The following is a 60,948-nucleotide window of genomic DNA, read 5'->3' as shown; positions in this document are numbered from 1 at the left end:
CACCATTGCACTAAGAAAAGCTAGTCAAGGCTCATCCAGGAATTCATGAAAACCAGTGATCTGATTTAAGGATTGCACCTGAAAGAGATGAACACCCAACCTGAGACCAGACTTGTTTTGACTCAGAAGGAGGGACACCACCCCTCGAAAGACAAATACAAAATTTCTCATAATACCTAAGGGTGTTGCTTAGGTTTGATGTTGTTTCACTTTTTTAATTAGCCAGAACCAGGAAATTCTTATTTCCTGTAACAAAGACTTATCAAGCCATTCTTTACCTCCAACCATGCTATTGGCTAACACTTACACATCCCAACTTGTTAAACGAGTTTCTTTCAAATCCTTAAGTAGTTTTGACTCCAGTTGATTCACCAGTCTGAAAGAATACTCAAAATCCTGCTTATCTGCAGAGGAAATCACAAAGCAGCACCAAAGTGGAGGAGTTTGCATTCTCAACATGTGCATGTATCAGTAAGTTCAGTCTTATTTCGTATTTGACGGATTTATTTTCCATTAGTTTGGTCTTTAGTTCAAATTGGAAATGATTCTGAGCTGACAATGTAATCACTTTTTTTCTCTTCTATTATTGGAGAAAATAATGACATAATAATGTTAATACTCTTTTTTTCAGGAAACCATTTTAATGATTTAAAAAGAAAAAGACAAAAAAGTTTAGGATAAAACTAAGTTGAATTAAGTTAAAATTTAATTTAGTGTTGGAATTTAATGGAAAAACCTAGCCTGACAATAAGATAATCACAGGAAGATAAGAGGAAAAGCAGAGACCTGGAAGTAAATTTGTAATTCTCTGCGCCAAGGGACAAGGAAGATAGAATCTCACCTCATCCAAGACTTCAGAATATATCATGGTCCTGGTGAGCCTCCAAAATTATGTATTAAATCGATATCAAAAAATAGCAAATACCTAAATTATACAGGAAGTATTGTTTAATCCTTATTCTGAAATTGATAAATATAGCTGAAGTTCAAAAAAAGTTAAGAATTTTAATATTCTGTAAGAAATCCCCTTTATTTTTTAAACAATAAAGAAAACCTAAAAGCAATTTTTACACAGCATATAGAAAACGAGAAACAAATAAATAATATTTTTGTATCAGATTCAGAAGTCCATAAAAGATAAATCTTAAACATTTTTAATTCTCATTTTCCTGTCTGATTACATTTATATTTTAAAAATATTGTTCAGCATTCTTCATCTACTCATAGGAAGTAAATTAAGAGGAGACGCAAATGCCTTTTCTTATAATGCAGAGCCAGAATAACATTTTTGCAATGGTAATAAGTGGATATGTGTACATAAAATTTAATTAAACACAGAACTCAGTTCCTCCAACAAATTTCTTTCCAATCATTTAAAATGCTCCATTTTTCACTTGCCCACCTTATAGCCCGAAATTAAGTTTTATTTGTTAAAAGACAATATAAGCAAACAAAAAACTTTTCATAATAATTTGTCATATAAGTTTATAGAACTGCTACATATATTAGGATTTGCTTTTTAAATGGGTAATAATAGAGATGATTATTATTATTTTTCTTTTTACTCGAGTATCACCAATCCATAGAAAAATTGATGCTATACCAATAGAAATAATCCAATTAATCCCTTTTTTCTTAATAGTTACACATTTTTCAACTACTATTATTATATGCCTGGAACCATGCATACACTTGGAATTAAGTTTCTGTTTAAGTTTATATTATTGCCAATTCTGTACTATAGCTGATGAAAGACAAAAGAAAGATAAACAAATGATAAAAGGAAGGAATCCAAGAAAATAGAGTAAAATCACAATCTTGAAAGAGCAGAAGACCTGCATCTGTGCCCCAGTCCATGAAATTGAGTGGGTATCTATACTCTTGGTAACTTCCATTTTCAGGATTTTTTTTTTCAATTTCTCCTTCCACGTTATGTAGGACTAGATGGAACGAAATTGAGAAGAGAAAGACACACAAACAGAACAAGAGTAGTTATTTTTCTGAAGTAGCAAAATTCCACTTTTAAAAACACAAAGTCCGATCAAAACATATACATATGCATGTGTACAAACATTCACACAAGTATGCATATATACTTTCACATTTTCTTTTTTAATCATATGCATTTTAAAATAAGACTTAAACACAAATATATTTGTGTTAATTTATGCTCACTTGTTTTATAGGTAAATAGTATGATAATCTTTCGTTTAAATGTATTCTATTTTTAAATTTTTAACACACATTGGAATTCCTATTCTACTTATTAGTGTACTTGAAACATTAGTCTCTCTAATAACACTCTTCCTGGCTAATTTTTGCACAAAATCGAAATTGTTTCCTTAAAATAATTTTCTGCACTTGCTTTCAGAATTCCTGAAATGGCATCGCACAATTAATAAAAATTGTACACTCTAAATTTCTTTTTACATTGACCATTCCCTATAATCCCTTGAATATGAAACACAGTTTTTTTTTTTGCTCAAGACATGTGATGTAAAGAATCACATGTCTTGAGGTCTTCTCAAAAAAGGGTTTCTTATTCTCTCACAATGCAACACACTGCATGATTAAGGAGGTAGTGTCTATCCTTAACGTCTTAGACCATTACTTTGCAAGGCCTTGGGAAATTATCTTGTTCTTTTGAGGCTTACAGAACTCTACTATTCACCCCATTTTTTCTCCTCAGTGCTGTCCTTCTACGTGTCCTATTATGGTGCTTACTGTACATTTCTATTTCATTTTCTATGCCAAGCTGACATTTACCCCTAAGTAGCGTCTGTGCCTGGTAGTGGAAATTATTCATTTTCTTGATCTTCTCATCCATACAATTGTCTCTTGAAATACTACACTCAGATCCACACCCTGGGTTTGTCATGACTTGGAATTATTCTCTCTGAATTATAATTTTAGATTCTATGACTATCCTAAACTTCCTTCTTATAGTATTCTCGTATATCAGAATATTAAAAAAAACTTATTCTTCTAATTTTTTAAATCCTTCAAATGTATCAGTGACTACCTCCAACACACACACACACACACACACACACACACACACACACACATGCACACATGCACACTTACTGCTTATCTTTGTTTTTCTTGGGATCAAAATGTTCCTCATTTGAACAAATTCTCTAATGATATTTAAAGTTACACTACATTCTCTTCCCTTTTGTCTCTTCCATCATCCATACTAGATTCTGTCTAGACAAAATATAACTATCTGAAAGTTTGTTCATCTGTGCCCAGAGCCCTTCATAAATGTTCAAGGGTTATGCATTCATTCAAGCCTGAAACTCTGCCCTGAATTTATACATCCTCTTTATATATTTTCTGAAATTACTATTCAAACTTCTCCAGCTTTCTCAAATGTTCAATTCTTATCTTTTGCCCTCTCATAATACTTCAGAGAAGGTGACTGATCATTTAAATGAGAATTTTAATTTCATACCAGGCCAACAGCTCTAACTGCATCAATTCATGATGTCAAAAGGATGTTTTTCAGCAGTCTAAGTTTCCAATCTACTATGTCAAAACATGTGAGAATGTTAATATCTTACCTCCTTTGACCCACATGAAAGGAAATGTCAAATGAGTGGACCAATGAGTTTATAATTTATAGATTATAATCTATAAATATGTAAATATGCTCTGAACCCAAGCTCCCTCCTAACTTCACAATATCTACTAACACATTTTTTGTCATTGTAAGTATACTCAAAAATATTCCATCCACAAGAAAAAAGATATCCTCTATTAACTCCGCGTACTGAAATGACTTTTCTCTCTTTCCATTCACAAACTCATAAAATATTATTGACATATTCTGTCTCCTTTGCTTACTTTTAATTTTTCTTCTAACTATTCTCTTACTATCCTTTTTATTTTGACTGGTCTGCCATTTCAGACATGTGCATTACACTCGCTTTATCGGATTGTGTTTGTAGGTGAATTAGCCTTTCTCAACAAAAAGTTTAGGTTTTTTCGAAGGGAATAATTGTCTGCTGACCTCTGTCTTTTAGGGTCTGAAAGGGCACAGCCCAGGCAGTCAATGTCAAGGGTGCCTTCGGCACCAGAGGGACACTTGTGACCTAAGCATGCCTCTGTCACAGAATGAGCCAGTCGCTCAATTAAAGGCCTTGGTTGTCATGGCAACCCTGGCTAGTAACGTACACTACTTTTATGAATTTTTGCAGTTCTTCCAGACCTACTGGAATTATTACAGTTCTGCTCCTCAAAATTTATTCCTTGGTCTCAAGTTTCTATTTTTCTAATGTGCCACATTTGCCACTACTATGGTAATTCTTCATTACAGCCTATATGCTATATAGAGGGACGTGTTAATAAATAAAAGACATGGAGCTTAGGTGAACCAATTACTACTTTTGTGTTCTTGGGGAAATTTCTTTAGCCTCAGTAGCCTCCATTGAAAATGAGAATAATATTTGCCTTATGAATCTCACATAGTTGTTGGATGGATCAAATGTTACAGAGCATAGAAACTGTACACAGTAAAGTGCTATATAAGTTAAAAGCTATTAATTATCTCCATTATTACTATTTACGGGATCTGTGGTTCACCCTAATGCCTTACCATTTTTTTTCTTCCAAACCCATTTGGAGTCAGGTGGAGCAACCTGGGGAAAGCACCACTCCCTGCCTCTTCCGGGGCCCTTAGACTCTCTGAGGACACTTTCTGGAGGCTCTGATTACATGATATAAATGCGCCAGGCAAAGCAGAAAGAGCTTCCAGCATTTAAGATGGCTTATCAGATGCGTACAAACGCCACTGACACTTAGCTGATGTAATAGAGGGCTGCTCCTGGCATGTGTTATGGCACTAACACATTAGGGTGAGTAACAGAAGTAGGGATATGAAAGTTAGCTAGATAGAGGCCTCTTGAGTGCAGTGTTGACAGAAACTCCAAAGAAAGCAAGGCAAATGTGCCTTGAGCACAACACTTACTGTTTACATTTTTTAAAGCATCTAATTGTGTTCTACAGAGTCAGCCACAACCACTGTTTTACTTAAGCCCGATAGCTGCTAATTGAGTGAGCATCCTAATTCTCTTAACATCTCTGTGGAAATTATCTCCAACTTATAATTAATAAACTCAGGCTTTGGTGCCTGAGGCCAGGTCACATGCCTTCTAAGTCCTGAAAACAATCACACTTTTTTCTGTTAAACCTAACCTCCTTCTTAAAGAGCTGATGAGTCTGCTGTGACCAAAATCTTAGGAAAAAGTAATTTTTGAGAAATGTTGTTTTTTATTCTGTTCAATATTATGAGTGAGATACTCTGGGGAATTGTCTGAAACAGACACAGTATTGTGTAAAATTGTACTTCTTTTGTCTGAAACCTATTGGTGCATAGAATCACGTATTACCACGCTGTCTATGAACATGTCTCAAAATGTCTGAAACATGATAATGCAGATAGAAACATTAAGATTCAACCCAGCACATCTAATGTCTAGTAGGGTTACTTATACTATGCTGTGTACTTGAGATTTGCTGATAGAGTCAATGCTAAGTGTTGCCCACACACACTTGAAAAAGTGCCAACTTACCAATTTTGTAATATGCCAGTTGGCTTAGTTGTGGTAATAATTTCACATTGGATACATTTATGAAACAGTACAAACCTTAAATATACATATATATATGCCATTATCTTAATAAAGCTTATGGGATAAACACAAAGGAATAAATAAAGTTATCTAAATAAGAGATAATACCCTTATTCTTCCTCACAAGATAACAAAAACCTACAAAAACACTCTTGTTTTTAATTTTGCTTTATTAGGACATGTTCATAATATGTGAAGTTTACATTCATCGTACCGAGCAGGTATATGGATATGACATACTTAGTAAAAAGTAGATCATAGACAAGTTTATGCAAGTCATGAGAACTTTTCTAAATTATCTTACTTTCTCTTGATTTGATTTTTTGAGGCAGTCTTACTACATAGTTTTAAGCTATTCTAACCCAAGCTGGCCTTAAGCCGCTTCAGCCTCCCAAGTGATTACAGGCATGTAATCCCCATGTTGTCTATTGTCTTAATTTTTGGCTTCTGCTTCTTTCCAAAGCAATCTGGACTAATATTAAGAGGATGAGATGGAACTCAGGCCTCTCACTTACCTGCTCCATATCCCTTCCCTTGTATTCCGCTGGTGTGGCAGCAAGCAGAGCAAAGCCAGCTCAGTGACATAGCCAGGATTTACCATCCACTTGGGCCAAGCACTGCATGAACACGACTGCAGCCACAGAAAGGCAGAGAACACAGCCCCAAAATAAGACAGGGCAGAAGCACACCATGGAGGGCACATGTGTTAGTGGGAGTCACAGCTGGCCTCGGTGTTACGAGCAAAACCCAAAGCGAAGTGAGTTTGAGGAACAGGTAGCACTTGTGAAGGGAAGCACTCTAGAGTAAGAGTAAATTCTTCTAGCTAAGAGAAGTAAATCCAACTCAAAAATGGAAGAACTGTCTTTTAAAAATGATAATCATGTCCCTCCCATACTTAAAGCTGTCTTTGGAATGTGTCACACCTTGCTGTGGTCTCAAGATCCCCCGTGATCTGATCCTTGTCTGTTTCTGTGGCTGGCTTTCCCAACCCTTCCTGGCACAGCCCAGCCACCCTGGATTCATTTCCTCCAGGAATTCAGCAAGACCACTCCTGTCCAGCGCTCAGAACTTGCTGACATGGCTGCTGCCTCAGGTCACTGTGACCTGCCTCCTCCCGAGTACCTCCCAGCTCTGGTAGCCTTTCTCCTGCTGACTCCCTGCTGCCCAGCCCTGCGCTCTGCACCCGCTGCCTCAGCCTCCGAGGTCCAGGCACTCAGTGAATTTTAATTCTATCATTGATCATAATAATCTTTTGATTGATTTTGAATCTGGTGATCAAAATAAGTAACCTCCATGGCAGTGAGAGCTCTGGTCTTTATCTTCACCACAGCTTTCCAGGCGAAAACAGCAGTTTTTAGTACATCCTGAGTCTCAGTAAATGCGAGGTAAATAGGGTGAATTTGTTACAGAAGAAAATTTTAGTGTATTTCTGTAAAAGACACATTGCTGTGAATCGCCCTCAGGATGCTTGCTGAGCTTTGGGCACAGGTACGCCCTCATTCTCTCCACTTCCTGAAGCAGCTCTGCAAATCTTTCATCTTAGCTGCACTGCTGTGCCTCCCCGACTGTCCTGAATCAAATCAAAACATTCAAATTTCATCATCATTTTGATTGTGGAGAACAGCCAGAGGTTATATGGTGACAGATCGTGTGAATGAGGTCACTGGGGACACACTGTAATATTTTTATAAGCTGCCTTTCCTCTGGGTGTCACCTGACAGCAACATCCACCAAATTTTGTGTCTTGGCTTGTGAAGACACTCGGCAATGAGGATTTCCAGAAAGTAGGAACAACAATGGAATACGTGTGTTCTAAGTGAGCGGAAGCATTTGGAGGGGGCCTGCTGGCAATGTGTCTTTTACTGTACATTTTTGTTCAGCATTGTATTTGTCAAACAAATGAATAAATACTTAACTAAAAGAATTTAAACTCTATGTACTAAGAAATAGCTTAGGTTTTTGAACCATAACATCACATTATTGGAATTTACATTTGTAAAATAATTTTGACAACATGGTATGATGTATTGGAGAGGGCATTTTCTGGAAACAGACTTGTTAATGGCCATTGTGGTTGTCCAGATGGGACACATTGAATGCCTGAGACAGGACAGTGTTAGGAAAATGAAGAGACACATGGAGAAACAATTCAGGGACAGACTGGTTAGGTGAAGGGCTTGCCAGTAAGGGAGTTGTCACATGATTTCAAGCTTTAGAGCTCGGGTAATCTGGGAACTTGTGAATCATTCCATACTTTAAATCATCATTAAAAATTAAAAATAAAAAGGAGGGAAAGAAGAAATGAACAGATTAGAGAGAGTAAAGTAACAAGACAGCAGAATGGGTAGAAGGAAGAAAAGCAAGAGAAAAGTGTTTATAGAAGAGCAAGAAAAAATAAAAGATGGCAAGAATGTGGAAAAATTATAATATGCATTAATGATGGGCAGGTAAAATGGTGCAAGGTTAAACATAAGATTATTCTGTGGTCCATTCCCTTCTTAATAAATATGATAAGGAAATGGAGAAAATGCATATCTAGACAAAATTTAACATGAATTTTCGTAGAAACATTATTTTTAACTTTCAAAAAATAGAAACAATGCAAAGGTATTTCAGTTGGTGAAAAGATACATAAAATGTGAAAATATTCATAAAATGAAATATTATTTGGCAATAACAATGCAACTTGAGAACACAGTGTTAAGTAAAATAAGTCACATACACAGCTTAAATATCACACTTGCCCTTATATGAGAAACTATATATATATGATAAATAGGAAGTACAGAGAAGGTTAAATAATTCCCAAATTATCTACTCCATTGTTTCAAAAATATTTTAATGCATGCTAATTAATTTCATTTATACTACTAGTTTCTCTTACTTATTGAAAATGATGAGCCATTATTTATTTCTCTTTGTAAGACAGTCTTTTCCTCTCTTTTATATTCTGAGTAATAAGATTTTGATCATGGCACATTGACTATTACTATCTTGTTTTGTTATTAAATTTTGGATTATTTTTATAAAGTCTTGCCATATTCTACAGCATGAATGAAGACAAGAAAAATCATACATTGTACCATTCTATTTATGTGAAATGCCCTGAATAAACAAGTCTATAGAGGAAAAAAAGTAAACTACTAGTCCCTAGGGCTGGGGGAGATGGGTAGTGACTGTAAGTGAGCATGGATTTCTATCTCGGAATGCAAACTGTTAAAAAAAATACACTGTGAAGTTAGGAGTGGTGGCGCTTGTTTATAACCCCAACAATTTGGAAGACTGAGGCAGGGGGATTGTGAGCTCAGGACAGCCTGGACCACAGAGTAAGAGCCCATCTCTTCAAAACTAATGAATAATATAAAATACAGATCACAATGGTGAGACTAAACAACTTTGTGAATGTACTGAAAATCATTAACTTATATACTTTAAATTAATGAACTTTAGGATGATACAACAAAGACACACACATAGCTCATCAGCACCCAAAATATGTATGAGACTTATATCTTAATAAAGTTTTTAAAGAAAGCAAAAAAGGAAAGGAATAAAGAGAAAGAATAAAGACAGAACAGTGAGACAAGAGCCTCGAGAGGCTCCAGGGGACTTTCATTAAGTGCAAGTTACTTTGCCCTGAAGTTGTCCAAGTCACCACCTGTCTTCATCCTTCTTTTCTGGCATTTATGAAAATTCTCCAGCTGGGTATGGTGACACATGTCTACATCCTAGCACTCAGGAGGCTGAAGTAGGAAGATTGCCATGAACTTGAGGCCATGAACCTATTGATTTCAAGGCCTGCCTGAACCCCATAGAGAGACCCTGTCTCAAAAAACAAAAACAAAAACAAAAAAAAAATAATAGGAAAAGCAATTTCTCCAGCCATTCCAAATAGTTCTTGCCAACTCAAGGAAGACTCTGAAACTTTCAAAGTTTATCTTTCAAATAAGAACTGCTTCCCAGGAGTCAGGTAAAATGACAGAAGGACTCACTCACTGGGAAACATCTGTACCTCTACTGCCTGTGAGCATGTTAAGTGACCAGAAGAAGAGAGATGGTTGATGACAAAGGATGCGTAAGTGAAAATGGTTTTAAAAAAATGAAAGGAAAGAAAGAGAGAGAGAGAAAAGGAAGGAAGGAAGGAAGAAAGCAAGCAAGCAAGCAAGCAAGCAAGAAAGAAAGAAAGAAAGAAAGAAAGAAAGAAAGAAAGAAAGAAAGAAAAAGAAAAAGAAGCACAGGCAGAAGTAAAGGTGAGGAGCCCCTGGGCCCCACCTGCCTCCAGCGCTCTCTTTCAATGCTCTGTACAATCCTTTGGGTCCTTATCAGGTTTTAACTTAAATTTAAATTTCAATAACCTAAATTTCTCTCAACAAACACTTTTCCTCATGGAAAATTCTAGTAAATTTAAAGCTCTAAAGGGAAACACTCTCAGACTTTGATTATTCCTTTTTAAACCTCTGGCTAGTAAAATGCCAGTTAATCATATTTTAATGAGTCAGCTTTCTAGTTATGAAACTCTACGTCTTTCTTATTTACATTATGTAAGATTATACAACAGACACACAGTTTGTCAGAGCATGAAATGTAAAACCCAAGTCTCATTTAATCTTTCGTATACCTTCAGTGTTTGTGCCCACATCACCAACTTTATGAAAGTCTCATAGTGTCTGGTGGTGCAGTCAGAACACCGATCATCCTGATTACTCAGCCACTGTTATCATGAATAATAATTCCACTTCCTACTGGTGTTTTTTTCAAATTATTTCCTCTTCTTAAGTCAATGAACTAAAAAGTCCAACTTGATGACCCGTTCACCTCATGTCACATTCTACCATATTTATTATCTTTGTCTGATAGCTCTTTCCTCATGGATGCTCCAATATGTGTCCCTCCTTCTGAGCCTGTGAGTTCTCTTACAGGCTAGAATTCTCCTCCTCCCTCAAGCTTGGTGTCTCTTTTGTCTGTGGGAAAACACCCGGGGCACAAACATGGCTTTGTTAGGTCCCCCCGTGTAACCCTCAATCTGGTCAGAGTTCGTACACCATTTGCTACTTGAATTCCACAGCTCTGGGCACCAGTTCTAACCCCAGTGCATTCATGAGTTGCAAGATCACCATCCAGTACAACCTTCCCACCAGATAATGCCACTGAAGCTGTATGAAAGCTACCTTGAAATTGCTTCTCAGCAATTTTTGAATATAATACTACTGAAAACAATACTACTAAAGTAAACAAAACCCCAAAGTCTTTACCATTTCAGCTGCTGCTCTGAGTGTTCTCACACTTAAATTCAGTTAGGCTTTTTGATGATCCAGCAGGGGATATTATTGCTCCCATTTCACTGATGAAGAAGCTAAGGCACACAGAAGGATCAATGCTGGCCTAAGGCTCAACAGTTGGGGAACCAGGATAAGAATGCAGGCAGGATAACTGCAGATCTTCACATGCTACATCAGTGCTCAGGCAGCCTCTTTTAGAGCCTTTCAAATCTTTGTCAGTGCTGTGGCAGAAATAAACCCCTTTATTCTTCATTTCTGAATTACTGAGCAACACCATTTTAGCTGATGTATGTGAAAATCTCCAGGAAAAACCACATATGATATGAGATCTAAGGGGCCAGGATCTGAGCATGCACTTGGTAAAAGATTATGATACTGAAAGAAACGATTAATGTTAAAAAGTAGAAAGAGCTCTTTCCACTTTGACAAGGGTTGCTTCTCAGGAAGTATCAGCCCATAAGATAAGGAAAGCAATTTAGATTTAAGTGATGGTAGGTAATGGGTTAAAAGAAGAATGCTTTTCAAAGATACTTGGCTCTTTTTGGACAGCCTTCTATTGCGGACTTGATGAATGGCTAGCTCTTGTCACCGTTCACCTTCCTAGTGATGTGAATACCATAAGGAGCCGTCAGGTAGCATTTTCCTTCTGTTTGGACAACAGACTTCTATGACTTGATTTTCCTGCACTACAGTGCACCTGTTTAGTCCACCTACTGGGATAGTCTGTTCTAAGTTAAATTCTCAAAATTGTAAGGACTAGGGGAGGGGAAATTCAAGAAGGAAAGAAAGAATTGTCCGTTAGCAAATTTAAGAGTTAAAAACTATAATTTTATCTTGACATCAGGTAAATAATCTTATTTCTCTTCTTCTCATGGACAAAGAAATTAATTTCCAGCAAAACTGATTGCATGTTGCAAATATCTTACAGCAATTTCCTGCTTTATGATGCATTCTTCTATTTTGCAGACAAACATTTGCCAAGTATTCATGAAGCACAAGCTTTCACTTATCTACCTCTGGCATGGAAATTAGTCACTGTTTAAGTTAAAATTGAGTACTAAAACAAACAGGGAGGAAAATACTTTTGTTAAAGAAAAAATGATCGAGGGATAAGTATTTTAGAGTGTATCTTCATGGTTAGGGAAATGAACTAAAAGCATTTCTTACTCGTGATACTACATAAAAGTGTAAGTGAGTCTCAGTGAGGTTTCTGTTGTGCGAAGAGCAATAGTTCAATAGCTAAACAATCATTTACAGATGAGAATTTTTTTAAAAAGCAAGTCGTTTTTATGAATTGTTTTCTATATCTGACTCAGAAAGATAGTGAGAAAAACAGAGCAAGCCTTAACTAAAATATGGGCATAGTTTAAATCTGGAGTATGACTTCATCACGACACATAACTGTATTATAGTAGTAACCTCATGTGTCTCTAGACATACATCCCTAAAAGCAGGAGGCTACAACTTAATCAGTTTGGGTCTCTAGCAGATAATTGATTGACATGCAGAAGGTACTCAAATGTCACTGAAAGAGTTCATAATTGCCATAGATCTCTACTAGTAAAGGAGATGAGTATGTGACCAGTTCTTGCTGTGGTGAGGTCTTCTGAAGATGCTTTGGGTATTTGCAGGTTACAACGCTCTTCTCCTGTCAGAAATTCAGTAGTAGCAAGTGAGAGTGACTGTATCTTGTCAGAAACCCAACAGAATTTAGAACTGGTGCCACCTGAAAAGCTGATGGTTTGAGGGCTGGAAACTGCCTCTAGAGTCTCCTGTGCCCAGACCCAAGGATGCCAGTGCATCATCAACCCTACCAGATCACTGTTGCCTACAAGGGCGATTCAAATGATCTCTTCAACTGTGTATCAAGTGTGGGCCCATTTCCCCTTCACAGTGAGGTACCACTCCCAGGAAAGACAATTCCTGCTTCTTCAAGCCTAATTTTGACAGAATAAGAACCAGCACCTTGAAATCTGTGAACAATATTCCTGTCCAAATTCTCTGTGAACAAAGTTTCTCAGGACAATCATGTCAGTCCTCTCCCAGCCTGCCTCAACTCCACAATTGCTCATTCACATTGTGTAGACAGAATGTGGGCCCTGACACTGAGAATGGGCTGAACATTATTTTATTACCCTATTTCTGCAAGAGTTTCCCATTTGTCAGTCATTTGCATATCACTCTCACGGTTTTTACCACGCACACATTCCACTGTTACTAGATACCCAAAACAAACCAAGACCATCTTTCCCACACAAACACAAATGTGCCATCTACTCTAAAACTTGGGACAAATTAAGTTCTGAATCAAGGCATCACTGTATTACCAAATGAAGTATGAGTTAAGAATACTAATCTGTTAGTTCTTCAAAAAGAACATTTTGTGCTTTCATTACTCAATTGTTTGATCACTTTGTATGCTTATATCTTGTAATCTGAACAACTACTTTGAAGATAACAATACACAATATATTAACCAATATTGATCCATTGTTTCATTTTAAAATTCTATGTCATCACTTTTTTTTGTTTTTAAGCTAAAATTAATTTAAATTAAAAATTAAAAAAAGAATTCCAAGAAAAATTCAACATCAAAGAGATTAGTTAATTTTCAAGCCCTATCATTTTTAATATGCATATCTCTCTCTCTGTCTCTGTCAATAGGCCAGGAAGACTGGACAGAAGAACACATTCACTGAAGCCATGGATGATTGCCTTTATTACTACAATCATTGTGTTGGCTCTGGCATTAATTATTGGTCTCCTTGTTTATTTTTTAGAGTATGGTAAACATGCACTTCACTGTATTAATTTGTAAATTTAAAGACAAAAAAATTTATTTCAAAGTCTTAGTATTTTCTAATATTTTGGAATAAAATTTTCCTCTGAATAAATTTGCATATACTTGAGAAAACTTTATGCATAAGTATTACTTCTAGCATTGAAAATTTGGAATGGTTCGTGTAGTATTATTTCTTAACCAATAAATTCACATGCTATTTTATTTATGGTATAATAATATTTAATAAACTAATGGCAAAATTGTTTTAGTAGAAATTCTAACTTTGAAATAAACATAAAAATATGTTAATGCTTAAATGTGTTAATTATCTCTAGCAAGTAATATTTGTCTCAGGATATGACTATCATGGTGACTAGGAAAATATGTAATCTTAAAGAACTGGGGGATATATTGAATACAGCTATTCTATGTTTAGTTTTTACAAGTTCACTAGTTATGTAACTGACAGAATGGTTACGGTTGCTATAACCAGATAACTGAAGCAGGATGTTTATAAAGAAAACAAGTTTAGTTTTCTGGAGGGCAGCCAGTGAGGGGCTGGCTGCATCATAGAAGAAAAGGCAGCTTGATGACAGAGTAAGAGGTGAACCTCACGGCCCATGAAGAAGCCAGAGACTGCAAAGGGCTTGCTCCTCATACATCCACTTTCACGGAACTAATCCACTCCTACAGCCCAGATTACTCCCTTCACAGAACCCCAGCCATCCCTGACTAGGCCCCCAACTTTTAATACCGTTATGCTGAGCTCCAAGCTTCTAGCACATGACACTTCAGGGGACAAATCATGTCTATTTGTAACAATAACATTCTTTGTTTATCCCGTTTGTTTCTTGTGTTTATACAACTCAGGTGAACAAAATGGAAATCATCCTTTGCTGTTCTTCCTTCCAGATCAGACAGCTCACTATTACCAGGTCTCTTTCCAGATCCCCAGTATTGACTATAGTCCTGACTTTTCTGTGGAACACTCAAAGGCTAGAACTGACCTGAAACAAAAAGTCAATAATGAGGTAAGCATGAGCTTTGCCAACATTGTTACTACTGGAAACTTTATTGAGGGAACAGAACATGGCAGAGTACAGAAAGCTTTGTTAAGAGAAGCAGTATACTGAAGTAGAGATAGGTCAGCCTTCAGTGTCAGAAACATCTGTTTTGTGAGTAATAAGAGGCAAATTGAGAGCAACTTAATTATGTCCTTATTAGCACTGCCAGATGGAATATATAATGCCCAACTGCACTGTAATTTCAATTTGTGAAAATATCCCTATGAAACATTTGAAACATGCTTGTAGTAAAAATAATTCATTATTTATCTGAAATTCAAACTGATTTTGTTTTTATTCGCTTTACCTAGCAACTTTGATCAGTGTTAACTCAAGAAGTCTAGAAAATACATTATATGGGAGATCATATAGTAGAATGAAAAACTGCAAGCCCCATAGAAAACCCCATAACTAGTCACAAAATGAATTATTAGAGTTATGCAGAAACAACTCAATCATTTATGCACAAAAAATATTACCATACACCATTAAATTAGAACATATCTGTAGATAATCCTGGCACATTTCCCAGCAGGCAACTTAATGCCAAGCATCCAAATATAACACATAAAAAACAGACCAGCTTTTCTGCTGGAAACTTAGGTTGTGCACACAGCAGCTGTTGAGCCCAGCGTTGACCAAAGATGGAAGAGCATTCTCACCAGGTTCAGAACTATTTCTTGAGTCATCTCATAATCAGGAGCGGAAGCTGGTGCCATGAGCTGAAGAATGCAACCAACTGGGGTGGGCATGTCTTCCTAGAAACTTACCTACAGGAAATTTTGAGGAAAGAAGGACAGAGTATGTTTTGTTACAGGAAGCAATTTATTGAGTTGGAGATCAAACTAACCTTTGGAGTTGGAAATGTCTAGATTTATATTGCAGTTTATCTTTGTCACTCTAACAACAAGAAAAAATGATTTGAATCCAAATTTTCAACTACAAAGTAAGGATAATTTCACTTATCTCTCTGGGATAGTTTGAGGATTAATAGGTGTAACGAATTAAAAGTCTGAAAAGCAATGCTTCCATCTGTTTCCAATGCTCTCCCAAAACTTTCATACTCCTTTGCTAAAGCACCAAACACTTGAAAACAGCATCATTATGGTATATGTCTAAGTCTGCTCCAGCTTACAGGTTTACTTATGCTGAACAAAGACGGCAGATGTTTGACAGCTAAGTTTAGTTCTTGTTTCTGATACCTCTCATGGGGTCATCACATGGTAGGACCATGAAAATATTTGTCAAGCATATGACTAGAAAATAAGTGAGCAATTCATTAGTATAGGTCTTGGCCTCTAAAATGTAAGTAGAGATAATATTAAAAGGGAAAAGCTGTAATTTATATCGTAAGTCAGAGAAGTGTAAAATACAAGATACTAAATATTTTCAACTTTGTAAGTAATATGGTCCCTGCACAACTACTGAAAGCCTTTTGTGACTCTAGACAGTGATTTAGAATTGCCTTTAATGCTTTTCATTATACTTTCCTTGAGTGATTGCTTTTTTAAATTTTATTTTATTGTTGTAATTTTATTTAAAGAAAGACTAAACAAAACAGAAGATGGATAGAAATAACACATACTTTCAAAGAAAAAATAAACAATAAGAAATCACTAGTTGGAACTGGGGATTTAGCTCAGCGGCATAAGCACCTGCCTTGCAAGCAGGTGGTCATGCATTCGATCCCCGGTACCGATAAAAAGAAAGGAAATCACTAGTTGATGATTACATATTGTCCTCTTACAAACAATTGTTCAAGATACAAAAGTGAAACATACAAAGTAGGGATTTAAACAGCGAGACTGCAAACAGTTCTGTTCAACTATCCAACAAATCTTAGTAATATGGTTATCAATCTTATACACTTGAACATACATGCACTTATCCATATCTTCATTTGTGTTGAGATTATACAAACAAAAGTAGGCTAAAATCACTCTGAACAAAGAATAATACTATTACTGGATTTCGCATCATGACACTACAGGATCAGCATTAGGTACTATAGTATCTCTTTTTCTTCAAAGTATTTGTTCATTTTTTCATGCATTATAAGATCAGTTCTCGTAAACTGTTTATAGATTCTATGCATGCATGAGTATTAACATATATTTCTATCCTTTCTATATTAGAGGGAGAAACAAAACAGCAAGATAAAACAAAACATATTCCTATAAACACATGAAATGAAAAAGACATATAAAACCACTGTACAAGGAGTTCTACCATGGTTACTGTATTGTCTCTTGTTGTCTTCAATAGAATTGTCTATATTATCAGACATAGTATAATTGAATATAGCAGTACATAACAATATTATTAGAAACAACTTTTAGTGTAAAACTTCAAAAACAGGTAGTAATCAAACCAGAATTGGTATCATAGTGAATCTTGTCATCTTCAGTGTAGTTGCCTATACTCTCAGACTTGATACTGTCAATCATAACAGTTTTGAATAAAATCTGTCGATACCAAACAGCAATCAAACAAACCAGATTTAACTAAGATCAGTCATGATAAAACATTATAAGTTATACAAGGATCCAGATTAAGTTAATAGGAAATTAAAGATGATTACTGTACTATAGCCTGCTATTTTGGGGATAGCTGTCTGTGCCCTCAGATCTAGTGCAAGTAGACAATCTGGGACTGAATAAAATCTATCTAAGCAGAGTAGTGTGAGCAATATGGGTTTTAAATCCTGATACATTATTAACAATATCTTATGCCATCTTTTTAAAGACTATTCCTCCCCTTTCACTCCCCCAGGGTGCATTGTGCATTTTTGGGTCTCACCAGCACCCTCAGTTTTTAGATTGGAGGGGCAACCTGCTATTTACCTAAGTGGTTCCGAACCTTCTCCCTCCTAAACTTGATCTCTAATTGTATTCCTTTACCTATTAAACCCTGTCTTTCCAATCTACCCACAAATACTGGTCTAGTTGCCCCTATTGCTCTCTGGTTCCCTGTCACATAGAGTACTGTTTCTCATATTTGATATTCAGTCCATAAACCCTTTTTTGGGTTAATTATCTTTCCTACAAAGAGCATCTTGGTGGATCCTATCTGCTGATTTACTCTGCTTGTGTTTCTCTTTTTTTTAGTGTATCAAGGCCATCTATATTAAAAATTATAACCAACCTTCTCTGCCTCATTTCTGTTGTGCTGTTTTCTGCCATTAGTTGTCTACTTTTCTTCTTCATTCCACTTTCTGCTCCATTCATTGAGGCCTCTCTGCTGCTGTTCCTGGAATCCTGGTACTTCTCTCTCTCTCTAGAACGTTGTTCAGTATTCTTTGTAGAGTTGGATTGGTGGTCATGAATTTCCCCAGTTCCTCTTTGTCTTGGAAGCATCTTGTTTTTCCATTAATTTCTAGAGACAGTTTTGCAGGATACATCAATCTGGGCTGGAGGTTATTTTCTTTCAGGGCTTGGAATACTTCACTCCAAGCTCTTCTTGATTTGATGATTTGTGTCCAGAAGTCTGACATAATTCTGATGGGCCTTCCTTTATAGGTTATCTGTTTCTTGTCTCTGTCAGCTTAATATTCCGTTCGTATATTGAATTTCTGGAATCTTGATTATTACATGCCTGGGTGTAGCTCTGTTTTAGTTGTAGGTGGCTGGAGTTCTGTATGCCTCATACATCTCAATATCATTTCCTTTTCCTATGCCTGTGAAGTTTTCCTTAATTATTTCTGTGAATATCCTTTGTTGTCCCTTTGTTTGTACCTCTGCTTCTTCATTCACATTCTATATTCTTAACTTATAGATCCTCTTGTCGTCTTCTAGCCTGTACATTTTTACTGTGTTTCCTTGTTAAAGAAATTTTTCCTTTCATGATTCAACATTGCAAACCTGTCCTCTAGTTTGGATTATCTATCCTTAGTTTCTTTCAAGTAGTTTTGCCAGCTTTCAATGGAGTTTTTAATTTCCTTATAATCTATGTTAACCTGTTTCATGTATTCTATGTTTTCTTTATATTCTTCATCAAATGTTTTTCTCCTTTTTTGTGCTCCTCCACTCTTCCATCTGTGTCTTCTTGAGAGGTGCTTAGCATTTCTTTTATTAATCTACTTATATCTTGCTTTACTTGGTTAAATATTTCACTTTTGAACTCATCTATGAGATCCCAAACATATCTCTTTATGTCCACTGATGCTGTGTCTGATATTGCATGTTTGCTGTCCTTAATCTCTTTTGTATTTGCTTCTCCTGGATCAATGTTTTCAGGGTTCGGGGCTGGGGACTTTTTCTTGTTGCTTCCTCTTCTTGTATTTTTTGTTTCTTCCATACAGGGATATAGAGGAGGCCCCAGTCCTTTTCCTTGTTAGTTACAGTTCTGAAGCATGCTGGCTAGGTGATCTTGCCCACTCCAGTGTGCTATTGAGGTGCAAACCGGGGCGGCATATGCTGGCCCCTCCTCTCTGTGTCAGTCAACTTGCTGAGGCCTTCACTGTGTTAGTGTGTGCCGTGTATAGGGAATTAGTTTGGGACAACTTATTGGGTCTCAGCTACAGGCATGACCCAGGCCAAGCACATCCCACCAATCTCATTTGAGAAGGGAACAACTGACTGAAGTCACTGCGGTTCCTTGTTCTTGCCAGGCATGCTCAGTTCCAAAATGTCATCCCATTGGTGCCCCTCATCTCAAGTCGATGCAGGTCCCTTGCCAGCTCCGTTCTCCACTGGGCTTGCCAACCTCCGACTTGGTTACTGCACTTCAGTGTGACTGTGGTTCCAGTGAGATAAAGCAGTGGGAATTTGGGCACACAAGAGCACAGAATCTTAGCTGCCTCAATATTAGTTGGCATGTTTCACTGGTTCTTTTTTGCTTTAGTTTCTTCCTGGGTTGAGAGGATCCATCTCCCTCTGTCCGGGACTCCCCACACTGTGTTATTTTGGCATCTGAGTTGTTTCAGGGAGCCTCTGTATTCTGCTCTTATCTAACCAACATCCTTACCTGCAATCTGAGTGATTGCTTTAAAAAAATTTTTTTTTACCGTGCATATATATTCGTTTTGTTATATAAATTATATAGGTACAGAAAAACTGTTTCTTAAAAAATTACTTTCTAATCAATTACAAGTAAAACATATGGCTATTTGGGGTTTTTTAAAAAAACAACTATTTCTTTTTCTATAAACTTCTCATCAACACATTCATGGTATCATATCTCACTGATGAAAAGTGAGTAAATTAATCTAGATGAGTGAAAAGCAGTTAACATGCATTATGTTTTACAATGTGGTAGTTCTTCTCAAGTAATGTGTATGGAATTAGCTATTCAGACTGAGGCTTAATGAAGGTTTGGCATATGGTGAGTCATTGGCAATAAACAGGTTTATTATTACCACACATCCTAATATTACCACTTATTATTACCATGCACCACAGATTCTGTAACATGCTGCAGCTCCATTAAGAAATAATTTGATCTAGGCATTTTCACCACAGAGGTGTTATCCTTTGTAGGAAATCTAAAAGCACACTGCTGACTACTTCTTCTAAGTAATCATTCCATGCATTTTACTTGATAAGTTATTGGCTTAAGGAAAGTGTCCAATACATATATGTTTTCCTCCTATCCCCTATTTTTCACAGAGTCAAAGCTTGACCTAAAATTTTCAAAAAAAAGTTTTATACACCAGTTCTTCAATCACATCCATAAGTCTGACAGTTGAGTTTGAAAGATCTTTGGTAACACATCCATTCATAATCTTCCAAAGATATTCAAATAGCCATACTTCCAACTCCTAAATTTTATACTAGTTGGAAAAACATTTAAGTGTTTATTCTTTGCATCAGTCATCTGTGAACATACAGCAAATTGCTCAAATATCAATACCAACTATAGAGATAAGTATGTTTAAATGAGCTTTTGGAAAATAACTATAAACTCTGAAATAAATGGTGTTTGTATCTCAATAGACTTTAAACATTGTGATATATTAAAATATGTGAATTCATTTTTAACAAATTTGTGTTTTTTCTTTTTACAGATAGACAAGATATTTCAAAGTTCCAATTTAAACCAACATTACATAACGTCTCATGTTGTCAACTTTAGGTAATCATAATTAACTAATCTATGATTTTTAAAAATCTTGAATTATTTAGTCACTTTTCATTTATTTTCTTTGTGAACAGAATTTAAGATTTTAGACATAGCAAGAAAAAAAGCAGACATAATGTTATCACATTGTTTTTTCTCCGGTACAGAGTATTTATAGTAGCAGAGCTGCTTCAGTAATTGAAATATGTCCTACTGGTTGTCTCTTTAAAGACTTTTGCATTTTAATTGAAGATTTTTAAATCATTACTTATGTCTCAATTTTATTTCACAAATTATTAACAGCTATAATGAATTTTTAAATGCAAGAATCTATGTTAATATAGACAGGATATACATAGTTAGTGAATTTAATACTTGATTAATTTCCAGAAAAAAGAAATTCTAGAACTGTCAGGCACTCATTTGCACCTCTCTGAATAGGACCAGGTTTTATAAGCGAGGCCGCATCCAGGTATTCATATCTGTGTAGTTGAAATGATTGAAGTGTAACATGTATGCACACCAGTTCCCCGAGATGAATGTAATTATGTGTTGCAAACATATATTGATTTAAAAAAAACACACAAAAAAATGAAGATTCTCAAGCCTTGTTCTTGCATTGCTGAGCCTCTAAACAGGAGGGCTGGAAAGCTGTGACTTTAATATTTGTTAAGGTCATCTAAACAAATACATAAAGACATAGAGCTGTGTAATATATGAGGGGAAAATCATAACAAAATGACAAAGCATTTACTATGTTTTTTTGGAGAGGTAATTATATTTAAGTATTAATGTAGGACATACTGATTTCTACGGCTGTAACCTCACTCATTCTGTTCCCTTCATTTTACAGGCCAAATAATCCTGGTTTAAAGGCAGATGTACTGCTCAACTTTAAATTTACTTCTAAGAATGCAGACACTCTAAAGAGACAAGCTGACACGATTGTGCATAAGAATTTGAAATCCAATGAGAGCTTCTTGAAGATAGATACTTCGTTACCTTATCTTAGAGGCAAGAAGCACTACTTTTTTGTTCCATTTTTATGGCTAATGATTTCAACAATATTCTTATCCACAGAAAAAGATTCTTTATTGACCATAAAATAAAACTTATCAATTACAATATGTTAACTATTGGTAATAAACAAATCCTCACATAATACCAAAGATTATATGTCTTCACCCATTAGGGAAGCTATGATATAAAACAAGACCTGTATGCTTACTCAAAGACGGTAGGATCTATGCTCTTTAAAAAAAATTCTTACTGAAATGGCTTGAAGGAAATCTGCCTGAGATAAAAACCTGCATTATGCTCCTGACACAGTAACTGCAAAGGCTGGCTTTTTCTCTGTAGCAGTCTCAGTCTGAAACCAGAAGGTGAAGGTGCTGTGGACTCATGAACCACAGTGTATGGTGCGTGGCGTGACCTGGGCTCTTCAGGGCACTGCATCCTCTTGCAGTGCCAGGCTGGTAGTGTTGGCCCACTCATGGAGTGGACAGAAGGACAAGGAGGGTGCCAGACCCTGACAAAAACTGTCCCGGGCATAGAGACAGCCTCATTTTCAACACAGATGTAATGAACTGGTGGAGAAATATGTGAGGTATAAGATTAAACAAAGATTCTTACAACTGTTGTGCAAAGAAATTCAGGAAGTAAAAAACCATCAGCCAGGTTTATTTCTATTTTTATGCATTCTGTGTTTCTTTTCTTTCTGATGTTCTAGTCCCCTTAGTTATCATCTATTTTTTTGTTTTGCCGTGCTTCTTCTGGCTGCCAAGAATAGGATCGTTAGAAATAAATCCCTTAAGTCTCTTTTTGGTGCCAGGAAGCTGGATTCTGAAACTGCAAGGAACCAGTCCTTTCTCCTTGGTCCCCTGTGTCTTGGGTGGGAGAGTTTAGTAGTGACACAGATGCAGAAGTACAGGGAGAGTTTACTGCAAAGCAGACAGAAAGATACACCTCCGAGTGAGAAGGCAGGCAGTGCCAGGAAAGAGCCTCCACCGAGTGCACACTTAGGAGTCTTTTTATGCACGCAGAAGTTAGCCCTGGGGTTTAGGGAAGGACAGCAATCACCATTGCCCTATGGAGATAGAGTGTGTGCTTGGTGATGCTTTCTTTAGAGGCTGCTTTGGAATTCCCAATGTCTCCTTGCTGTTTTCAGATGGTCACTGTCCACTCAGGGACCTTAACCACGTAAGAAATTTATAAAAGAAATTTAGGGGGAAAAATACCTAATCTAATTGAGGACTTGTTCCAAGGCAGAAAGGTCTTTACAGGTTTGATTTCCTGCTATCATGGGGCCACAGGCCACGGCAACCAGGAATGCTGTGTGCCTTGCGGAAGCAGGCAACTCTGTACTGTGATGAACATGACCTGAACACCCAGGGTGCTCCATGGTGCGGTTGGGCTCTCAGAACTCGGAAGGATTAGAAATGTATCATACACCACGGTCTGTCTCTTCACTAACTCTAGCTGGCAAAGAATGCTGTTTGGCAACCTTTTGTCCTTCAGGTCTGTTAACGTCGAAGTACTCACCTAATATTTTCACCTGTGAATATATATTTTTTCTCTTTAGTCCTCAAGGATATTTTCACATAGCATGGGATTCTGGATTGATAGTTCTTTCTTTCAGAACTTGAAAATTTCTATAGTATTTCCTTTTGGCTTCTATAGTTTCACATAAAAACCTCATATCTTTAAAATAGCATTCCTTCATAGGTAATGTATGATTTTCTTTGTTTTTAAGATTCTTTATTTTTCTCTTTAATTTTTACTAGTTTAATTGTGGTCAGTCTGATGTGAAATTCTTTTAGTTTATTCCATCTGGGTTTTCTCAGCCTCTTGTATGTGTAGATCTTTGTCTTTCACCAATTCTTGACAAAATTTTAACCATAGTGTTTCATTCTTTTTTTAGTATCACAGTCTTTAGTCTACTGCTAGAAACATGAATAATATATTAGTTTTTTTTTTGTTAGTATCCCACAGGCTTTGTTGATTTTATTTTCAGTCTATTTTGCTCTGTTTTTCAGACTGGGTAAATTCTACTGAATTGTCTATGAGTTCACTGCTTCTATCCCCTGTCATCTTCACTGTGGTACACTATTGGCACAATCAAGCAAGTTGATTTATTATTATTACTGTTGTTGTTATTATGATTTTAGTCACTATACCCTCTGGTTTCAAAATTTTCTATGGTCATTTTTTATTACTTCTATTGCTTTGCTAATATCCTATTTTTTCATGTGTTTCAAGAGAAATTAGACTTGATTTCTAAATTATATATATGGAAGCTCTTTAAATCCATGTGAGATACTTCTAGTCTTTTATTCATCTCAAAATTAGTATTAGTTTTCTTTTCTTATGAAAATTGCAGTTTGCCTTTTTTGTTGTAGTTGTGGTAGTTTTTTGTTTGTATGCTGAACATGTTAGTTTTGTTATGTGAGGACGCTCTTGATCAGATTTAAAGCTTCAGTTCAGCAGGCAGTCAGCCTGATTAGATCTGGAGTGTAGACTCCTGCCTACATTTGCTACTTCAGTTTCAGGTTTTTGGTCTGGCTGCTGGTGCTGCCTCTCAGCTCCGCTCCTGTGGTACATGTGGGAGCAGATGCTGTTTCTCCGGGCTGTCGTGCATCAGCCCACTGCACCACTGGGCAGACACAAGTGGCTGCACATGTCTCTGTGAGTGTTTTAGGCTGCCAGATAGTGCTGAGTATAATGTGAAGTATGCGAAGAGCAGGGCATCTTGGCGGGCACTCTTCTAGAAGAATGGCTGCCAGGCTTTGATGCTCAGGTAAGAGTTTGGGCCTCCTACTTGGCCTCTGTTCCCAGTACTTTGCACACATGGAGAAGACTTTCCTTGGAACTGTTTTACTTTTGTTGCTGATCGTTACAGATTGCAGGCCATCCTGGTTCCCAATATAGATTTTGTGTGAGATGAAAAGGAAGCCCTCAAACCTACTTGAGGAATATCTTGTACTTCCTCAAATTCTGAAATGCTTTGTCCTTCTCTCTTCTTTCCAGCTTGCAGAGCTCTTTTCCTGCTACCTGATAACTTTCAGAGTACAGCTATCCCTTGGTATCAAATACTACATAAAAAATGGTGTCACATTTGTACAAATGTACACACATCCTCCCATGTACTTTAATCATCTCTGGATTTTTATAGTACCTAATACAAGTGTTGTGTACTCAAAAGTGTCTGTTATATTGTATTATTTTTAAAAAGAAATAAAACAAAACAGGTGTGGTGGCACACGCCTGTAATCACAGCACTTGGGAGGCAAGATTGCTGTGAGTTTGAAGCCAACCTGAATGATATAGTGAGACCATGTCTAAAAAATAATGACTAAAAATATATACATGATATATATCAGATGAATTTTTTCCAAATACTTCAAATACACACTTTTTTAAATGCACAAAAGAATCAACAAATATTGAGCACTACTGTAATTATTAGTGTGAAGAGATAATAAGCAAACAGTATTTGTTACACTATCTGGCACAGAGGGTGTAGCAAATTATTATAATTGCTATTCATTTGTTCACTCAGCAAAAAGTCAGGAACTGAAATCTCTGTCCTCGTAGAGCTTGAAGTAAGAAAAATAATAATCTCCTAACTAAATAAACAGGTAATATCAGATAACAGAGAACAGAGAGTAGTGAACTTTACATTTGGTTTTCATGGAAAGCCTTATAAGGAGAGGAATTTCAAGCTGCGAGCTGAATGAGAGGGGGAACTAACTGTAAAAAGGCCAGGGGAATAGCACAGCTGAAAAACAGGCCAGCCGAAACAGAGGCTGTCCGCAGGAACACTTCTAAGCAGAAACTAGAAGCCCAAGGCGGCCAGGGCGTCAGGAGGTCAGTGGACCTGACAACGAAAACTTTCCCAGATGAGATTTTTCCATCATACAGAGCATGTCATACAGATCCCAATAGGAAATCTGGGTTTATTCTAAGTGCCAGAAGCCACCAGAGAATTGTTATTGTTGGCAAAACCTAATTTAGGGCTAGGGATTTAGCTCAGTGGCATAAGCACCTGCCTGGCAAGTGCGTGGTCATGAGTTCCATCCCTGATACCAAAAGAAAAAAGAAAAAAAAAAACACCTAATTTAAAGGATCTTATTCCAATAAACACCTGAGCATGGTTCCCTCCCTATGAATGCAATGTTCATCTTTAAAGTTTGACCTAAAGACCCATTTTGTAACTTTACTGAAACCTTAGACCGCCTTTCATCTCAACACATTATGTGTTTGAATCAAAGGAAAAGGTCTCCAGACATATACTGGAAACCAGTAAAACTGGCCTTTTTGTTTAACTTCTACTTTAATAAATTGTTGTGGCCTTGATTAACTTGATGGTTTCTCCCTTCAAGCCAAAAATATCTTTTTCCATGCTAATGATTTTATAGTCACATCCCAGATTTTCCTGGGTTCCCCACATACCCAGAAGAATTTAATTTAGCTGGCAGCAGTGGCATACACTGTAATCCCAGCACTCTGAAGGCTGAGCTGGAAGATGACAAGTTTGAGCCCAGTCTGGGCCATTTAGAGACTTACCAAGATCCCCATCTCAAAATAAAAAGTAAGAGAAAAAACTGGGAGGATACTCTGGTTCAATCCAGGTAACACACACCCACCCTGCACACACACACACACACACACACACACACACACACACACACACACAGAATTAATTTGCATAGAACCTTTTATAGAACTTTATTCTATTGACTCTAAGAATTTTCTGACTAACGGGAATTTTTCTTCCAGGCAGAAAAATTCATGCCAGACAGGCATAGTGTTCTAAATTAAAATGGTCTCATTGCCTCACACTGATCATGGTTTTGCTTTTTCTAGAAATAAACAGAGCACAAGCACAGCATTTCCTGAACAGCTGTAAGTTCAAAAATATTATGGCAATGTGTATAAATTAAGAAGGAAACTGCACCGCTTTTACTTTTTCTACTCCCTGTTTACTGATTCTCAAGTGTGTGTAATAAGTCCAAATGCATGTGTGATCCAATTGTCCCCAGTGGGGCGGGAGGTGCTACGACAAGCTGGGAATATTTATACAGAATCCTTGAGAGTATTTTCTTTCCCAGTGTAAGTTTTATGATGAATCCTTCAGCAATTTCCTTGAGTTTTTATCAAATGTATTTGTATTTGATTCACTATGTTAAAGTAGAAAATTTTGGATAAAAATTAAATGACATCCACCAATACAGAATCTTCATGTAGAAACTTCCTGTATAACGATGTAATGTATTTTAGAATATCTCAAAAAAGTTAAAATGTGGTTTTTCGACAGTATGTGGTATGCACTTAATCCCCAAAAAATGTCAATATCACTGATGTAAATTGGCACACGTATGAACATGCCACACGCATGAACTTGCTCAAAAAGCAAGACCCAAGCAAATTTTAAAGGGAACTTGCTAGAAATATGCCAAAGAATGTATTTAATATTATTGTTTAAAATTGGAGTGATCACACTTCATCCATGCAAATAATTATTACTCCATTATGTGCAATGTTAATTTCAATGGATTTTTAAGGCCAAGGCACATCCCAAAGAGTTTACATACTTAACTATGTGCTTAATGTACCTGAGCACAGTTACAGCTCTGTAAATGACCCTCTGACTCCTTCCTGCCTGACAGGCTGTGGCTTGGGGATGGAGTACCCACCCGTGGAGAGAATCGCTCAAGGCCAGGCTGCAGCGCCGGCGGCATGGCCCTGGCAGGCCAGCCTGCAGGTGGACGGCATGCACTTGTGCGGCGCTTCCCTCATCAGCGAACTCTGGCTGCTCACTGCGGCGCACTGCTTCGACTAGTGAGTCCCAGCGACCTCCCCTCCCCCGCCCTCTCCCACCTGCGCGCCCCCACCCTCCCCCAGAACCGCCCAGGACACCTGGCAGGCACAGGTGTGCAGGTGTGCACAGGCTCGGGGCACAAGGAGGCCTCTCAGAGACCAGTAAGAAAAGTGCAGCCGGTCTTCAACTCCCTCTGAAAGTGTTAACTAGGAGCAAACCTAGGCTGGGGAGGCTGCTGAGAGACGCGCGAGGGTTTCCAAACTCTTCTCCGCACCCCAGCCTGCGATTTACACACGCTGGTATCCCACGTGAATACCTTTAGTGCTGTACTTTTATTGTTTGGTTTTTGAAGATTTTTTATTTAAAGAAAAAAAAGCAAAACAGAAAAAAGGGGTAGAAATATTAAAGAATTTTTAAAAAACACTTAGAATGTTTTTTGAAGATTTGACATGTGAGATACCTGGAGATAATAAAGAGATACAGTAATCCTAGTGAAATTCATATAAATAAAATATTCTAAATAAAATGTCAGTAAAAGGATGCATGAAAAGATTATATAAAGCAGACCTCTAATTGTACCTTCCTCTGTTTCTCTATTTCTCCTTAGTTACACACACATTTATATAATCTGGGCATGTGTATGAATGCGTGTTGGTATCTGTGCAAGCACATATTTTTTTAAATGCCTAATATTTATGTTTTCTTATTTTTATAACAAATGTTATAACAAAACAATAACTTTTGTTATTTTTATAACAAAAGTTAATCTCTTACTTTTATAACAAAATGGCAATACTTTATTATTTCCTTTAAAAATTCTGATTTCTCCAAAAGACTAACGCAGGCTACCTTGTGATGGGGATCTGTTACCCTCAGGGAAAGGTTTCAAGTAAGAGACAAGGAGGTCTCCATCGATACCTGGTTAAAAGTTTGGTCCTTCTCTTTGGCTCCTGCCCGGGCCCATCCAGAGCTCCGGGCAACTTCAGGTCAGAAATGAACCCACCATGTCCCCTCTCATCTGTTACCAGTCACAAGAACCCTAAACTGTGGGAGGCCAGCTTTGGAACAACCCTCCGCTCTCCGCTGGTAAGAAGGAAGGTGCAGTCCATTATTGTCCATGAGAATTACGCTGCCCACAAGCACGAGGACGACATCGCCGTAGTGAAGCTCTCGGCCCCTGTGCTGTTTTCTGAAAATGTACACAGAGTCTGCCTCCCAGATGCTGATTTTGAAGTCCTGCCTAAGAGTAACGTGTTTGTCACTGGATGGGGGGCACTGAAAGCAAGTGGTACGTATCTCAGTCAAAACAAACCCAGTAAGAAAAATTTATAAAAATAAGTAAATAAACCCACCCTCTTTAAGAATGGAGATATGAAATAAAGCACAAGACCAAGTTATGCAACTGTGTACATATTTTTCTTTTAGTTGCTCTTTTTGATATATAGAGCTTATGCTTAGCTGACTGACTCATAAAATGCATGCTTTAGAAGCTCCAGAAAGGACATACTTCCGAAGAGTCAACAACGGAACAAATAGCCTCGAGCAAGGAATCTGATGGACTGTTCTCTCCTTGGCACTAATTTTTTTTTTTTTTGTACCAGGATCAAACTAATGACCTTGTGCTTGCCAGGCAGGCGCAGTGCCACTGAGCTCTATCCCTGACCTCTTGGCACTAAACATTAGACAGAACCTCACAGATCCATATTCCTATGACTCTTCTTGAGCCTGAGACCTTAAAGAAAACTTGAAAAGGGCTGTGGATTTACCTCACCTGCATAAACACCTGTCTGACAAGTGTGAGGTCCTGGATTCTTGAGTTTGATCCCCAGTACCAAAAAAAAAGAAAAAAAGCTGAAAAGTACGGAATTTTACCACATTTAATCATATTCAATAAACATCATGCATAGATTATTAAGTCCTTATATAAGTCTCCAGTTCCTGTTTTGTCACTACATATGGTTTAAGCTGCCCTTATAGTCCCTATTTCTAGTCAAGGCTCTTAATATGAGTTTCTATCTGACTCATGCACCTGCTCAAACTATAGTGTGATGTCCTCAGGGTTTATCAGCTCATTGTTACAGAAGTCTATTTGCTTCCAATACGCGCCTGAAAATCCTGCTGCTGTGCTTGGTGCAGAATGATGTACTATTCATAGCAGCTGAGAGCTGTTTTGCCCATCCGGCAGCAGCTGCACTGTTCTGTAAGGAATGGTGATTAGGAGAAAAGGGAATCACACCCTTTAAGTTTTAAAACTCTAATCAGAGTGGAAATGGGAAGCATCTACCACTTGCATAACGATATTAATCTTCATCTAAATCTAACTAAATTTAGCACCTCTTCACCCCAGATTGGTAATTCGAGGGTAATTTGGTATTTTTTGTCTGATTTTTTTCAAAGCCAGATTGTGTGCGGGTCACACACAATGAAGTGTCTACCCTGACAAATTGCATAGTTTTTGGAAGCAATATTATGGATTTGTAAGGTATCAGACTAAGATTAATTAATAAATATTAGGTAATGGTTTCCTTCTATATTTTGAAACTGATACAAGACTACTCAAGTCTTCTCTTCCTGAGAGTCATCCAATCATATCTATTTATAATCAGATAGCAAGCAACCTATTGTTTCCATTAATCTGTGCTTCTTACTCAAACCTCAAATTATGGATGGCCAGTTTTGGAATGATTTGTTTTTTTTTTTTTTCCTCTGAGTGATTCCTTCCTTGAGTAGTATAAATTTAAAATAGCTTGATATATTGTCAGCAAGTGAATTGATTTTTAAACGTTGTGATTAAAGAATTACTAGCACTTACAAATTTAAAACTAGCATCCTAGACCAATTAACCAAATTAAAAGGCATATTCAAAAACTACAACCAATTGAATTATAGCTTATTAAACACTAAGAACATGTAAAACTTTAAATGTTTCTATACAAAGCAAAATAGAATATTGCTGAGGTACTTTAACAATATTGAGATTGTGCGATAAACTGTATAACGGTGTGTAGATTCTCTCACTAGTAACATTTCAAGCAGAGCCAGAGATGGAAAGAAGAAAAAATAGTTAATGACAATTCCATATTTAAAAACAATAATTGAAGTCAAGAGATTCCCTAGACCTTAGATAATCTTTTAACGATTATAAAGAATTTAGACTTAGTTTTTCAGCAGAAAGGTAAGTAAATTTAAAAGTCTCAAAACAGAAAAGTGGACTTTTTTATACGGAAATTTCTTTACAAAATTCCTGGAATTCTAGATCTTTTCCTGTAAAGCTTTTAATCACTATCCATGTAACACTGAAGAGCAGTTTTAAGGAGTTTACATGTATAACCTTAATAGCTACAATTCATCCAGTAACTTCCATTTACAAAGTGTGATCAAAAACTGTGGTGAATGTTTAAATTATGCAGTAAAAGACACATTGTTACTAATTTCTTCTCAAATCCTCTCCCTTACTTCAAACACACTTCTCCCATGTTCTTGCCACTTTCTGAAGCATTCTGGAAGTTCTCTTTTGTGAATATTTTAGTCTCACTCATGGCTGCATCACTGTCCTGAACTGCTTCAAAACATTAACCTTTCATGGTCATTTAGGTTTTGGGGAAGAGTTAGGAACCCGGAGCTGAGCATAAGGAGCATGAGGACAAATGGAAATGATTTTATGAGCCTGACTTTCCACTCAAAGCCACTCAGCATTAGCATTTGCTATTTTTTTAATCACACTTCTTAAAGACACTCATAAAAGAGGACTTCCAGAACTGTGTCAGACAGTGGCAAGAAGGATGGCATTCACAGCATTTTGAGAGGGATTAATGACAGTGGGTCTTTTATTGTAACAATTTGTTAAATGTAAACAAATGGCCTCATATCAAAAACCAAATACGGAGTGAGGCACTATCATAACTGACTTTATTCATTATTTTTAACTCCCACAAGAAACAAGCTAGGCATCATTTTCTCCTTCCTACAAATCAGTATAACGATTGTTGGTAACTTTTTCAAGGTCATATAACTCTCAAATTGTGCAAATCGTACTCATATGTGTATCTACTATCTCCAAGACCACGGTTCTTAAGCACAGTTTGGCCTGACTCCATTCAAATTCATAGTCAAATGAATTGCTCACCTCCTCAGTTTGAAATTACTTTTAGTAGGGTTACACTTTTATGTGTATAATTAATGTAGTTTTTAAGCTAGGAGCTCTTAAGGGGAAATGAGCACAATATAATGTCTAAAACAATACCACATGCAACTAAATATTTCCATATAATGAACCAATAAGTACATGGTTGGTGAATAAAACATGATGCGCTTGTTATCTTGGCATTTTGCTTATCCTGGTGTTTGTTAGCAAGTCAAGTTACTTTCAAAATAAACATGGTGTTTCTTATAAAGTAATAAAATTCTATCAATATGAAAGTTACTTCTTAGTAGTACTGCTCTTCCTAAAGGATTCCCAGTTCTGAAAATATCATTGTAAAACAGTGCATTAGGCTTCCAAATAAGGTAAGGTAGCCATCAGGGATGGACTCCTCCAGGTGGTAAGAAATACCCTGGACTTACAGACTTGTCCCCCATTTAACTATGTGACCGTGTTTAGACTCCAAACCAGTAAGTTTCAGATGTCACAACTGAAAAAGGACACATCTATGTTTGGTGGTTGTTATGAGGATTGGATAATACTGAAGAAATAAATGTGCCAAAACAGGTATCTCCACAGAAAATGTACCCTCAAAAATAATTTTATTCTGAACACTGTCATCCACCCCAGAATCCTAAAACTTCAAGGCTAATGTGTCCTTTAGAAGCCACAATAATTAATTATCATGGCCACAAGGTGGGAATTATTCATCTGTTCATTTCTTTTATTTAGGTCCACTTCCAAATACCCTCCGACAAGTTGAAGTGGAGGTCATCCATAATGATGTGTGCAATCAGGTTCATGTATATGGCGGTGCTGTGTCATCAGGAATGATATGTGCTGGGTTCCTGTCAGGAAAACGAGATGCCTGTGAGGTAAGGACAGACTAACAACCACAAAAATGACTGCTGAGTCGTCTTATGGTAGGTGTCTCTTCACATGACTCCATGCAACTTACCTTCAAAGGAGAAAGAGACATGGAAAAGGCAGATAAAGAATCAGTGGTAACACATACTCTTCACTTAACACCTTAATGAACATAACAGCTGATAAAAGATGGCCATTAGTTATAATTACAACACTGATTAAATTAATGGAAACAGATATTAGAAACCAAGCTAGGAAGCCATGCAAGCAATGATTCAAGCAACAGTCGTAACCAAAGCTTGTGTATCAAATCCCTGCTAACTGCAAGCCTCTGAGACGCCATTGCAGATGTCTCCATGGCCCATCCAGCTGAGCCTAATTGCTATCTAAACATTTGACTTTAAGTACAGTCCTGTTAGATAGAATTATACTATTTGAAACAAAACATAAGAAGTACAGATTTATATATACTTATTTCTTCTAAAGTATTTTCTCAGTCCTTGCCTAGAAATAAATTAAATAAATAGCATTTTATCCCATGAAGCAAAACTTTAATTTGAAGCATTAAGCTTACAGACAATGATTTCTAACATCTGGCTATTAAGAAGACTAAACTTACATAACTGAATACTAAAGACTTTGCCTGTAGAATTTAAAACTGGTACAGTAATTTAGCACTCCTTAAGTAAGATTGGCTTTGAGAAATTGATATCTATGAGCACTTTTCTTACATGCAAAGGAGCCACTGTTCATCTGCCATTGGTTGACATTCAGTGATAACAAACATTCACTCACTTATTCATTAAAATGTTTTGTGAACTGCAAGGTAGTGTGTCAGATACTGAAGGAAACTTCAACATCCAAGAAACACAATGCATGATGGATTTGCAATCTAATTGGCAAATAAGAAACTGAAACAAAAGAAGGTAAGATGAATTGCATTTTCTGCAATACCCATATCCTGCCACTCTCCTTACTTCCCTAGAAGAAGCAGCGAGTGGCCTGCAGTAAGCTGGATGGTGTGACCTAAGTAGTCGCCCATGTCAGCTGTTCTTCCCCCTTTGGTTACTCTTCCTTGTTCATATTCCCATCAGCACAGGAAGACAAGGAGGACTGAAATGAGGATGTGGGCAAAGGCCAGGAGCTTTGCTTTGGTAGATCCGGCTTTTCACATACTGCACCAAACCCCAGAGGGAATGAGGAAGAAGAGAGCAGAAGGAAGAGAAAAGCTAGAGCCTCAGGACTCTAGCACCCCAGTGGGATCATCCCAACAGGATCGTTTCTCCTTCCTTAAAAGTTGTAATAGGCTTTCACATGATGTTTCTTTTCGACGCTCAGGTCCATTGCCAAAGATAAATTTTAAACCCTTTGTCTGAACATTGGGCTGACAATAATGGGAAAGTCTTCATGATAGAGATACTTGAAATTTACCCAGCAGGGCTAAGGATTCCACTTTAGTGTGAAGGCAAAAATCCTTTGACTACACATTTGTTACAATGTCCGGACATTTTTCCATCAATTAGTGTGACTGGAATGAGGTGAGAGTCTAATTTAAAGCAACAGGTTATCTCCAGCTAGCAGAGTTAGGAGAAGGTGACATTTCAGTTTTGAAATCACCTTCTATATAAGATGCCAGGACTTAAATTCAGGCTGGGCTGAACAGAATTCTCTCTTTAGGCAGAGAAAAACTAAAAATTTTACGAAGGTAAAAGTAAAACCATTGTCATTCACATCACTTTCCCGCTGAAGACATTATAGGGATAATGCAATAAACTCACGGATCATATTAGTACTAATTGTAAATCAAAAGAATTTAGCCCTGAAAATCACTTGTTTGCTAGACCTGGAGATGTTTATTAACTTTCATTTTTATCCTGTTTTACTCATCATGTGAACTGTGTTTTTTTTTCCTACAGGGTGATTCTGGAGGACCTCTGGTCATTGCACGAGATCAAAATATCTGGTATCTTATTGGAATCGTAAGCTGGGGAATAGGCTGTGGAACAGAAAACAAGCCGGGACTGTACACCAGAGTGACTCATTATCGAGACTGGATTAAATCTAAGACTAACATTTAACTCAACAGCTACCTCCCCATCTGAACCCTGAGTGCCAGGTGTGATCTCACGTTATGCTCAGCGCATGTTACTGTGCGTATTGCCCTAAGGTCCACCTTCCCCTTGAATGTGGAAAGGCAGAATTCCTCTCACCTCTCCCACAGTTTTGCTGCCGCTGAGCACAGAGGACACTGTCAGCGCCACAAAGTCCGGCCCTTCCTGGAGCATCTCGGATTCCCTCCCTGCTCCCGTCCTAGACCGCTCCATGCTATTCATTTCAGTGTAATCTAACAGCAAAGCATCAACGAGCTGAGCATTTTCCTGATTGAGCACGCCTCTCTTCCAAGATAGCTCCAAAGGTTTTGTTTTCCTCATCAAATAATCCTCATCATAAATTTGTTGCTCCACTGACTAGACAAGTCCAAATATTTAGCTTTGGCCGGGACTAACCCAAAGACTGTAGGGAGTGCATCTCCCTTGGCCTTGGATGGCCATTTAATCTCTCTCTAAAACTAAGGATAGCTGACATTTATATTTACACTCAATGGTGCACATGTCAAATTCTTTTTTAAAAATTACAGTAGTGTATATTTTGAAGCAATGAATGAATCATAGGATCAGACATCAACAAAACTTTAAATAATATCTTGCACAGAATTCTTTTGGGAACCATGTAAAATTGTCTTTAAGTATTCAAAAACTAAAGGCAAAGTTGCTTAGCCTTGTCATTAATTTGAAATGTAAAGAGGCAAAATTTCAATTAAAATAAGCTACTGAATCTAATAATGAAAGAAGCCTCAATTCCTGTGCATGTTTACTTTCTCTTGTACTTTTTTGTACCAGGGATTGAACTTACAACCTTGCACTTGCCAGGCAGGAACTAATGCCACTGAGCTAAATTCCTGGCCCACTTGTACATTTTTTTAATCTCTTAGTACATTTTATTTAGACAATTTTATTTTCAATGAGCTTCAGAAAAACTGAGGAACCTGCAGAATAAGAAGTCAATATAAATTACATGTTCATAAACAACTTAAGAAATAAGTCAAAATAAATCAAGACTACCACAAATAATTTTATATGATTGTTACAAAGACTTTATACTGTAATATTTACTGTTAAAATCTCAGCCATTGTTTTCAGAATAATATTTATAGAAAATATTAACTAAATCAAGAAAGCATCTTTGGAATAGCTTGATTTTTAAGATATAATGTTCATTTTCATATGTGTATAATTATATTTTTAGTACTGTACATGACTGTAGACCAATATTAAACAAAACTCAAATTTATTCTGTGCATCTAAATTTTTATTTTCTCCTTTTCCAGTTTAATTAGTTAATAAGATGAGTATTTGCTAAATTTTTCTTAGCACAATAAATGAGAGTCTATCTTATCCCACCTAATATCGTATTGTATATATTAAAATTTATTTATGTCAGGAAGTCCTAACCTATTCTCTTTCAATTATCACTACAGTGTAGGGTTTCTCAACCTTTGCATAACTGACATTTTGTCAAAGATAGTCTTTGCTAGGTGAAGAGACCACTGCTTTCAATATTCCTTACCACTACAAAGCACATGCCACTAGTACACCAACAAGTTGTGACCACATAAATGACTCCAGACACTGCCAAGTTCCCTGGGGAGCAAGAACACCTTCAGGAAAGGATCACTATGGTGGGGACCACTGAAGGGAAACAGTTATTGTTAAAGTTCATGCATTCACAATTTTCTTTTATGAATTTAGAAATAATTTTATATTCTTTTATAATGCCAATGCAATGAAACTTCTACAAGTACCTATTATGACCATGGTCATATCTACAGAATTCTAGCCAAAATTAAGGTATTTGTCAACCAAACCTGATTGAAGGAAGTTGAAGGAAGAGACATGGAAGGGTGAGTTATCACAAGTAATTCATACATTATGACTTATATCTAATTAATAGTCTCAACCATATCTAGTTACACATAATATCTTCAGTTGTATCTAATTAATATTTGTGTATGTAGCTAATTAATAACTAGTACATCCCATTATTATCTTCAATATGAATAAATAAATATCAGTTGAGGCAGGATAGCTCATCCTGCCACCCAGAGATGCTGCAGAGTGAAGAGGAAAACCTTGAAGGCCATGATTGAGAATTTAAAGATACACTACTCAGTATGGTAACCACTAGCCACATGATGCTATTTTTATACAGATTTATTAAAATTATATATATTGAGCTGCCACTGAGGAACACCACACCACCCTGGGACCTTGGCCCATGCCCAGCAGATGCCAGACCCAGGACATCTGCTGGCCCCTCGGGGACACTCCCTACTCCTGGACCTAATACTATTGTTGATCTTCAGCTCCAACCTTTCTCCCAGAACCTTGGACTACAGTAGATTAACTGTGCTATCTTGAGTGGAGATTCAGTAACTTCCTCACCCAAACAAAAGATCTCAACTGGCTCCAGTCAGTATAGTGAGTATACCCATACAATAGAGGTGTACAGTGGGTAAATAGGGCCAGTAGAAAAGCTCCCTCCAACTAACTGTAATACCTTGGTGACTCTGACAAGAGTGTGCACACAGAAAACATTTCTGCACACAGAAAACATTAGGCAGGGCAAGGAGCGTGCCAATGAGGACTCCCTCAACTTGAAGAAAATCAAAAGGGCTTATGAGACACCCAGGCACACAAGAGGGACACAGTAGGACCTCAGCCTACACAAACACTATAGGCAGGGAGATTTGGTGACCTGGAATAACCTGAAGATAAAATAACAGCAACTAAAAGTTTACCTACATCAATACTACTAGCTTGTCAGAGCAGGAAGAATATAAGACCCACCCAACAGGCTCTGCAGGGGGAAGTCAAATGACTGGCCTACCTGTGTTCATTGAGGGACCCAACAATTGGACAAACATCAACCTTACATCAGGACCCCAAGATACACACTACCAACAGTGGACACTAGTGGGATTGAAGGACCAAATATTAACTCAAAAGGGAAAAATGGCAAAACGAAAAAGCAAAATGCAATCTCAGAATCTAGTCTACCAGGAGCAAGTACAGGAGACATTGAAATAGAGGACTTCAAAAGTAACACACCAGAGATCTCTGAAAAGATAGTGAGTGAAATAAAAAACAACCCCATGATGCTATAGAGGAAATCAAATCCCATGTAAAAATAGAAATAACAACATTAGTAAAGGAGTTGCTAAGCACAGCTAAAGAAGAAATAGAGAAAAAAAGTACAGGAGCAAGGGAAACTGATTGAAACCTTGAATGAACAATATAGAAAACAAGCAGAATTCATGAAACAAACTCAAAGAGACATCTAAGAAACAAAAATTTTATTCAAAGCTGGCAAAACTGTTTAATGAAGCTGAAGATAGCATTTCCAACCTTGTGACAGGATCACATTAGCATCATGAAGAACAGAACCTTTAAAAATAACAAAGAAGCATGAAGTGACAATCCAGCAGCTTCAAAATGATGCCAATAGAAACAGTGTAAGGTGAATAGGCATCAGTGAAGATGCAGGAGTCAATGCATATGACTAACTGAAATATTCAACAAAATAATAGCCAAAAAATTTCCCAAACATGGAGAAAAAATCTGATATGCAGATAAGTGAGGAGTATAGAATGTCAAACAGTCACAACCAACATAAATCTACACCCAGACAATAATAATTAAGATCTCAGACATATAACATAAAAAACTGAATATTAAAAGCTATTAGAGAAAAGACACAACTCACCTATCAAGGAAAACCCATTACAAGCACAGCAGACTTTTCAGCACAAACCCTCAGGTCAAGACAAGCTTGGTGTGAGGTATTTCAGCCCTGAAAGAAAACAACTTTCAACCCACACTGATGTATTCAGAAAAACTTTCATTCAAATTTAGTGGAGAAACAAGATACTTCCATGACAAAAACAACTGAAGAAATTTATGTCCAGCAAACCAACCCTAGAAAGAGTATTGAAAGACATACTAGACAGAGATAAAAATGACCACAATCCCCAGAACAACAACAGAAAGAAACCATCAGGTAGGACAAGCAATTAAACAAGGGGGGAAAGCAGAAAATAAACAACTGGAGCATAACATGGCAAAGTCGAGCAGTACATATTAATGAAATCCATAAATATAAATGGCCTCAATTCATCTGTCAAAAGAAATAGGCTAACAGAATGGATCAAGAAACATGATCCCACAATATTCTGTATACAAGAAACACATCTGACCCAAAAGGAAACTCACAGATTAAAAGTCAAAGGATGGAAAACAGTATTCCATGCAACAGGAACCCAGAAAAAATAAGGGGTAACTATTCTATTTGTAGACAATGTGAGCTTCAAACCTAAAATGATTAAAAGAGATAAAAAAAGGTCACTACATACTTGTTAGTAGAAAAATTTAAGAGGAAGAACTAACAATTATAAATATATATGCACCAAATACAGGAGCACCCAATTATATAATACAAATACTAATGAATGTGGAAAACCAAATATACAAGAACACAACAATTAATGGCCCATTGTCACAAAGAGATAGATCAACTAGACAAAAAGCTAGCAAAAAAATAATAGAACTGAATCATACCTGCAACCAATTGGACTTAGTAGATGTTTACATAGTGTTCCACTCAATCACATCAGAATACACATTCTTCTCAGCTGCACGTGGGACATTCTCCAAAACAGACCATATATTACCCATACAACATTCTTAAGGTATTGAAATTATGCCATGTGTACTATCTGACCATAGTGCACTGAAACTGGAAATTAATGACAAAAGAAAGTGCAAAACCTGCATAAATACATGGAAATTAAATAACAACTTTCCAAACAACCAGTGGGCTACAGATGAAATTAAAGAAAAAATAAAGCAATCCTTACAATTCAGTGAAAATGCAGAAACAACATATTGAAACCTGTGGGAATGTGGTCTTAAGAGGGAAATATATAGCAACAAATTGTCATATCAAGAAAACAGAATGAGCACAGATAAACAACCTAATGCTTCATCTCAAGCTTCTAGAAAAAGAAGAGCAAGTTAAATCCAAAGCTCATAAAAGAGAGGAAATTGTAAAGGTTAGAGCAGAAATCAATGCAATTGAAAGGAAAAAACTACAAAGAATTAATGAATAAAAATGCTGGTTTTTTGAGAAAATAAACAAAACTGACAAACTTCTAGCTAATCTTGTAAAGAAAAACAAAAAACCCAATTTCATGCAATAAGGGCTGCAAAGGAGGAAATTACTACGGATCCCATGGAAATTCAAAAGATCATGAATACCTACTTTGAAAATCTCTACTCACATAGAGTGGAAAACACAGAGGAAATGGGCAGATTTCTAGAAACATAGGAACTACCAAAGCTCAACCAAGATGATATAGCAATTTTGAATAACCCAATATCAGCTATGGACGTTGAAATCATAATTAAAAACTTACCAACAAAGAAAAGCTCAGGTCCTGATGGATTCACAGCTGAATTCTACAATAAATTTAGAGCAGATTTAATGCCAATACTCTAAATTCTTCAATGAAATTGAAAGGGAAGCAATGCTTCCTAAATCGTTCCTAGAAGCAAATATTACACTAGTACCAAAACCTGAGAAAGACCCAACTGAAAAAGAGAACTACAGACCACTCTCCCTAATGAACACAGATGCAAAAATCCTGAATAAAATATTGGCAAATAGGATGCAGCCAAACATCAAGAAGATCATACACCATGACCAAGTGGGATTCATCCCAGGCATGCAGAGATGGTTCAATATATGTAATCAATAAATGTAATCCACCATATCAATAGAGGCAAAAGTAAGAATCACATGATCATTTCTATAGATGCAGAAAAAGCTCTTGATAAGGTCCAACATTCATTTATGATAAGAACCTTGCAGAAAATTGGAATAGATTGTCTTTACCTCAATATAATAAAGGCCTTCTACAACAAACCAATAGCCAGTATCATACTAAATGGCCAAAAATTGAAGGCCTTAATTTAAAATGAGGCACAAGACAAGGATGTCCCTTATCACCACTCCTATTTAATATAGTACTGGAAATACTAGCCAGAGCAATTAGACAAGAGAGAGAAATAAAAGGCATAAAAATAGGAAAAGAAGAAGTTAAGTGATCATTATTTGCAGATGACATGATACTCTATATAGAAGATCCCAAAACTCCATTGAAAGACTCCTAGATATAATAAATAAATTCAGTAATGTAGCTGGATACAAAATCCATACTCAAAAATCAATAGCATTCCTATACAACAACAACAAAGTCACAGAGAGAGAAATAAGAGAAGCCACACCCTTCACACTAACAACCCAAAAAAATGAAATTATTTAGGAATTACTCTCACAAAAGAAGTGAAAGACCTATACAGGGAAAACTATTATACACTGAAAAATGAAATTGAAGATGAGCTCAGAAAATGGAAAAACATCCTTTACTCATGGATAGGAAGAATAAATATTGTGAAAATGGCCCTTATCCCAAAACTGTCATACAGATTCAATGCAATCCCGATAAAAAATACCATCAACATACCTCATAGAACTCGAGAAATCAGTCCTAAAATTCATCTGGAGCGAGAAGAGATCTAGAATAGCAAGATCAGTTCTAAGCAGCAAAGGCAAGGCAGGAGGTATCACTATCCCTGACTTGAAGTTATACTACAAAGCAACCATCGTAAAATCAACATGGCACTGGAACCAAAACAGAGCCGAAGATCAGTGGAATAGGTAAGAAGATACAACCACAACTACAAACACACTCAACCATCTTATCTTGCAAAAGGGACCAAACATGTTCATTGGAATAACGACAGTCTCTTTAATAAATGGTGCTGGAAAAACTCACTCTCCATATGCCAAAAACTAAAACTAGACCCATGCCTATCACCATGTACTAAAATAAAATCTAAATGGATCAAAGATCTAAATATTAAAACAGAAACACTAAATCTATTGGAAGACAAATTGGGTAAAAACCTTGAAGACATAGGAGTAGGTAGAGAATTCATGAATAGGACTCTAACCGCATGGGAAATACTTCCCAGAATCAATAACTGGAATCACCTCTTATTAAAAAGTTTCTGCATTTCAAAAGAAATCTCCAGCATAGTGAAAAGAAAACCTACAAGCTGGGAAAAAATCTTAGTGAACTGCCCCTCAGACAAAGGACTTCTGTCTAAAACATATAAAGAATTAAAAAATCAGACCCCCAAAATTCAAAGACCCAATCCAAAAGTGGGCATCTGAGATGAATAAACAATTCTCAGATGAAGAAATACAAACGGCAAATAAATACAAGAAAAAATGGTCATCATCATTAGTCATTACAGAAACGCAAATTAAAACCACACTGAGATTTCATCTCACTCCTGAAAGAATGGCCAAGATCAAGAAAACCACCAACAACAAATGCTGGAGATGCTGTGGGGAAAAAGGAACTCTCCTGCACTGTTAGTGTGAGTATAGACTAGTACAACCATTGTGGAGGTCAGTCTGGAGATTTCTCAGAAAAGCTGGGACTGGAAGTCCCATATGACCCAGCTATACCACTTCTAGGCATATTCCCAGAAGAACTGAAAGCATCATACCACAGTGATATATGTGCACCCAATTTATAGCAGCACAATTTGTAATAGCCAGATCTTGGAAACAACCTGTGTGTCCATCAACTGAAAAATGGATAAAAAAGTTGTGGTATTTTTATACAATGGAGTACTGCTCAGCTATAAAGAATGATCACATTGAGGCATTTATAAATAAAGGGATGCAGCTTGAGACCATACTCATAAGTGAAATAAATCAAACTCACATGTATAAATACCAAATAGTTTCCCTAGTGTAAGAAATGATAAGAATACATAAAAGTATGTGATAATCATGATTCCCAATCATATTGGTTTGAAGCCATATAAAGTTTTTACTCATTAATTGCAATAGTTTTAACCTAGGTTGTTTGATTTTAGTATCTGTGATAGTATGAATAGCTATTTTGAAGAAAACAACACAAGGGGGCTGGGGATTTAGCTCAGCGGCATAAACACCTGCCTTGCAAGCAGGCAGTCATGGGTTCAATCCCTGGGACCAATAAAAAGGAAAAAGACAAAAAACAAAAAAAGGAAAACAACACAACATAAAAGCTAGTGCTGATTTGATGTCATCTTGTTTTGAAGTCATATCAAGCTGTGGTACACCTGTTTCCATTGGTTTTAACATGTTGTGTCTTACTATATTTCACTATATGCGATAGTATAAACAAAATTTTTTATAGGCAAAGAGATAATATAGAAACTGTTGTTCATTTTCTATTAGCTAGTTCTAAATACCCTGTAATTCTTTCATTCTCTTGAATGGCTTCACACTATCTTGATACGCTTGATATGATAGCATATGAAGTTACACTCAAATAATTCAAGGAAAGAGGCACGATGGCGACTACTATTATATTAGATTATGTGGTGGTGAAACACAATGATGCTTAAATTGTTTGGTTCTAACCTGCGTTGTTCTGTTACAATGTCCTCTTTTATCTCAATCCCCCCCTTTTTAAAATTAATCTATTTTCTCTCATTTTTTTAATTAAGGGAAAACTAAATTAAAAATAGCGGGACATATTATAGTAACTTTTTTGTTTTCCTACTAACCTGATTTGAACCCCAGTATTGCTCTCCCCATCTCGTTCTGTCTGATTATTCTATATTCTATTTTGTTTGATAGTTTCAAGTTTGAGGGTATAGGCAACCACTTTAAAGGCAATAAAATATACTATGATGCCCATTATGGTTTGACTATTATCTTTTTTTGAAGTCCTGTTAGGTCTCCAGTGTAGGTTTTATTGGTCTTGTTGTGTAGTGTTTTGATCAATTCTATAATATCTGATGATATAGGCACTCAATTTAAACATAGCAAGAGTCACAATGGTAACCACTTTTGATCACCTGGTATTCTATTTTTGCATCATGTGCTATGCCCACCCTTCTGTTCTAACTGACTGTTTTGCTTAGTCACGTTTGGTTTTATTCTCTTCAAAAAAAGTAATAAGAACTGTGGGAGTAATAAAACCCAAAAAGTATAACTGTTATTATAAAAAAAGAGAGGAAAGAAAAGTGGACTAAGGGATATAACTGTAGGTATGTCTGAGTGTGTAGGATGGAAAACCATATTACTGAGCTTTTGTTGGATCACTGAATGGAACTGTCTCCAATATCACTATATAAATGTCCAGTTTATATGCTTTAATTTTATAATTTGGACAACTGTTTCTAGGAAGACAACATGCAACCTGTTAACTAGTGATTTCTTACTGTATATATTTTTCTTGAATTTCTGTATTACTTGTACCCTTTTACTGCTTTGTTTTTTTTATGTCCTTTTTTCTCTTTAAATAAAAAAAAGAATATAACTGCATGTATTTTGAAGTGTGTAGGATTGATAATTATATTACTAGGTTTTTGTTAGATCCTTGAACAGAACTATTTGCAATCTTGCTGTTTGAATGTCCACTTTGTATACATTATTTTTGTAACTTGAACAACTAGTTCTAAGGACAATATGTAATTTATCAACTAGTGATTTCTTACTGTTTATTTTTTTGAAATTCTGTATTATTTCTACCCTTTTTCTCTTTTGTTTTTTCTCTTTAAATAAAATTTTTAAATTTTTAAAAATTAAATATATTACAATTTTGTTTTTCTCTGTTACAAATCACATTCCAAGCACAAAATGGCCACATGTAGCTAATAGTTACTATTCTTACCAGCACAGCTATAGAACATTTCTAGAATCACAGAAAATCCTACTGGACATCACAAACCTACATTATCCCAGGAAACTATTTCATAATCACTCATCCTACAGACATTATTTAAAAGTCTGTGCTAAGTATTCAGTATTCTAGACACTGAGTGCTCAATTCTATATAAAACCAAGCCCCACCTCACCTCTTTGACCACATAGAGGCCAAGGTGTTCTTTGTAGTTTCTGTTTAAGTAGTAAACATTTTGGTAAATGTAATTGGACAGCTATGGCATGGTTGTTTTAAACTGTCATTCCTCTAATGAGCTATTCACCACCGAAAGGTGAGGAACTTGTATGAGTTGCAGCAGGCCAGCCAGGGACCACATGTGAGGCTGCTTTCCCAACTTGCCTTAAAAAAAACTCAGGCATCACCAATTAATGTTAAATATTAAGGAATCAAAATATTTTTGTTGTTGTTTAAATTGACAGAGTATTTCTTGTAACCCAGCAATATAAAATTAATGCAACCAAACCAGTGGAAGGACATCAGGATGACTTGGTTGCTTATATTAAAAACAGAAAATGGTGTTTTCACCAAGTGGCCAACTTAAATAAAACAAGAATTACAATTGGTTAATAGCATTTTATTTTAGTTAAAACCAGGAACTAAGGAAACAGCAGATCATTATGGCCTGCACTAGGGTAAAGAGAAGGCAACAAAGACCAAACGTGCTACTGCTACCATGCTGCCATCTTCTGGTACAGACTAGTTTCAAAATGCAGATAATTATAATTTCATTTCAAGTTACAAAGCTATGTGGGCTGCTTCCCCAGATAGAGAATAAAGAAAAATCTGGCACTATCCAATAATCTCATAAGCAAACAATAAATAGAAGTCTGGTACATCTTTTAACATCATTTTGCTGTATCCCACAATAAACAAATATAGATATTCACTTAAAAGGGATTTACACACATTTTTGTTTCAAGTGTTAAGAGTGCACACACACTGTATGCATATATGTGTGGGTTTTGTTTTTGCCAAAAGGATGAGGTAGAATAAGTCAATTGCTCCCTCGTCAAAGCAATACAAATCCACCCCAGATAAACCATGCAAGAAAGGGAAATGGGAATTCTGTGAGAACTGGGGGATGAACCATCCTGAGATCGAATTTATGAGGAGAGAAAGTGGTTGAGGCTTAGAAAATGTAGGTTAAGAGAACAATGACTGTCTAGGTTTGACTTCAGTGTTCCCAAAAGCTGTCTTACCTTACATTGTCTTGAGATAATGTTTTCCTGCTTTTCATCCCAAAAACTCTTCTCAGGATTCAGACCACAAATTTGGACATATCTAGGAGAACCTGCCGAGAAGAGAACTTTCAGGGAAAGTCAGCACCTATCAGTCACTCTCAGCTGCTTGCTGCTCCTACTTTACCCCCTCCAGATTTGCATTAATATCAAAGGAAAGTGCTACTTCTAGTGCTGTTTCACTCCAAAAGAGTTTATTAGTACTCTCCTCCTGGCAAGGTTAACTGTTGGAGAGTCAGAAAATGAGAATTAGCGATAAGAATTACTGTGACTGGTAAGGTCCTCTGCCCTGGAATTCATCTCCAACCTGTTCCTTAAATCTCACCTTGATCTGGCCATTATGGCACACAGCTGTAATTTCAGCACTGAAGCAGGAGAACTGTCAAGAGTTGAGTCCACTCAGGGATACATAACGAGTTCAAAGCCAACCTGAATTACATAGACATGCCTTTTTTCAAAAAAACCAACAAAACAAAATAAACAAACAAAAACTCACAACTGGCCTGCTCCACTACCACCTGATGCAATGGCCCAGCAGAAACACAGAATCCCCTCTTTGCTCCACTTCCTTTTGAATGGCATGGCCTGCCAGGGACCCATGCCCAACCCAGAGGACTTGGGAATCAAATGTGCATACCAATCCTTGGGTTTTCCTCAGTACAAGACAATAGAGTTGAAAACCAACAGAGCAACATGAGTGAACAAGAGACCAATACCCAGGAGGAGTCTCACTTCACAACTGAAGTGAAACTCTTTCACGGATGGGATAAGAGACAACATTAGGAAATAGACTTGGAGAGAATGAGAGATAAACAGGGATCTGGGGTCCTCGGGGGGAGGGGGGGCTGTGCACAGCTCAGGAGGATCATGGGCCTTTGGGCTCTGCTGTAGGAAGCTAGGATCACTGCAAATAATCATCAGCGAGCGCAGTCCTGAAGAAGAAGGCACTTAACCTGTATATTTGAGCTCTGGCACTGCTGCCAACATCCAATGAAAAATCAGTGCTCTGAGTGACTGTAGGTCAATATAAGAAAGTCCTGTATTCATTAAAGTCAGAATTCTCTTTATTTTGGTGAATGGTTCCTGGGGTTTGTCAGTATCCATTTGACATTTGGTGTCATTGTTTTCACTGAATTTACTGCCATAGACAAGGTAATATACTAGTAATCAGTTGATTTTCTCACTATGCCAATATGGAATACATGGGGTGTCATAAACAACACTGTGGCTCTCTCCCACAGAATGGGTCACTGCACCAGAGAATTTACAAAGCACAGCACAGCAAAGCACAAAGAAACAAACAAAAAAGCAGAAACACAAAAAGGCAAAGGAACAAAATGCCTCCAAAAACTCCAAACTCCCCCAAAATTGCCACAGGACACAATGAGAGGGAAGAAATCATAAGTTACATGGCAGGTAGGTTGACATGGTACTCATGGGGATAAAACGGTTCTACAAATGCTTGGCTAAAGAAGATATAACTAATCACATGACCACAATGAAACAAATGATCAGTGAGTCTAGAGAACACCAATAAATAGATAATGGACTAAAAAAAAGAGACTCAAATATGAATATCTAACAGAAAAAAGTGAGAGTCCATAAAAAAGTTCCAAACAGAAATCCAGGAAATTAAAAACATGATTGAAAATATGGATACCAGAAGCAACCAATGCAAAGACAACTGGTCCTACAAGACTGTGATCAATGTTTGATCACAGGATTGTGATCAATGGTTTATTAATGATAAATAACTTTAAAACAACAAAGGACTGTGCAAAAGCAGATACAACAGCTCCTAGATCACTCAAAGTGGTCGAATAAAAGAGTAATTAGAATTAACACAAAAAATCAGGAACACCACAAAGACATAAAAAATTGTTTCCACAATTAGTAGCAGAAAGCTTCCAGACGTGGAAAAAGAATTTAACATACAGAAAGTGAAGCATCTCTAACCCTGAACAGACATGATCAGGAAAAGCCATTCCACACTACACAAAGATTAAAATACTAGAAATGTTATCAGAAATCCAAAACAAGAACAAACTCTGAAAAACTGCTAGAGAAAAGTAATGAATCACCTGTAAAGGAAAGCCTATCAGAATAGGTTTCTCAACACAAACCTCAAAGAAAAACATAAAGAAATAAAGTTGTTTCGAGCACTTAAGGGAAACAACTTTCAACCCAGACTGTTATATCTTACAAAAATATCTTTCAACACTGATGAAGAAATAAAATACTTCCATGCTAAAGAAAACCTAAACCAACCTAAACCAGCCTTTTCTCTGCTGCTTACTCTCCCTCCATCTTCCCAGAAGTCCTGGATTGTTGACAGTTCACTTGGTATTCAGCTATATTATTGAATTTGGTTATTATACCTAGAAGTCTTGCAATGAAGTTTTGGGAGTCTTTTACGTAAAGTATCATGTCATCTGTGAATAATGATAATTTAACTTCTTCTTTTCCTATCCTTATTCCTTTTATTTCTCTTGTCTAATTGTTCTGGCTAATATTCCAGAACTATATGGAATAGGAGTAGTGATAATAGATATTCTTGTCTTGTTCCTTATTTTAACATAAAATCTTCCAGTTTAATGTGGTTTAATATGATGCTGGCTGTTGGCTTGTCATAGAAGGCTTTTGTCAGATTGAGGTATAGACCATCTATTCCAATTTTCTATAGGGTTCTTATCATGAATGAGTGTTAGACCTTATCAAAGGGTTTTTCTGCATCTGTAGAAATGATCATGTGATTCTTATCTTTGTCTTTATTGATATGGTGTATCACATTTATTGATTTGCATATGTTGAACTATTCCTGCATCCTTGGGGTGAATCCCACTTGATTGTGGTCTATAAGCTTCTTGATGACTTACTGCATTCTGTTTGCCAATATTTTATTGAGAATTTTTACATCTATATTCAGTAGGTAAATTGGCCTGTAGTTCTCTTTTTTTTTTTTTTTTTTTTTTTTGGCTGGGTCTTTCTCTGGTTTTGATATTAAGGTAATGCTTCCAGGAATGAGTTAGGGAGAAATGCTTCATCTTCAATTCCATTGAAGAGTTTGAAGTGTGTTGGATGAAGTCTTCCTTGAATTTCTTACAGAATTCAGCAGTGAATCCATCCGATGTGGGCTTTTCTTTGTTAGTGAGATTTTAATTATATTTTTGATTTCTTTTTCTAATAGTAATTAATTAATGTTTATTAATAATGAGCTTGATGGCCAGAAGCAGTGTCTACCAACAATGGATATGCTCTGCAGTTTTGTAAAGTGAAATTCTGTGAATTAGCAGGATCCAGTAACACAGCAGTAGAGGTCACAATTATAGACTGCTGAAAGTAATTGTCTTTTTAGTTTACATATGTACCAAATAAGCAGTCAAGTACAGTGAGGTTTTGTTAACCAAATATATTCTGAATAATGCAGACTATTTATTATTTTGAGGCTCAATAAGGACATATGACTTACAGGTGAATACAAAAACAGGTATGGTGGCATGTGCTTGTAATCCCAGCTACTTGGGAGACTGAGCAAGAGGATCATAAGTCTAAACCCACCTTAGGTAACTTAGCAACTTAAGAAGAATTTATCTTACAATAAAAATAAATTTCTTTCTTATTACAGCTCTTTGCTGTAGCTGTAGCTAAGTGTCAAATCCCTTGTGTGATTCCTCTACCAAATAAACAAATAAATATAAGTAAAAGAAACATATCATTATTAAATTCTTATTAGAAATATAATTTTTATATTTAAAAATTATAAAACAAATACATATACACTCAGGTATTGATAAACTAAAATTTAAAAAATAAGCAAACACACATTAGGATGCTGGTAAATAGAAGTTAAGCACATCCAGGCAAATTAGCTATAAGGCAACAGGACAGTTGAAAGATATCAACAAAAGTCATAGCAATGGCTATTCTCAATGCATGTGTTGCCCAGACTTCACTTGCTGATAGCCCACTGTTCAAGGTGATGGGTATAGAGGTGGGACATGAGGAGGTGATGAGGTTCTGAGGCAGAATGCTCATGCCTGGGTTAGTGCCCTTATGACAGAGATTACAGAGAACTACTCTGTCCTCCAGCATCCAGAAGACAGGCCATCACCAGATGCCAAATGTAGCAACGTCTCTATCTTGGATTTTTTCTAGTTCCAGAACTATGAGAAAAAGAATTTGCTGATAAGCTACCTAGTTTGTGGTGTTTTGCCACAGCAGTTTGAATAGACTAAGGCAGAAACAAAAGAAAATGTAAAAGCATCTAATAGTTTATACTCTTCTAAATATCAACATTAAATCTATTGTTTTTAATACTTTTATTATTTTGAAGGTAGTAAAATACAAGAGAACAAGACAGAACAAAGCCAATTTAGACAGTGTAGTGAAAATGGTACAGAACTTTACAGCAGATTACTGGGATAATAGTAATAGGTACCACAGTATATCCTGTTATCTTCAAAGTAGTTGTTCTTTTAGTCAGGTATAGCAAAATAGCAAAAAATAAAAATAAATACAGAACATTATAGAACTTATCAAAACAGAATATTGAATAGAGCAATACCATTAATCAGAATAAAGCAAAACAGTGGTAAAAATATTTGCCTTCAAAGAAATGGTAGACGGAAATCCCCCTTATTTGCTATATTGCATATAGTCAACATCCCAAGAAATGCTCAGATCTCTGGCTCTGATTTGCTAATGGCAGGGGGAGGGGAAATGTTTGATTCTCATCCCGTGAGCCAGTAGGCTCACTATTGCTTAGCAGGGAGGTGAGCTGGTTGCTTGGTTTCTCAGCACCCTCAGTTCTAACATGTCATGGATCTCCAGAGTCATTAGGTGGTTCTTGCCCTGGGGAAGCTATAGTCTGCCACATCACAGCCCACATTTTCAATTTCATTTATTGAAGTTGGGTTATTCATCAATTTTATATCTTCTGGATCCAGTTTTAGTAATTCATATGTTTCTAGGAACCAGTTTCTTCTGTGTATCAAAGATATGAGAGTAAAGATGTCCAGTATTAATAGCAGGGTTGGTTTTGTAATCTCATGAAGTTCTTTGGCTACTTTTTGTCTTGGAAGTATTTTATTTCTCCATCCATTTTGAAGGACAGTTTTGCAGGGTATAGCAGTCTGGGTTGGAAGTCGTTACCATTTAGAATTTGAAATATTTTGCTTCATGCTCTTCTTGACTTCATTGTTCGTGTTGAGAAGTCTGCTGTGATTCTGATGGGCTTTCCTTTATAGGTGATCTGTCTCTTCTCTCTAACAGCTTTTGGTATTCTGTTCTTATGCTGAATTTCTGGGATGTTGATTATTATGTGTCGGTGTAGACTCATTTTGGTTATGGCTAATTTGAGTTCTGTATGCTTCACTTATTTCTGTCAGTTTCCTTTCCCATGTTTGGGAAATTTTCTGATATTACTTCTGTAAATACACTTTTTATATCATTTGTGTTGTCACCTTTTGTTTACATCTATCAACATTATATTGATTTTTTTATTTAAAGAGGAAAAACAAAACAAAAAACAGAAGAGTAGAAATAAAATAGAATTACAGAAAAATAAACAGTAAGAAATCACTACTTAATAAGTTACATATTGTCATCTTAAAAATAGTTGTTTAGGTTACAAAATTAAAGCATACAAAGTGACATTCAAATAGTGACACTGCCAACAGTTCTACTCAATGATCCAACAAAAATTTAGTAATATGGCTATCAGTCCTACACACTTGTTTTTTATCTTAAAGAGGATAAGATTAAACATACCAAAACAGAACAAAACAGTTCATAAAGAAACAATTTAAAGAAACATAGATTTCAAAGCAAGTCCACTGGAGATCTTCACTGTGTATCTTATTGTCTCTAGTTTTCTTCCAAATAGTTGTCCCCATCTTAGAACTAATCAAATCATTACAGGATGATGAAGGCTTTTTAGGTCTTCAAGACCTGATTTTGGGGAAGTCAATAATGACTACCATAATGTCTCTCATTCTCTTCATAGTAGCTGTCCTTATCTTTACATATGCTGAAATTGAACTTGAGACTAGACTAATATCACTCTGACCAGTGAATAATAGTATTGCTAGATTTTTATATCCTAATGCTACAGAATTAGCATTGAGTTTCTTAGTGTCTCTTCTTCTTCAGAGTATCTGTTCATTACATTGTGCATTATATAATCTGTTCACGTAAATAGTTTAAAATTTTTTTCCATGTGTGAATTTCTATATGTATATCTATCCTCTCTGTATTATAGGGAAAAACAGATCATAAAAACACAACAAAACAAATTCCTAGAAAAACATTCAATGAAAAAGACACATAAGACTACAATATTAGGTGATCTACTGTAGTTACTATGCTTTCTCTTGTTATTTTCAATAGACTTGTGCATATCATCAGGCTTAATATAGTTAAGCATAGCATTACATAGCTATTGTTATAAAAACACAACTTTGAAGATATTGTAGAACTTTAAAGCAGTTAATAATCAAAACCAGAATGGATATCTTTTACATCTTGTCATCTTCAGAGTAGTTGCCTGTACTCTTAGACTTGATACTATCAAACATTTCAAGCTCGAATAAAATCAGCCAAGACAAAACCATGGTATAACAAACCAGCTTCAAATAAGATCAGTCATAGTAAGACAATGTAAGTAATACAGGGTTTCAGTTTAAGTTAATAGGAAATTAAGGATAGTTACCATAGTGTAACCTGCTACTTTTGGTTAAATGTCTGTGCCCTCAAATCTGATATAAGTGGACAGACCAGAACAAAATAAAACCAAACTAAACAATGATGAGACTACTGTGACTTTTGAATCCTGATACACTATTAACAATGGCCACTGCCTTCCTTTTTTAGGCTATTTTTCACCCTTCCCCTTATCAGGATGCTTTGTATGTTTTGGGTCCCACTAGCTCCTTTAGTTTTTAGATTAAGGGGCCATCCTGTTGTCTATCTGACTGTTGCTGAACCTTTCTACCCCTGAGCTTGATCTTGAGCTGTACTCCTTTACTTACTAAAGTCATAGCGTTTTCCTTCCTTCCAGCTGTATAGTTCTACACTGCCCAAAAGTGTCATAGTTTTCCAACCTATCTGAGGCTGCTGGATGAGTTGTCCCTATTTCTCTGTGATTTCCTGTCACGTATAGCATTGTTTTCTCACCTTTGACCTTCAGTTTATTAACAATCTTTTGGGATGAGTGTATTTCCTATTCAGAGCATCTCGATGGAACTGGCCTCCTAATCTACTCTTCCTGTTTCTTTTTTTTTTTTTAGTGTATCAAGGCTATCTTTATTAAAGATTATAGCTTAGCATCTTTGCCTTATGTCTGCTATTCTATTTTTCTGCTATAATTTGTGCACTTCACTCATTCATTCCACTGTCTGTCCCATTCATTGAGGCCTTCATGCCACTGTTGCTGGAATCTTGGCATTTCTTTCCTCTCTCTCTCTGGAATGTCCTTCAGTATGGTTTGTAGGGTTGGGTTGGTGGCCATGACCTCCTACAGTTCCTCCTTGTCTTGGAAACATCTTATTTCTCCATTAATTTTGAGAGAGTTTTTCTGGGTCCATCAGTCTTGGTTGCAGATTATTTTCTTTCAGGGCTTGGACTATTTCCCCCCAGGCTCTTCTCAATTTGAGAGTTTGTGTTGATACGTCTGTTGTTATTTTGATAATTTTTCCATTGTAGGTAATCTGGTTCTTTTCCCTGGCTGCTTTTAATATTCTGTTCTTTTTTGGTGGATTTCTGGAATCTTGATTATTATATGTCTGAGTGTAAATCTGTTTTGGTTGTAGGTGGCTGGAGTTCTGTATGCATCATTTATCTGCCATCATTTCTTTTTCCTATGCTTGGGAAGTTTTCCTTAATTATATCTGTGAATATTCTTTGTAGTTTATTTGTGGTTACTCCTGCTTCTTCACTCACATTTTTTATTCTTAAGTTATAGATCCTTTTGTTGTCTTCTAGCCTTTGGATTATTTCTTCCTGGTTTCTTGTTATTTTTAAGAGATCTTTTCTTTCACAATCATATATCATAAATCTCTCTTCAACTTTCAAAAGGCTAACTTTAGTTTCTGTCAAGGCATTTTGCCAGTTTTCGATGGAGTTTTTAGTTTCCTGGTAACCTCTTTGGATCTGTTTCATGTATTCTAGGTTATGTTTAAATTCTTCATCAAAGGTTTCTCTTTCTTTTCTGAGTTCCTCTGTTCTTTCATCTGTGTTCTCTTGGGAGGGGCTTATCATTTCTTTAATTAATCTTTTTATATCTTGCCTCACTTGGATCAGAAGTACAGTTTTAAATTTGTCTATGAGATCGTGAAGGTATTTCTTTATGTCTGCTAATTCTGTGTCTAGTATTGGATGGTTACTGCACTGGTTCTCTTCTGTATTTACTTCTCCTAGGCTTATTTTCTCAGGTTCAGCAACTGAAGTGTTTTTTTTTTTTTTCCTACCTCTTGCCATGTTTTCTGGTTTCTTCCAGACTGGTGTGTCCTGGGGGTCTCTGGTCCTCTCTGTATTGCTTAGGGTCTTTCCAAAGTGTGCTGACTGGGCTTTTGCTGCCCTCCCCAATTTGCTGTTATCTGAGGTACACACAGGGATGCAGGTATGGGGCAGGCTAGCCTTGAGCCTCTGAGGCAGTCAATCCGCAAGTTAGGCTGTACCTGTGGATGTCCCAGGGTTGCAACAATTTTGTACCTGCTTATTGGGTCTCAACCAGAGGCGTAGCTCAGCCCCAGCAGATCCCACCAGTTCTCTCTGCACCACGGGCGGCTGCCCAACTCCAAGATGTCCTCCAGTCAGTGACAGCAGCCATGGGACCCAACCCCTAGCACTCACCGGGAATCAATGCAGTTCTTCCTCTTGGGTCCACTCCACACTGTGCCACATGTCTTCACTCCCAGCACAGCGCAAATCAGTCAGAAAACTGCAGTGCCCAGCTTCATTGCCCAGGTGCATAGTCTTCTCGTAGTCTCCTCTGGTGTGGCCAGGTGGCTCTAGCTGCTTTGCGGGGGCCCAGGACCCAATTTCCAGCAGTTGCTGAGAGCCAATAAAGCCCATCCCTTTGGATCTTCTGCTCACTGTGCTGTGCCCTCCTGTTAAGGGCCCAGGATTTGCTGACTCCCATTTTTAGCAACTGTGGTCTCAGCATGAGTTTGGATCGTTCAGGTGTGCCTAGTACAGCGAGGAACGGGTCTCAGTGAGCGTGTCGGGTTTCAGTCCTCCACCTGTGTTTTTCCTTCCTCTTCCTAGTTTTATTTTTCCCTTCAGTTATCACCTTGGTTAATAAGAATTGTTATCCAATCATCTGGCCCTCTCCATGTTGTCAAATTGTAGCATCTGAGCTGATTTCTCCACAGAGATTCTCTATCCAGCTTCCTAGCAAGCTGCCATTTTTTCTCCTCCTGTATTGTTTTTCTTTGCATCATCTTACAACTGTTGGATTATTTCTTGGTTTCTTGTTATTTTTAAAAGAACTTTCCTTTCCTGTTCACTAGCTGCAATCTTGTCTTAAAGGTCTGAAAGTCTATCTTCACTTTCATTGAGATGGTTTTGCCAACTTTTTTTTTAAAGAAAAGGAAACAAAAAAATACATGGAGATAAAAAAAAGGGTAGAAATAATACAAAATTACAGAAAAACAAACAGTAAGAAATTGCTGGTTGATAAGTTACACATTGTCATCTTAGAAATAGCTGTTCAGGTTATAGAATTAAAGTATTTAGAATGACATTCAAAAAGTGACACCACAAACCATTCTGCTCTATGATCGAACAAAAGCTCAGTAATATGTTTATCAGTCCTACACATTTGTTTTACATCTCAAAGAGGGTAAGATTAAACATATCAAAACAGAACAAAACATTTAAAAAAAAAACAATTTAAAGAAATACAGATTTCAAAGCAAGTCCACTGGAGATTTTCACTGTCTATCTAACTGTCTCTAGTTTCTTACAAATAGTTGTCCCCATCTTCACCCACTTTATATACTTATTGCATATTATAGAACTAATCAAATCATTACAGGGTGATGAAGGCTTTTTAGGTCCTCAAGTTCCAAATTAGGGAAGACAATAATAACTACCATCGCATCTCTCTTTCTCTTTGTGATAGCTGCCCCCATCTCTACATATGCTGAAATTGAACTCAAGAAACCAGTCCAATGTCATTCTAATCATCAAACAATAGTATTGCTAGAACTTATATCATAATGCTACAAAATTAGCCTCGGGTTTCTTAGCGTATCTTCCTCAGAGTATCTGTTCATTACATCTTGCATTATATAATCTGTTCCCATAAATAATTTTTTAAAAAAACCCATGTGTGAATTTCTACATATATATCTATCCTCTCTGTATTATAGGGAAAAACAAGTCATAGCAAGACAGCAAAACAATTTCCTAGAAAAACATGCAATGGATAAGACATATAAGACCACAATATAGATGATCTTCCATAGTTACTATGTTTTCTCTTGTTATTTTCAATAGATTTGTCCACAACACTAGCTTATTATAGTTAAACATAGTATCACCTATTTTTATAAAAACTTAACTTTGACAGCATTGTAGGATTTGAGAGCTGTTACTAGTTAATACCAGTATGGATATCCTTTACATCTTGTCATCTTCAGAGTAGTTGCCTCTACTTTTAGGGTTGATACTAACAAGCATACCAAATTCAAATAAAATCAGCCAAGACCAACCTATAGTCTTATGATTCAGATTCAATTAAGATCAGTCATAGTAAGACAATGTAAGTAATACAGGATTTCAGTTTAAGTTAATAAGAAAGTAAGGATAGTTACCATGGTATAACCTGCTATTTTTGGGTCAAGATATCTGTGCCCTCAAATCTGACATGAGTGGACAGAGCAGAACAAATTAAATTCAAACTAAATATGGCGATAAGACTACTGTGTCTTTTAAATCCTTATACACCATTAACAATGACCTCTGCCTTTTTTTATAATGTTTCAGAGCTGCCTATACTAAAGACTATAGCTTACCGTCTCTGCCTCATGCCTGCTACTCCACTTTTCTGCTATAATTTGTCCACCTTATTCCCTCATTCCACTGTCTGCCCCATTCATTGAGGCCTCTCTGCCACTGTTGCTGGAATCCTGGTATCTCTTCCTCTCTTTCTCTGTAATGTCCTTCAGCACTCTCTGTAGGGTTGGATTGGTGGCCACGAACTCCCACAGTTCCTCCTTGTCTTGGAAGTATCTCATTTCTCCATTAATTTTGAGAGTTTTGATGGGTATATGAGCTTTGGTTGCATATCATTTTCTTTCAGGACTTGGAATATTTCTCCCCACTCCCTTCTTGACTTTGTGTCGATAAGTCTGCTGTTATTTTGATAATTTTCCTGTTGTAGGTAATCTGCATCTTTCCTCTGGCTGCTTTTAATATTCTGTTCTTTTGGTGGATTTCTGGAATCTTGATTATTATATGTCTAGGCATAGATCTTTTTTGGTTGTAGGTAGCTGGTGTTCTGTATGCCTCTTTTATCTGGATATCATTTCTTTTTGCTATACATGGGAAATTTTGCTTTAATATATCTGTGAATATTCTTTGTATTTCATTTTTGGTTGCTCCTGCTTCCTCACTCACATTCTTTATTCTTAAGTTATGTATCTTTTTGTCATCTTCTAGTTTTTGAATTGTTCCTTTCTGGTTCCTTGTTATTTTTAAGAGGCTTTTTCTTTCACAATCATATGCCATAAATCTCTCTTCAAGTTTCAGAAGGCTGTCTTTAGTTTCTGTCAAGGCATTTTGCCAGTGTTCAATGGAGTTTTTAGTTTCCTGGTATTCTCTTTGGATCTGTTTCATGTATTCTAAGTTATGTTTAAATTCTTCTTCAGAAGTTTCTCTTTCTTTTCTGATTTCCTCAGTTCTTCCATCTGTGTTCTCTTTGGCGGGGCTTGTCATTTCTTTAATTAATCTCTTTATATCTTGCCTCACTTGGATCAGGAGTACAGCTTTAAATTCATCTATGAGATCATGAAGGTATTTTTTAATTTCGGCTGATGCTGTGTCGAGCAATGGATGGTTACTGTGCTTGCTCTCTTCAGTGTTTACTTCTCCTGGGCTTATTTTCTCATGTTGGGCAGCTGGAGATTTTTTTTTTATTTTTATCTCTTGTCATGTTTCTGGTTTCTTTCAGACTGGAGTGTCCTGGGGGTCTCTGGCCCTCTCCGAATTGCTTAGGGCCTTTCAGAAGTGTGCTGACTTGAGTTTTTGCTGTCCTCCCCAATTTGCTGTTATCTGGGGCAGGCTGGGATGCAGGGGCGGTACAGGCTAGTCTCCAGCCTCTGTGCCAGTCAATCTGTAAATTAGGCTGTACTTTCTGGATGTCACTGAGTTATGACTATTTTGTATTTGCTTATTGGGGCAGAGGCTTGGTTTAGCCCCAGTAGCTCCTGCCAGTTCTCTTTGTACCAGAAGCAGCTGACTAATGTCACTATGGCACAGGGTTCTGCCCAAATCCCAGCTGTTCTCTTCCAGACCTCTCTGTGACAGGAGCACCAGAACAGCAGATCTGCCCAAATCCCAGCTGTTCTCTTCCAGACCTCTTTGTGACAGGAGCACCAGAACAGCAGATCTGCCCAAATTCAAGATGTTTCCCACTAGTTCTCTGTATGACGCTGAAGCCAGCATGCACTCAGGCTCTGCCCAATTTCAAGATGTCTTCCACCAGACCTCCCTACAGGGGAACTCGGTGATGTCACCGAGTTGTAGGTTCTGCCCAACTCTAAGATGTCTGCCACCAGACTCTCTGTGTTATTGATGTCCCCATGGTGGTGGACACTGCCCAGTTCCAAGATGTTCTCTGGCCAACCCCAGAAGCAGCAGGGTCCCCAGTACTCACCAGGGTTCGGTGCAGGTCCTCCTCCCGGGTCCACCGCACACCACACCGCCCACCTTTCCCGCGCTCCCAGCACAACGTGGAATGGTCAGAAATCTGCACAGTGTTTGGCTTTGGAGCGCCAGAGCCTTTCATGATCTCCTCTGGTGCAGCGGGGCAGTCCTGGCTGCTTCTTGGGGTCCCAGGTCTCAGTTTCCAGAAGTCACCAAAAGCCAACACAGCTTTTCCTGTTGGGTCCACGGGTCAGTTTGTTGATTTAAAGGCGCGGGATTTGCAGCCTCCTGTTATCAGCCTTCACAGTCTCAGCACAACTTTAAATCCTCCAGCTGCATTGTCTTGGTTAATAAGAATCGTTATCCATTTGTCTGGCCCTCTCCATGTTGTCATATTCTAGCTTCTAATATGATTTCTCCAGAGAGATTCTCCACCCGATCCCCTAGCAAACCGCCATTTTTCTCTGGTTTTGACAACTTTTGATGAAATTTTGATTCCCTGGATATCTCTTTGAATCTATTTCATGCATTTTCTTTCTTTCTTATACTGTTCATTCAAGGTTTCCATCATCTTGCAATGCTCCTCAGTTTTTTAACTATGCTTTTTTAGACATGTTCAGCATTTCTTTTTTTATGTTTATCACTTCTTCTTTTACCTGGGAGATTATTTCTAATCTAAGTTTCTTTATAGTTTCATGGATTTGTTTCTTTACTTCAGTTGCTATCATTTCTTAGATTTCAGGTACATGGCCTACATTTTCTTTTATGTCCATGTCTCCTAGGCTGGTTTGGGATGGGCTGGAGATTTGAGATTGCATTTTGCTCTTTCTTTTTTGTCATTTTCATCTATTCTCCTGGAGAAAGTGAATGCAATGTCTCATATGCTTCCTGGGTTGAGGATGTCTGTTAGTACTACAGGTAATTTCTCAGTTGAGTGGAGGTCATTATTCAGGCCATATCTATTTGCTACTGGAACTCAAAGGCTCCTCAAATATGGGGAGTACACTGGGCAGGTCTTCGGCACATCCCAGTTGGGACTGTGAAACTTCCTGGCTGCTTGAGGTTGCTGAGAAGAACTCTACCAAGTTCTGAGTGGTATACCAAGGCTGAACAGCTAGATGGAGTAAAGTATGCAGCCCTTCAGCTCTTACAACTTGGCTCACCAAAGCACCACAGCTGCTTCGGGATGTTGGGGGGTGCCATACCAGGTTCTGAGCAAGGTGCCAAGGTTGCATGGCTGGATAGGGTTTGCTATGTGGGTCATTGGCTCATTCCCCTGAGCCCAGGTGATTCCCTGAGTACTTGAAGTCACTGGGTATGGCCCAACCAGGCCCTGAGGGACCTACTTGAAGGTCTGTGGCTGATTAGAGACAATGGATGGGACCCCACCAGGTTCCAAGTAAGGTTGCACAGATGGTACGGGTTCACTTTGCAGGCCTTGGCTCACACCTACTTCACACCTTTCCATGAGCTGTATCCCCTGCTGGGACTCTTGGCCTCACCTTATAGATCCACTATACCATGCCACTCTCCTTGACCTCTTCATTTTTTTCCTGAGAAACTGTGACATTTTATCTTCACTCTCTTTTGGTTATTTCTTCTTCCAATTAGCTAAGAGCAGCTACATTAAACTGGTTATTTCCTCTTATAGTCAGTTAAGATGGAATCACATTGTTTCAAATCTAATTTGCAACTCTTAAATGATCAATGATGTTGAATGATTTTTCATATATTTATTTGCCATTTGTATTTCTTCATCTGAGATGTGCTTATACATTTCACATGCCCAGTTTTGGATTAGGTCTGTAAATTTGGGGTATATGATTTTTTTCCAGTTCTTTATATGTTCTAGATATAAGTCCTTTATATGAGGGACTACTGGCTAAAAATGTTTTTCACTCTGTAAAGTTGTCTTCTCACTCTGTTGGTGATTTCTTTTGATGTGTGAAAGCTTTTTAGTAAGATGATTCAAATTGTTGATTCTTTGAGTTACTTCCTGTGCAGTTTGAATTTCATTTATGAACTCTCTGCCTCCACCTATTTATTCAAGAGTTCTGCCTATCCTCTCCCAAAAGAATTAGTGTTTCTGTTTTAATATTTAGATCTGTGAACTATTTTAACTTTAGTTTACTGCATAGTGATAGACATGGGTATAATTTTAGTCTTTAACATGTAAAAAGCTAGTTCTAGAAGCACAATTTATTAAAGAGGCTATCTTTCTTCCAGTGAGCATGTTGGGCCTTTTTATCAAAGATAAGTTGGCTGAATGTGTTTAGAGTTTTG

The 60,948-nt window shown here is 36.9% G+C and overlaps 1 protein-coding gene across 1 annotated transcript; it reads left to right on the top strand.

Moving 5' to 3' along the window:
* Window positions 1-383: 383 nt before the first annotated feature.
* LOC100721397 (transmembrane protease serine 11G-like) lies at window positions 384-35,838 on the top strand. The gene is made up of 10 exons (XM_063240468.1): window positions 384-471; window positions 13,580-13,701; window positions 14,610-14,728; window positions 20,766-20,833; window positions 21,672-21,832; window positions 26,684-26,722; window positions 27,487-27,658; window positions 28,667-28,926; window positions 32,512-32,654; window positions 34,563-35,838. Exons 1-10 carry the CDS (start codon window positions 458-460, stop codon window positions 34,722-34,724), a joined length of 1,260 nt encoding a protein of 419 aa, XP_063096538.1. The 5' UTR covers window positions 384-457; the 3' UTR covers window positions 34,725-35,838.
* The last annotated feature ends 25,110 nt before the right edge of the window (window positions 35,839-60,948 follow it).

Source organism: Cavia porcellus, unplaced genomic scaffold, assembly GCF_034190915.1.
Source record: "Cavia porcellus strain 051 isolate PalLab524CR breed Dunkin Hartley unplaced genomic scaffold, mCavPor4.1 scaffold_30, whole genome shotgun sequence".
Classification (NCBI taxonomy): domain Eukaryota; kingdom Metazoa; phylum Chordata; class Mammalia; order Rodentia; family Caviidae; genus Cavia; species Cavia porcellus.
Note: the sequence above shows the minus strand (reverse complement) of the source record. Positions and strands in the feature narration are given on the sequence as shown.

Excerpts from the sequence above, each read along its gene's own strand:
- LOC100721397 (XM_063240468.1), top strand. Across the intron at positions 21,833-26,683 it reads TTCGTTACCTTATCTTAGAG|AAATAAACAGAGCACAAGCA; the intron begins GCAAGAAGCACT and ends TGCTTTTTCTAG. Across the intron at positions 26,723-27,486 it reads ACAGCATTTCCTGAACAGCT|GCTGTGGCTTGGGGATGGAG; the intron begins GTAAGTTCAAAA and ends CCTGCCTGACAG.